This window comes from Tenrec ecaudatus, chromosome 7, assembly GCF_050624435.1.
Source record: "Tenrec ecaudatus isolate mTenEca1 chromosome 7, mTenEca1.hap1, whole genome shotgun sequence".
NCBI lineage: Eukaryota > Metazoa > Chordata > Mammalia > Afrosoricida > Tenrecidae > Tenrec > Tenrec ecaudatus.
Window position 1 is genome coordinate 28,939,023 of NC_134536.1, and position 72,089 is coordinate 29,011,111.

The following is a 72,089-nucleotide window of genomic DNA, read 5'->3' on the forward strand; positions in this document are numbered from 1 at the left end:
TACACACGTCACATGGAGGATAAAATAAATAGGTAGGCAGGCAGATATAAAGTCATAGCTATGAAGCATTAGAAGTATTGCAACCTAAGCTTCAGAATGAAGCTTCCCTTTATTTTCAGAGAAGCAGAGTCTTAGTTCCTTCAAAAAATTGTTTGCTAAAGGATCCCTGGTCTCTGAATGCCAAAAGCTGTATAAAAATAATTTTCAAAGCAAATACGAAGGAATGAAGTAGCATAGGTTGCTAGCATACTCCTCCCTAGATATGTGAATCATGTGTGGTTTTAGTCTGTCTACAACATATGTCAAAAAAAAGTCAACTCCACTGCTATAAAATATTCCAATTCATAGCAAACCAAAGGACAGGGTAGAACTGTCCATTTGGATTTACAAAACAGTACATCTCTGTGGGAGCAGATAACCTCATCCTCACCCCAGAGCGGCTAGAGAACTGGCCTTGCACTTGGCACACCAATATTTGACCCATGGTGCCATGAGAGTTCTTTACAACATACAAAGGACCCACAAATTTTTATGTCAGAGCATTTGGATAAAGATATTCCAGAAAGACTCTCTGGAATATTTTGAGGGTGGAGGAGGGGGAGAAAAATTTTGCTACTATGCTCCTGATTAGTTTTATAAACTATTATTTAAACTAAAACATGGCAAACCCATTGATCCAGGAGCTGTTGCAATGGGTGATAGCCCCACTCTCTCGTTCTAGAGCAACTGTATCAATGAGGAGGACAATAATTATGCGAAATTAATTATGATCTTATTTATTATCTACTGAAAGGGAAATCTTTTTAGCTCTTTTACTGCGAATTGGTGGAATGCATACAAAGCAAATGCTCAGTCTTACATCCAATAACCCATCCAATATTTTGTTTCGTCTCATTCATTGCAATCGCTTTATGCAGCAGTGTTTATCCCCCTTCCTCCCATGTATTCTTTTTCCATCTCTCCTTCTTTCCTAAATTTTCTGAACTTTGTCCTTTGAGAAATGCGCATTGCTTGGTCTCAAATGGTTGCTTATCTGACGCTGGGCACACCCCAGTAGTCTTCTCATTCCCCTTATGGCTCTCGCTCCCATTTGGCTGAAAATGAGCCATGGGGGGAGTTCACTTTGTGAAGGATGCCGCAGGGCCATCATCTCCAGAGTGTGACCTGTCTTGATTGGGCCAAGAAGCCTGGTCACTTTTATCCTTTTAAGTTTGGGGCCACATTTTTTTTTCCGATCTGAGATCGTTCTATGTGGTAATGGTAGTCAGCCAGTGGTAGTCTCAGGGCCATGCAGACTGGTCCTTATCGGTCTATTAGTCCACTGGAATAACTGCCTCCATAAATCCTGTATTTCCATCATTCTTTACTCCAGGCCAGGGAGGAAGAACATGTTGTACTTTACATGATACTCGTGAATTTGTAAGACCTAGAGATCATTTATCAAACTAGGATATAGACTATCATCTGTGTGCACTATGTTATGCCAGCTGACCTTGCTGCCCCCAAGACTATGGTCCTGAGCCTCTAGACTCAGCAATTCATTCAGACACAGATAGGATTAACTTTCATACCTGTTGCTTTATCTTATGTCATGTAATGGCAATGTCATGTAGCAGAAATGATGTGGCTTTCTGAATTAGGTTGACTGTGAATTTTATCCTATGTTAAGAGAGGAAATTTTTTTCTTTCCAAATAGTTTTATCAACATATGCTTCACATATCATGCACTTAATCATTCAGTCAGATTAAGAAGATTTGTGCAATCATTATGACAATCAGTTTCAGAACAGTTTCTTCTACTCATTGTTATTAGCTCTGCATTTCCCCATCCTCCCCTGCCATGCCCCTAGACCATGATAATGCAATCTACTTATCAAGATTTCATATACAAGAAAATCATACAAAACACAAACAGGAAGCAAACAACCAAGCAAAAAGACCAACAACAATCGCCAGACAAAAATAGAAAAACCTTCACGGAAAAGAAAGCCGAAATATTAAAAACCGAAACAACTACAAAATCGTCAAAAGGGACATCAGATAATAAGATGCTACATTTTACCCTAACCACATCCGTCATCATGACCTTTATGATGCTCTCTGTCCGATAGCAAGGCTATCCCATCCCTGGATGCTGGCAGAAGAGATTTAGGTGAGGAATTTTGAAGGAAGAAACAAAGCAAAACAAAACACATGATTCATAAAAAGTTTTCTAAACCTAAACCTTGGATACTTCATGTATAAACCAGACTAATAACTATCTCTTTATTTAATATAACTTTGCTGTTCATTGGGAAGATGTTTTGAGGTTATAGTTGATTCAAAGAATGTTTTCCTTCTCCACATGAATACGTCCCTACATGGAGACTGATAAAGAGTGTAAGTGCATGTTTAAGTAAACTGTAATGCCATCTCTTCTGTCTCCAATATTAAGTAAATAAGAAAGAGAAGGAAGTCCAGTCAAGCAGGGATTTGAGGGTTACACCTCTTCATCATTGCAGGTAACCATGGGGTCACCAAGAGCTGAGGAGGCCTGCTGGGCTCTCTCAATAGCCACATACCCTTAAAAATGTTTCTTTGCCCTATTCTGACACCAACCACTTCTCCAAAGGCATACGACATCTTTGCTTGGTTCAATAACACATTGCCATGGCCATCAGAACTCATAGAAAACACTCATGGCGTTTATCAGAGAAGTTAACAGGTTACCACACGCAGGAATCAGAAAACATGAAGGATGGTAGGTATTGGTTCACAGCAGTGGCCAAGTCTCTCTCTAGTGCACAGACTCTCAGTCGTGTCAGCGCTTTGCCTTTGCTTCCTTGAGCCAGGATCTCTGCCCATGGCTGAGTCTTCCAGTCTCTGATCTCATCGCTGCAGTTGCTGCTGCCTCGGCCACTTCAGACAAAAGTGTCACCCGTGCTCCACTGGTGACTGCTTTCTTGATGATCCCAGGATTCTGTGTTGCTACTTCTGAGATGCTTCCATGTCATGGCTACAAATGCGTTCTATTACTGTTTCGCGCAGCCTATTTGCATGGTCAAGCATTTGGTGGGAGTGACAGATATATGGAGAGAAGAACCGTTCGCAGTAAGTTCACCTCACCACCATACCACAGATTGATTTGGGATTCACTGGAAATGTGGATGAGCTTTTAGGTAACATTAAAAAATACTGTTTTGAATGGGCATGCTGAGAAACCATAGACCCTGTCTTCCCCAAAACTCTTGAAAAGCTTGATCTCCAAATGCCCCCTTACTTTAAATGTGATCCGTCTTACCCGTTCACACCTCTGCTTGCCTCACAAAAGCCATATTCCACATAATCTCATGGTGTCTATAGTGCTAAGGGGGAGGCTTTTCTACAACTCTGCCTTCTGACAATCAGCCTTCCATTGGTGTGGAACCACAATCTCCTGTCCTTTGCGCTGCTTGAAATTGCACGATAAATGCTATTTCCTCAATGTAGTGAGATTCATGTTTTCATTCATTCCAAATAATGTATTCTCTGAATATTGGCTCCATGCAAAGCATTCATTTAAGCAATGGCTGGAAAAGGTTAAGCACAGACTGTCAAACTTAACATCTAGCTTTAATCAATGATTTGAATGATGTCTTCCAATGATGGGCATAGCAGTGTGGGTTATTAGAATGAGTATTTTACTAGGAGTAAAAGAAACACAACTGAGTTTCTTACTCATGCCACAAAACATCTATGATTTGGGGAAGTCCCTTAAATCCTTGCCAGTCGTTTCTGGAGAAAAGGGACATTGGGGAGATGACCTCTACTGATCTTTTTCTGGGCAAAAACAACTGGTTATCAAGCGTCTATTCCTGGCCTGGATTGTCCCGTACTTCGTTTGACCACGTTTACCAGTCTTCCTGAAGGAGCTATTTTTTTCCCAACCCAATTACTACTCTCTCTTTATACTCTGCTGGTTAATAGTGTCAGCAGGGTTCTTTGAACATCCTCTTGGCCGGGTTCTTGTGGCACAAAAGTTTTCAGCTCAAACGGAGAAGGAAGGATGAAAGTCCCAACAAAGACAACATGTCTGCGAGCAGCCTCTCCAGCAGTGGACAGCTGCTCAGAGGCTGTCGATACCATGAGTTAACACTGGGCATTTGTTTTGAATCAGCTCTTTCAACACCAGATGTCCCACAATGGCTATTTTCACAGGCTTTACACAGTGCGTGCAAGGCTCACGCATGTCATTTTGCTGTAAAATGCACTGTATCAATGACATGTCTGGACACCATCTCCTATCTCAGGTTTCCTGAGAGTCAAGGGAGGTGCTGGAGTGATATGCAGAGACTCCACTGGACTGATTGGTGCATCTTATCTAGAGTCCCCCATGTTTCAGGGTACTTTTGTGCACTTTGGTGATGCTGAGAACAGATTGATGCCATTAAGCCATTAGAGATAAGAACTAATTGGTAACAGAAGGTTTAAGAATGATGATGCTGGGAATCAGCAAAGGGGACCGACAAGTAATTATTCAGGCAGAATTTCTTTACACAAAGGGCAGATGGAAAGAAGGAACAACATTCCAAAGTCCGTGGCAGAAGTAAGCAGCTGCACATTTCTTTATTGTGGAAAGCAAGCAGAGGGCTTCCCTGGGTTGGCAATGGGCTTGAGGGGTCCCTAGGGATTCAAAGTGTGTTGGCAGCCCATAACACACAAAAGAACTCCATGGTCTCAATCTAGCTTCCCTCTGCCACTGACTCTCACAGTGAGGCTGAGAACACGAGATCCAGAGGGAAGACTGAGGGGAAATGGCCTCCAGGGTGGAGGAGTGACACTGCGAAGGAGGCAGGAAGCACAAACCGTACATTTTCCATATTTGAAAGAAGCTGTAGATCCAGTTTCATATGTTCATTCATAAATATAAACACACGCTCCGCTGGCAAGTCTAGAGAAAGCACGGTTGTGAGCAGAATTTCCCTTCATCATCAGGGAGTCAATTAAAACTCTAGAATCTCCTCACTGACTTAGAAAGTCAAAGACAATGATGATTCATAACAAGGTAGGAAACTGAACCCTGCAATGGTCAGTCCAAAGAAAATCCATTGATAGTAACTTTACTCCGCAGGCCTAATTTAAACTAATTTAAAAAGTTATTTAACAGTGTACCAAATGAAAACAAAGATTTTACAAATATTTCTTATTTCTATGTAGAAGTCTAACTCTCTACCCATCTATCCATCTATGTGTATATTTGTGCATAAATATATACATAGATAGGTACACATATATACATATATTGAATTTTATATAAGTATATTTTAAATATTAAAAGTATATGTGCATATATACATTATAAATTTTAAATATTATATGACCATAGTAATATATACAAACAGAAAGATTGACTTTGAATGGTTTAATGACAAAAGCACTGAGAAATCATTCAAGAAGAACCCTTACTAAGGAAGGATACAGTCCAAAAGAAGCTTGACTTCCCAGTTAACCAGGAACATGAAGACAGAACTCAGTGATGAGAGGAATTATTAATATGTAGAACAATATAAAGAAAAGTAATAAGCATAAAGAGCTAAGCTATCCTGTAGCAAGAACCATCATTTGCTAATGCCTGCTATGAGCTGCCACCACCACCACCCCTCCCCCCCACCCCCCACCCCCGTCAGCTCTGACTCATGGAAACCTTACAGACATGAAGATAAATGTTACCAGGGCCGGTGGCATGTTAACAATCAGTGGCGTGTGCCATTCCAGTGTTGCTCTTATCACTGCGTTTCTCGAGTGTCATCCAACCTAAGACTTCTTCATCTTTTCTATGCCATACAATATTCTCTTGTGATTCACTGGCAAATTTGGGGTGTTAGATAATTAAGACTCTTTCAGTTTCCCAATTTAGTACTTTGGGAAATGATAAAAGATAAAGTTATTAAAGAGAACCAGAACTGGCCATATTTTATTTCAGAATGATACTAGATCCCTGACAATAGATTTTAATATAAATTGTGCTGGTGTAGAAACTGTACAGAGACCAAGAAACTGACATTCTAGCAGAGGAAGGGGGACACTGAGTGGTGTAAAATCAGGAAAGGGGTGTAAAGGGCTGTAGCTTTTCACCACATGCTCGGAGTCTGTACACTGAACAAATACTCCAAAAAGCTGAAAAGTCGGGGAGAGAAAATTAAACAGCAAGCAGCAAGATTGGAGGAAGTCTCATTAACGACCTGCTAGGCAGCTGGCTTGCTAACGTAACAAAGCTTCATGCATGCATACATGGGTGAAGATCAAGGACGAAGCCATCAATATGGCTGGCATCTCAATATAAAGAAAGCAAAAATTTTCACAACAGGTCCAACAAGCGACATCATAATAAACAGAGAAAAGATTGAAATTGTCTAGGATTTTGTTTTACTTGGTTCTACAATGTATACCCATTGAACCAAAGCAGACAATAGATTTCTATCATACAAAACCACGACCAAAGATCTCTTTAAAGTGTTAAAAGCAAAGATGTCTGGGTGTGCCTGACCCAAGCCATAGTCTTTTCATCCATTTCATATGCATGTGAAGTGGAGGGAAATAGATGATAAAGACAAAAGAAGAATTGAATTGCGGTGTTGGCAAAGAACATGGAATATGCTATGGATGACTAGAAGCAGGAGCACACCTGTGTTGAATACATTGCAGCCAGGACAGTCCTTAAACATCAGGGTGACAGACTTCCTCACTTGTACCTTGGGCGGTCTGTCAGGAAGGACCAGTTCCTGGAGGAAAACATCACGTGTGAAAGTGAAGAGAGTCCAAGAAAAAGAGGAAGAACTTCAGCGAGGTGGACTGACGCGGTGGCTGCTCCCACGTAGGCACGATGTGAGAATGACTCCGGACGGAGGGTTGCTTTCTTCTGTCACGTCCAAGGTCACTGTGAATTGGCGCCAACTCAGGGGGACCTAACAACAGATTTCACAATGAGATAAATGCTTAAATTAATTGGGTATTTTGTAAGTTGAAATTATAGCCCATCCACCTCCAACATCCGCCCTGTTCCAACTCAGTCTTTCCTGTTGCCCCCGTGTGTGGAACCCTCCCGATACAGGCAGGTGCTCCACTTCCATCTCCTACCTCACCGTGGAGTCATTACCTCAAGATCTCACAGACAGAGGGCTTGACATCGTTCATGCTTTTAATAAAGACTCTCTGGATAATCCTCCTATACATGTATTATAGAGGTTGTATTGTGTGTTATATACAATCATTTTCAATTAAACACTTATTTGGTTAATGCCAGTCGTCCCTGTATGTTCCTGTGGATGGAGAAGCATCTGCATTGTCATCCTCTGTTACACCAAATGTCTTGTGGAGATTGTGGCTCAGAATACTGGCCACAAAGGTAATTCTCTCTGAATTACTCTGTAATACTTGTCAAACTTCCACATGCCTTAGTTAATAAAAAATGAGAAGGAATAATAAAGATGAATCAAAAACTGATATTTGCAAACTTAAGCTTCCAGTTTTAAATGTTGAGTAAAGCAGCATTTTACTGTCCATTAATAAAATTAACAACAATAATGTCTAAGATATACAAAGATTAACCAGATGTCAGACCCTTTTCTAAGAACGCCATTGGCATTAATTTATTTAATTCTCATAACATTCCACAAAACTATAATAGTATTATGACTCTCCATTTTAGAAATATGGATATTGAGACACAAAATATCAATATTCTCTCAAATCCATGTACTAATAAATAATACACCCAAAATACTAACCCAGCCACTCTACCTCAACACCAGAATAAGTAGTAAGTGCACTTTCCAGACATGTAGACTATAAAGAATTAATGAACTATTTAATTTTGTTTTTCAGTGGCTGCACCAATTTATACTTTAGGGCAGCAAAATAAGGAATGTTGGTTCAGGGGATGGTGGTGTCTATGGAGCCAGGATGTGAATAAGATGCAGAACCAATAGCATTACCTCAAGTTTTCTATAATTGTTTTACAGGTAAGAATATTTCCTCCTTTTATTGGGATAAGTAAGGTACCAAGATAGCAAAAGAAAACCTCAGGACTTATGATTTAAAGATAAAAATTTGCTTACCAGTTTCTAAAAGTCCGTTAAATAACCAGAGAGGGTTAGTCACGTCCACAAGATTAAAGATCCACACTATTTGAAGGCAGTGTGGAAACTAAAGTCACGGTTATATTTTCAAAGCAGAACCATGAGCAGAAGTGACAACCCCAAAGTGCTAGTTGTGGGTCTGCCAGGAGTTGGAGTGGTTACAGCAGAACCCATCATCAACATTCCGAGTGCCGGCAACAAATTCGCCATCGTAGCATCTCCGAGAGCCTCTCTTCACTTCTTATATTCATGTTTCACACCCCCCCCTGAAGAAGTTACTATTTCTAGAAGTTCTCAGGTCAAAGTACAAAGTGCCCTCTAGTTTTTCATCTCTGTGGCGCTGGATGTACATGCACACCCAGTGGCTTCAGGTGGGATTTGTGAGGCGCACAGATCACACAGGCGACACTGATAGGAAGGGGCACGAACATGACTGTCTACCACATTTTGTGCACTCTTCCCACAGAAACTTATTTTTTAATCCCTATAATTTGTTAGAATCATAATAATAATTTTTGTAAGCCAAGATGCACATATGAAAATACCTGCAAGGCTGAACCTCTGTGCTCATTTACTTTTGGAAACTTCCAATGCACTCCAGACAGTGCTGTCTTACTACTCAATTATGCTGGTGCTTCAAATACTGGCCTTTTCCTTTTTGTGGGTGTTTTTATACTCTGTGTTTTTTTACATTCTCTCATATTTTAGCTATAATATTGCAGTAATTAGTATGTATGAGTCTATGTCAATAACTTTTTGAAAATGAAATCATAATTAAGGATCCCTAAACCTAAAACCCAAACTCATTGCCACAGAGTCAATTCTGACTCACAGTGACCTTATAGAACAGAGTAGAACTGCCTCTGAGAGTTTCTAAGGCTGTAGTTATTTACAGGAGTATAAAGCCTTGTCTTTCTCCCCATTATGGAAAAAGAAGGAGTACAATGAAATTTTTTTCTGCTTAGTTACTAATAATGGTGTAATTAACATTGTAATAATGTAGTGTAGAAAGATTCATAAATCAGTGGTGTTAGTATTCATGTAATCTAAAAATTTTACATTTAAGCACTGTGTAACTATATCACATGCAGATTAAAATTGTAATAACTATTTTATATGGTTTTGTACCGGAGGAGGCTTCTTTTAGCAGCAAGCCCTTGCGTTTCCATACACGGTGACATCAGCCCTCATGTGGCCATTGCTCACACAAGTGACATATAGTTCAGTCGTTATAAGCCACCATAAAGTTAGTCAAATTCTCTCACAAGGGAGTAAAAAATCATTCTGCTTTACCTTCCACATGCACAACACAGGGATAGAATGTCCAACTGTGGATGTTGACAAGTTATAGAATACGTTACAGAAAATCAAATACATAGTCCTCAGAAAACAGCTTTGCTTAAAAGTGGAAACTGGCTCTACAGGAAACGCTCACTAGAGAATTAGAGCAAATATTTACAAAGATTTTGTTTTTGTATTTCTGAGAACTGAGGCTAACCAAAGCTAGTATTTGCAGAGAACAGTTCTCCATGATTAAAATAGATCTAAAGCTTGGGAGTGGACGGAATTCTACTCCATTCATGGCATGCCCACTTACTGGTATAAACTATGGTGGAGGTGATAGATCAACAATCCCAGAAAAATGACACGCTCCAAGTCAGCTCCTGCAAGGCCGAGAGCGTACACGGAGTGCAGTTCATGCCATTCAGAAGAAACAGCCTCAGTTCACCTGAAGCAGTCACGTTAAAGAGTCCGAATTGAGGAATCGAAATTTGACGTATCACTAAGGCATTGTAATTGATGATTTGGATGACTGGGGAGCCATGTTTACATTTCAAACCCAGAGTTTGATTTTCCTGGCATGAACATTAAAAGGACAAAAAGGATATGCAGTTATACAGGAATAAACATGTTGTAGTTATGAACACTTTGGTGGAAATGACATGAAAGAGCTTATGGGAAAACCCACAGTCAAAATAATTAAATGAACATGATAAGGTTTTGCACTTAGATCTGATCTTAAAGGCGATAGATCGAAGCCCTTTAGCAAAAAGCAAATGGAGCCATCACTTTTCATACTTTTTCCCCTTTGCTTGGATCTTCTAGCTCCTAAGAATAAGAAGGGAGATTAAAAGGATCTCATCTTCTGCAGGGCTGTATGAAAAGCAATGCTAACGTTGGGTAAGGTGCATGAATTTCGTGTATTAAATGCAGTAATAGGACTTATCTCAGGTCTTATTTGAAGATTATATGATAATTACAAATTTCATGGTATCTGGACAATGTCAGGATGTTAATATTTGTGTTAGTCTGGGTACTTTAGAGAAACAAATTCACAGAAACTCATGTATAAGAGAGAGCTTTATATAAAGGTTAAGTGCGCATCAAGAAAACATCCCAACCCAGTGCTGCCCAAGCCCACAAGTCCAACATTAACCCATAAATCCATATGTCCAATATCAATCCACAAAGTCCTCCTCAGTCTCACAAAATACACGCAGTGATGATGACTGCAGGAGGAAAGCCGAGTCAGTGAACGTGTAAGCATCTCAGTGCTGGCAGGGGTCTCTACACGGCTGCTCCAGCACCCAGGGCTGCATTGGGGTAGGCCCATGTGGCTTCTCCTCAGAGATGTCTTGCAGGAAGTGAGCCTTGCCAGTTGAAGCTGGGAACTGGCTAAGGCAGCTGCACCCTGGTCCGACCACCAAAACGCAAGAGTCCTGAGAACTAGAAAGGCAAGGCTCACTAAGCCATTTATCCCTCTGCTCTTCAACTCATCCCACATGTGTTTAGGTTGGCACAATAAACTAACTAAATGTGTTTATCAGCCATGTTGGGACAATGAACTAACTACCTCAATTGCTGACTAATCTTACCAAAAACTCTGTTCCACTCTTGTAGGAATGTGGTTTCCTTTCTGATCTGAATGTTTCATGCTTTCTGAGTAAACTTTAGGCATATTCAAATTATATAGCTTACTTCAGCAAATGTACCACCAAGGACAAAATGAGAAGGGAAAAAAACCGAACTTTTCATATTTATTTTTATTTTTTTTTAATTATCAAAATATAAGCATTAATTTTTGTTTCAAATGCTATTCTGATGTAAGTCTGTGGTGTTAAATGTCAGAAGAAATATAGTAGAGGACAAAGAGGATATTATAAAAAGGGTTTGAAAAACAAACTGGGCCATGAGAGAGTGCTGGAGAGGAAGATGAGCAGAATAGTAAGAGAGGTCAGGAGAAATGGGGGAGAAATGGGGGAGAAATGGGCAGTGCTATTTTGCAAGAAGTGCCTGAGTGGCAAAATGGCTAATCTCTGGACTACTCACAGAAAGGTTGGCAGTTCAAACCTACCTAGAGACTCTTAAGAAGGCGGGTTTATCCATTTGTTTCCTAATGGTCACTGGACTTTGTGTTGAGCCATTCTATTCCACACAGACGGGCTTGCCCTGCATCAGAATAGAATCAACCGGACAGCAAGTAGGGGAAACACTTTGCCAACAGCATGTGTAAATAAAGCGGTGAGGCGTAAGCAAGGTGGTCTTCCAAAATCCTAAGTGAGATAGTGGAATAAAAGGATCCCTTGACCATTCAAAGAGAAAGTGGGTAGGAAAGAGATACTTTGGGTATCATGTCAACCCTGAAGTGTTGCAGGAAGCACCTTGGGCATCTGGGGAGTAATGTCCTCATTGGCTGTGCAGGTGGTGTGGCCACGTCTGAGAGGCAAAGATGTGCTGCAGAGAAAGGCTTAAAAGTCCAAGGGGGTAGAGTCAGGAAGGGGGAAAGCCTGAGGGTCATTAACATGCTCAGCAGGTGGCAGCTAAGCCAGAGTGACTTAATGGGGTCCCCCAGGTAAAACTGCAGATGAAGAAAGCCAAATGGGAAAGTGATAAAAAGGGAGCCAGCACTCAGAGAAAGGCAACACTTAGAAACTATGGCTTAAATTGTACAGTGGATTGAAAAGAGGAAGCACTGTGTGTATCCCCAGGGGAGGGCTTCCCTGTTAAATAAAATGGGAAATTGATGAGGACAAGGTGCCCAACACAAAGTTTATCACTTCACTGATGTCCCATTAATGTAAACTGAAGATAAGTTAGTTAGCCAGTCAATAGGATGGCACAAATCTTAACAAAATGAAGTTTGAAGGTTGTCTCCCAACCCAGGCCTCCAGCATCTTTCAAACAAACAATTCCTCCATGCCCCGTGTTTCTAACTCTGAGCCGATGGTACTTGTTCTCCAAGAGGAGCTGGAAAACAATCCATGACTCACAAGTCTGAAAGCCAGACATCCTTCTCTTCAATAAGGACCAGCACTTCTGAGATCATTAGCAAGCTCTATCTACAATTGAATAAGAGTGAGTGCTAAACTATCTGAAGCCAAGGGGTTCTAGAGCTACTTTAAGAGAATGCCCCATAATAGAAAAGGACTTGGAGTAAAGTCATTTCAAATTCAAGGGATTTTCACTTTACATTTCTCTTCTTTTTCTGCTTTATTCCTGCTCTCAACTTGATAGCAATTAAACATTCCCATGGATGGCCTGCCTGCCACTAATTAGCATACCAAGAAGGCACATAGCCAGTTACTGTAGTGTTTGTTTAAGCACTCTGAACAAAAGGACACACATCTAAGTTTTGAATATTCGTTAACATAACTGTTGTTAAGAACTTTAAAAACACCTGTCTCTTGATTTTGTGACTTTCGATTATACTGATATTTTCTCATCCCTCATGGTGTTTGTAAGTTGCTGTAATTCTATGGTGCTGTGTCCCCAGTGTTTCAATTATCAGCAAGGACATCAACTTCTACAGTCTAAAATTGATTCAATTAAGGAGGATTAATAATTATAGGTGATCAGAATGAGAAAGAAAGAAATGAACAAGATCAATAATTGGAAAATGCAGACTTTGTAATAGAAAAGACACAGGAAAATCATATGAAAAAATGCAAGACCAATAAGTTGCTCGATGTATATACTTTTATCAACAACAGAAACAACAAATAAACATACGAATCTTACAGGGTGGACAGCACAGGAATCAAATAGAGATAATGCAGTTCAATATCACGAGCCAGAACAAGACCAGGGACATACTCCACAGGCACCATCTTTGTTCATATGCACATTCAAGTTGAAGTTAAAATAAAACAAGGTCATAAGAGCCGAAATATGCCCTTGATTACATCATAGCTGAATTTAGAGACCACCTGAAAAACTGATTTGGTTCCTTAAACATTAATGACTGAATACCCCACGAGTTGTAGGACACATTGAGGAACTCACAAGACACCAAGTGATAGCTAAAAAGACAAGGAGAGAAATAAAAGTAGATATCAGAAGAGACTTTGAAACCTACTCTTGAACAAAGAGTAGCTGAAGTAACTGGAAGAGCTAATGAAGTAAAAGAGCTGAACAGACTATCTCAAAGGTTGGCTCAAGAAGATAAAATAAAGCACTATCACGAAATATGCAAAGAAAACAAGTTAGAAAACAAGAAGGGCAGGCACAGCATTCCTCCAGCTGCAGTGACTGAAGAAAATATTCCAGCCTCAGTTATACTGCCGGAAGATGCTACAGGCAAGATGTTGGTGACTGAAAACATCAAAAGAAGAAGGGGGGAATGTACAGAACCACTGACACCAACGTGTCACTGTACAACCATTTTGTTGTTCATAGGTGCTGTTTAGTCAAATCCGACCTGTGCAGACTGTATGTCCAACTGAACGAAACACTGTCCTGTCTCTCACTGTCCTTACACGTGTTCCTTATGTTTGAGCCTCTGATTGCTCCTGATAACATGTCCAAAAACATGAGAAGAAGTCTTATCCGCCTTGTTTTAAAGAGAACTCGGGCAGTGCTTCTTGCAACACAGATTTCGTGGTTCTTTTGGCAGTTCGCTGTGCTTTTAACAACCTTTGCCAGCCAAACAAACCAAATGCACCCATCTTTCTTTGGTCTTCCTTCTTCAATGTCCAACTTCCACATGCACAGGAAACCACTGAAAATTCCATGGCTTGAGTCAGGCCCACCTTGGTCCTCAAAGTAACTACCTAGCTTTTTAACACATTAAAGAAGTCTTGTGCAGCAGATTCATCCAATGCAATGCGTCTTTTGATCTCTTGACTGTTGCCTCCTTGAGCATTGATGGTGGATCCAACCAAGACAAAAATCCTTGACAATTTTAATCATTTCTCACATTATCATGATGTCAACCCGTGAAGTTCTTGTTTTCCTAGCATTGAGTTGTAATTCATACTGAAGATTGTAATCTTTCACCCACCCTCAACCACAAGGCCTTCAAGTCCTGCTCATTTTCAACAAGTGGGATTACATCATCCGCATATACTGGAAAGTTGTTAATAAGCCTTCCACTAACCCTGATGCTAAATTTTTCTTCATGTAATCCAGATTTTCTGATTATTTACACAATATAAGGATTAAATAATGATAATGATAATTTACAATCCTGACACGCAACTTTCTTTACTTAAATCCTGTAGTATCCCCTTATTCTGTTCACACAACTTCTTGTTGATCCGCGTACAAGTTCCACATGGGCTCAATGAAGTGTTCTAGAATTCCCATTCTTCTCAAGGCTATCCAGAGTTTGTTACAGTCCACATAGTCAAATGCCTTTGTAGTCAACAAAACACAAGTAAACATCTCTCTTGTATTCTCTGCTTTCAGCCAAAATCATCTAACATCAGCAATAACATTCCTAGTTCCATTTCCTACTTTAAATCCAGACTGAACGAACCTGCTGGCAGCTCCCTGTCAGAGGACGGTTGCCACTCGTATTGAATGATTTTCAGCAAACTTTTACTTGCCTGTGATGATAATGATATTGTTCTATAACATTCTGTTGTGTTACCTTTCTCAGGAGTGGGCACAAATATGGATCTCTTCTGGCCATTTGGCCATATCTTCCAAATTTCCTAACATGGACAAGTGAGTGCTTCCAGCACTTCATCAGGATCCTGAAATAGCTTTATTTGTATTCCATCCATTCCTGGAACCTTGCTTTTGGGAAATGCTTTCAGTAAAGCTTGAACTTCATTCTTTAGCACCATTGGTTCTTGCTCATATGCTGCTTCCTGAAATGATGGAATATTGATCAAATCTTTTGGGTACAGAGACTCTGCATTTTTTTCCATCTTCTTTTGATACTTTCTATATTGTTCAATAATTAGCCCATATGTTCTTTCAATATTGTATCTTGAGGCCTGAATTTTTTTCTTTAATTCTTTCAGTTTAAGATATGCTGAGCTTGTTCCTCCTTTGGGGGTTTTTAATTCTAAGCCATTGCACAACAAATATTTAAGGATGTAACATATAATCTAGAATTAATTGTAGTCAGGTAAAATTTCCAACCTCATTGAAGGAATTGTCTGAAAACACAACCCAAGATGGGCAGAATACCAACTGAGGTATTTCAACAAATGGTTAGACGGCTGACAGCACTCCCCCGTGTATCTCAAGAAAATTGGAAGAGAGCTACCTAAATTCAAAAGTGGCAATCCAAAGAAATGTGTAAATTATATAACTCTATCACTTATACCAAACACAAGTAAAATCTTGCTGAAGATAACTAAAAAATTATAGCAGTAGTATATCAAAAAGAAATGACCAGAAATCCAAACTGGATTCAGGACTCAATATGCAATAAGGGATATCATTGCTAACGTCAGCTAGAGGCAGAGGTGTTACCTGGGTTTTATTAACTATGTAAAGGCAATAAGATGTGTACATCAGACGAACATTGAACAGAGTGGAATTCTAGGACACTTCATTGTGGTCACACACAGAACCTCTATATAGACTAAGAGATAATCATTCAAATAGGAAAAAAATGATGCTATGTAGTTTAAAACTGAGTCAGGTAAACATTAGTGCGGCCTTTCACCACGCTGTTCTATCTGTATGCTGAGCACCTGACTAATGAGATGAACTCTGTGAAGAAAAAAATAGCATCGGGATAAGAAATGGCTCATGATCAGCCTGCAAAGATCATACAACGCTGCTTTCTGAAAGTGAAGAGGACAAGGCGCCCTTACTAAGGAAGGTCAAAGGCTACAACCTTCTACTTGGGTGACACATCCATATAAAGAAAACACAAATCCTCCAAACTAGATCCATAAGCAACGCGATGACCAATGGAGAAAATAGGGAAGTTGTTACCCATTTCGTTTTACTTGGATCCTCAGTCAGAGTCCACGGAACCAGCATGCAAAAAGAGTCAAACAACATCGTGAATTGGGCACAGGTGCTGCAAAGGACCCCTTTGAAGCGTTGAAAGGAAAGACGTTACTTCGGGAACATAGCTGAGCCTGCTCCAAGCATCTTCATTTGCCTTCCGGGCTAGCAAAATCTAGGCATGACTAAGAAATTCCAAAAATGAATCGGTGCCTTTGGATTGCAGTGTTAGAGAAGAATGTGGACCATCCCGTGGCCTTCCAGAAGAAGGACAAAACAAAATAGGCCGTGACGGCAAGTCTTTGTCACCTGCACTTGTCCATGTTAGCAGATGGGAACAGTCCCGATGATCGGAGTGCAGAGCTGCAGCTAAAAGGAGCAGGCCTCCGAGCATGGTGGGTCATCACAGAGGCTGCAAGGCGGCCCGGGCATGGGCATGAGCTTGAGAGAGTGTAGGATTGGGCAGTGTTGCATGTTGTTGTACACGGGGTTACTGTGAGTCAGAATCAACTCTACGGCACCGAACCACGGTATATTCTCCATCTGTCCTGTTCCCAAAAAAGGAACGGTTTAAAAACTGTCACCCACAAACCAGGAGGAGTTTAAGGTGGAAGCCTTTTTTTCTAGTACCCGTGCTTTCCAGTACCGTGTCCATTCCAGTGTTTTAAAAGCCCATTGCTCTTTGTGTTTCTGGAAAGCACGGAGCCACAATTCCGTTTTGAAGGCAATTGCACATGGCCGAATGCTTTGCAATAGTGTTGTGGAGGCAACCTCGTGCTGAAGCGTGTGTGTGCGTGTATGGGGTGCGCCCACCCGTGTATGGATGCCCTGTGGAAAGGAAGGTGCTCTCTCCCCCTTATTGAGGCTGCAGCACAGTCTGAACGGCTCTACAGTTTACATTCTCTTTGTCAGCCCCGAACGCAACCATCTGTCTCAGCTGCAGACTGCGATCTGTCAGTGTGGTTTGAGGTTGTGATGCAGTGGCGGGAGCTTGCTCATTCTTGTCTTCTTAGAGAATGGCAAAGTAATTAACTATTCCGGTACTGGCGACAAAAGAGATGGCCGCTCTCAATGTTGGGCCAGATTTTTGCTTTATCCAATGCTGGAAGTACTACAAAAAATTGAATAGCTATTCATCGTGTTTCATTGTTCCCTAAAGAGGCAACATGTTCTTTGTTATAAAGGCAACCTGGATTTTCTGACATACCATTTCATTTCAAAGCCTGTGTGCCAAAGATGAAACAAAGTCTGGGTGCTGCAGACAGACAATCAAAACATGACAGTGACAAACACCCTGAGAGACCCCAGTCACCAACACGTAAACAATGAAATCTCTTGCACAGCCAATGAGTGGTGTGAGCTGAGGATTGGGAAGAAATGGGAAGAAGAGGGGGATACAGACACTAGATTTTTAACCTTTGGCTATGGCTGCTTTCCTGATTGAAGATGGCTTCTTGTGGCGTACTCCAATACTGAAGGGGTCTGAGGAAGGTGATAAGGGCACCAAGTTTTATGTGCCATTTGATTTCTTCCCTTACTCCTCCCTTTTTGGCTCTGCTTCTTTTTCTTCTGTCTGGAATATAAGGTTTAATTTCTTTTCCCATCCATGAAATGGGCTAAACAATTCACCTTAGAACCCACAGATGTTGAAGAATACCACTCAAATGGGCATATAAAATACACTTTAAAAATTTTTTGTAAATAATAAGAGAAAAGGAATATTTTGTTGTTTTATTTCTAACATCAAAAACTGTGAGCACTCGAATATGCAGATTATTATTTTTAGTAGAGTTAGCCAAGCTTGAATGCTATCTCTCTCTCAAACGGATTCTTTCATACTTTCCAGCAAATTAAAAAGTTTGATGAAACAGGTTGCCTATTGTGTTGAGCCAAGTTGTCTAGAGAAACAAATCCAGTGACACCTATCTAGACACTTATCTATTTTATAAAGAGCTTTATATCACTAACTAATTATAGATCAAGAAGGCATCCCAGCCCAGTCCAACTCAAGTCCAAAAGTACAATGCGAGTTCCTGAGTCCCTTTTCAGACTCTTGAAGCTACAGGCTAGGGACCCAGAAAAGGGAAGCAGGAAGAAGGGGGCTCACAGGCCAGTGGGTGCAAAGTCACTTGGATCCAAGGTCGATGGGAAAATGGCACAGCACCACTCTCCACCAGGAACCTGTCCCTGGAGCGAAACGGAGTTCCCACAGGCAGGAAGGCAGAAGGGCAGTTTCCCAGCTTGTAAGGCCATACCCCCAAGAAGGCATCATCAGTCTGTGACCAGATTGACAGGTTGGATTCCACTCCTACGTGTTTCTACATCATCAAGTTGACATAAAATCATATAACTACCGCACTTACCCTATAAGACAGGAAAATACTTGCATTCTGCTCGACTAAATAGTCCACTAGTTTGGCTGTTCTAATCATACTAGCAGGGGCACAGTAATTAAATGCTCATCTTCTGAATGTACCCTTCAGAAGACAGTCTACCATTTTCGCATGACAGTTTACGCGAGTCCCTGATGTTTAGAATCAAAATGCATTGTGTCTCAATAATGTTGTCGGGTAACGTGGAGTCCGTTTGGACCCACAGACAGCCTGTGTGCACACTAGAATGAATCCTGCTTGGCCCTGCACCCCCTTCACAATTATTGCTGTGTTAGCGTCCACTGTGGCATCCACTGTCTCAATCGTCTGTTGAGGAAATGTCCATTTTCACTGACTCCTTACTTCAACAAGTGTGCTGTCCTTTTCCAGGGCCTGACCCTCCTGAAAGTTTGTCCAAAGGATGTGAAATGAAGTCCCAACATCCTCGCTTTCAAGGACCGTTCTGGTTGTCCTCCTTCAAAGGCAAATTTGCTTATCCTATTAGCAGCCATTATGTATTCAATATTCTTCAGCAACTCTGTAATTTAAAGGCATTCATTCTTAGGTCTTCCTGATTTAAAGGAATTCATTCTTTGGTCTTCCTGATTTGTTGTCCAGCTGCTGGATTAGAAATCCCCAGGTCCGGTGCACTCTAGCTCTCAAAGTGACATGTGGTGTCATGTTTTGACCAACTTACAGAGTTCTCTTAAAGCATATTAGCTCACCGAAGTATATCGTTGTTTGATTTTTCTTCACTACTCCTCTCCTATACACTGATTTTAAACCAAGTAAAAGGAAATCCTTGAATCTTTTTCTATTAATCATGATGTTTACTGGTCCCATGGTGAAAATTTTTGTTTTATGTTGGCATACTGTCTGTACTAAAGGCTAGACCCATTGATCTTCAGCAGTACATGCTCCATGTCCTCTTCCCGGGAGCAAGCAACATTAGGGTATCTGTATGTAGAGTGTAATTAGCAAATTTTTCTCTAAAACTGGTGCTGCACACCAAGAAGTCCAACTTCTTGGATTACTTGCTCTACATACAAATCGAAAAGTACAGTGAAAGCATACTACACTAATACACTTTTCCTAATTTTAACAGTGGAGAAAACCCTTGTTATGTTGGAAAAAATGTACTGTGAGTATGTAACAAATAAAACTTTGTCAAAATAGTTTACTCTGAATTTAAAACAAACAAACAAAAGACATTGTCATTGAGGCAATTCCAACACATCATGGCCCTGTAGAACCAAGACCAACTCCCCATAATGATTCCAAACCTGTCTTTATGGCCACAAACTGCCTCACCTCTCCCCTACAAAGGGAATGGTTTGTTTGAACAGAAAACGTTTTATTTGCAGGTGAATGCATTATCACTGTGGCACACAGAAAAAGGGCTTTGATTTCAAACTACTCTTTATTAATCAATAAGAAGAATGTCCTCCATATTTCTAGACAGATTTCTAGTTGTAGTTCAGTTTTTCAGAGGGACCACTACACTATTTTCTCTAACAGCTGTACCCTTTCAAATTCACAAGCAACGAATAAGGGTTTTGTTTCTTTAATTTTCTGTTTTTAATGATTTTTATTTTGAATAGGTAGGGATTTATATTTCAAATATTAACTTCTATTAAACAGTGGTAACTACTAGTCAAAGCCCCAGTAGTTTACCTCTCACCAGCAACCTGATTTCTCTTCTCCACCTTATGAACTACGACCTTTCATTTCACCCAAGTTAGCACAAGTAAACAGTCTAGTCCATAGGTTGCCAACTTGTTTGACCTACCACCCTTTTCAGAGGAAAAATAAAAATTACTCAGTGTCCCCTGACAAGGAAAAACGTTTATACCATACCCCACAATGGAAAATAAGGTGTAGGTATTTGTTTTTGTAAGGAAGAATATGCTCAGCATATCTTAAACTAATAGAGTTTGTTAAAAATGTAAATCTCGAGTTGCAACATTAAATATTCTATTTAATGGGCAAAGTGATGAATGATGCAGGATACATCAAAACAAGATGGAAAGAATACACAAAATCAACTGTATCAAGAAAAAAACTAGTGAGCATTCCAATATTTCAGGAGGTAGTATATGAGCAAGAAGCAATGGTGAAGAAGGAAGTTCATACTGCATGGGAAGCATCACCCAAAAAACAAGACTCCAAGGATGGATGGCACACCAACCGAAACGTTTCAGCAAGTGGATGAAGCACTGGAAGCACTCTCATCTGTGCCATGAAATTTGGAAGACAGCTACCTGGACAACTGGTTGGAAGAGATCCATAACTGTACCCATTCCAAAGAAATGTGACCCAATAGAATGCTGAACCTATAGAACAATTTCATAGCACAGGCAAGGAAAATTTTGATTGCAGTTCTCCAACAAGGCTTTCAGCAGTACATTGTCAGGGAGCTCCCAGAAGTTCAGGCTGGATTCAGAAGAGGATGTGGAATAAGAGATATCATTGTTGATGTCAGAAGGCTCTTGGCTGGAAGCACAGAATGTCAGAAAAGTGTTTACTTATGTTTTCTTGACTACGTTAAGGAATTTAACTGTGTGGATCGTGACAAACTATGGATAGCCTTGAGAAGAATGGGAATTCAAAACACGTAATTGTGCTCATGCAGATCAAGAAGCACTTGTGCGAACAGAACAAGAGAATACTGCATGCCTTCAAATCAGGAAAGGTGTACATCAGGGTTGTATGTCCTCATTATGCTTATTAAATCTGTATGCTGAGCAATTCATCAAAGAAACTGGACTATATGAAGAAGAATGCATCATCAGGAATGCAAGAAGATTTATTAACAATCTTCGATATACAGATAGCAAAACCCTGCTTGCTATAATTGAGGTGGCCTTAAAGCAATGCTGATGAATTTTTAGAATTGTAACCATCAGTATGGAATAAAGCTCAATATAAAGTTGTCCCTGACAATTCCAATCTTATTTTTCATTTATTAGGATGCTACCTATTGGTTCAGTTGTAAGGAATCTGGTTTTCTTTATATTGAGCTTTAATCCATACTGAAAGCTGTAATTCATGACCTTCATCAGTATGTACCTTGCATTCTTCCATTTATATAGGCCATTTCTTACAGTCATGTTCTGTAGTTTTCTTTGCACACGTCTTTTGGTTCTCTGGTTAAGTTTTTTCTGAAATTTTTCTAACTTTATTTGGCTATGGTAAATGGCATTGTTTTGTTTATTTCTTTTTCATATCTCTCTTCATTAACATACAGAAATCATGTTGGTTTTGATTGTTAATCTTGTATCCTGTCACCCTGCTGAATTTCTCAACTGTTTCCAACAATTTTTTATTGGGTCTTTGGAATTTTCTCTGGATAGAAACATATTATCTGCTAATAATGAGTGTTCCACTTCTTTGCCAATATGAATTCTTTTGACTTCTTTTTGTTGTCTACTAGCTCTGGAAATGACTTACAGCACAATGTTGAACAAGAGTGGTGATGCGGGCATCCTTGTCTGTTTCCTGTTCAAGGGGGAATGCTGTCACCTTCCCTCCATTGACTGAGACATTGCTCTTTTTTTTTTTTTTTTTTTGCATTTGTGGCTCTTATGTTGAGAAATTTCCCTTCTCTTCCTATTGTACTGAGTGTTTCACCCAGAATTGGTGTTGGATATTGTCGATGTGATCAAATGGTTCTTATCTAATGTTTTTTAAGGTAGTGGATTACATTCATTGCTTTTCTAAAGTTAAGCCATCTGTGATAGTTTATTCTGCCAGCCTGGCCGATAAACACAAGTAGAATTAATGGAAGGGCGGAGGGATAAATGGCTCGTTGAGCCTCACCTTGCTTGTTCTGTGCCTCAATTTAAAGGGGTACACTACCTGTGGGATGCCTAGCCTGTGGACTGTGTCGCTGTAAGTTGAGGTCCCTCCAATCCCACACAATTGGAATATTCATCTCTGGAGCTGGGGACTGACAGTTGATGACTGTTGGTGGACTGTCTTGCTGTTTGCTGCCTGGGTATATATAGCCCAGCTCTCTCTACAGAAGGGGACTGACAACTGGCGGCTCTCAAGTCTTAAAGGACTGCTAGTGTCTCACTGCTTTATAATTTAACTGTTAATTTCTTGTGCCATCTATCTGTACATAATTTAATGGTTCATTTCTTGCATTATATATCTATCTTTATAAATATATTTATATATAATTACTAGCAATCTGGTTTGTCTCTCTGGAGAACCCTGTCCAACACACCATCCTTGTACCCTTGCTATGAATTCAACTTAATCATGGTTATGTTAGGCCAGGTTGTGCTCATATATGTGTAAGAGAGAGCTTTACATCAAGAAATGATTATATAATAAGCAAACATCCAAGCCCAGTCCAGATCAAGTCCATCAGTCAATACTAGTCCATAAGTCCCTCTTCAGACACATGCAGCCACATGCAATGATGCAGGATGCAGGAAGATCACAGGCTGGTGGGTGCACAAGTCCTGTGAACCCATTTGCAGTGGCCAAATCACAGGACTCATAGCAATCAGGGTCAGCCAGCAGTAAGGTGGATGCAGACAGAAAGGGGAGGTTCCCAAGATCCTCTTTAGAGAAGCCCGTGTCCACAAGGAGTCACCATCAAACTGGACCTGAATGACAAGTGAGGTTTTACTCCTGCACTTTTATAGATCTTCAAGTTCATATGAAATTATGTAACTACCAAGGTGGTATGTTTTTTTTTATATTGTTGTATTAATTTGTATTCTGTTGAGACTTTTGCATCTATATTCATGAAGGACACTGGGCCTTAATTTTATTTCTGGGTAGTATTTTTGCCTACATTCGGTAGCAGGGGTCTAGCAATTCATATAATGAATTTTGGAATTGTCCGTCCTTATATATATCTTGGAGTCATTTTTGTGAAATTGGTGTCGATTCTTTCCTGAATGCTTGGTAAATATTCCAGTGAAGCCATCTGTCCCTGGACATTTTTATGGGAAATTTTAATGACCTGATTTATTTCTTGTTTTGTTATGAGTTTGTTAAGGTTTTCTACATAAAACGGGGTAGATAGTGAATTTCTCTGTCAGTTTGTGGTGGTTTGTCTGTTCATGTGATGCTGAGAGGTATATCACTGGTATTTCAAATACCAGCAGGGACAGCCAAAGTGAACAGTTTGCAATAAAGCTTCAAGATTAAGAACAGATGACAGAGAAGGATAGGTTGTCTATAATGGGCGAATTAGTCACTGAAAAGCTTATGAATAGCACTGAAATATTGTCAGATACTGAAGACTTCATGAATAGCCGCAGAACATCATCAGAGATTATGCCAGAAGATAAACATCTTAAGTCAGAAAACACTCAAAATATGACTGAGGAAGAGCTTCCTTCTCAAAGGAAGGTCAACTATAAAGATCTGGATAGACTGAAGCCTTCGGAAAACTTCATTTGCTGAAAGGGAAACTCAAAATAAGAATAAACATCTGTAAATAACAATGAGCAGAGCTCATATAGATCAATACACTAGGCATTAGCGAGCTGATTTGCACTGATATTAGCCATTTTGAATCAGAAAAACACATGGTATACAAGGCCAGGAATGACGTATTCCAGAGGAATGCATCACATTCGGTATTAAAAAGGATATTTCAAAATCTATCTTGAAGTTCAATACCATCTTCAATACAAGCATATGTATTTGCAAACAAGGAATTTCAGTCAATGCAAGTATTAATAAAATGTATGCACAAACCACCAAAGGTAGTGATACAGAAATTGAATAATTTTTACCAATATCTTCATCCCAAAATTGTACATGTGATCACAATGCATTGATAATTACTGAAATTATTGGAGGTTGGAATACAAACATTGGAAACAAAGAGGATGAGCTAGTCGCTGGAAAGTATGGCATTGGTGATAAAAATGAAGATGGAGATCACATAATGGAATTTTGTAAGACAAAACGCTTCTTCACTACAAATACCATTTTTCAACAACACAAAAGGCTAACATCCAGGTGGACTTCTCCAGATAGAATGTAAAAAAATCAAATTGATTATATTTGGAGGAAGACATGAAGGAGAAGCTCAACATCAACAGCTAAAATGAGGCCAGGGACTGACTGTGGAACAGACCATCAATTGCTTATGTGTAAGCTCAGGTTGAAACCAAAGAAATGTAAAACAAGTCCACCAGAGCTAAAATATTACCCCTTCTGAAGTTCAAGAACATCTCAAGGACGGATTTGACTCATTGACTACTGATGATGGAAGCCCTGTGGGGATGACACCAAGCACATTATTCATGGGGAAAACAAGTCATCAAAAAGACAGGGCAGAAAGACAAGAAGAAAGTGGGTCTCACAAGAGGCTCTGAAGCGTGCTCTTAATCATAAAATATCTAAGGAATGATGAAGTAAAAGAGCTGAATAGAAAATTTCAAAGAGCAGCTTAAGAAGAGAAAGTAAAATACTATAGTAAAATATGCGAATAGAGAGAGTTAAATAAAACCACAAAGAAAGAACATGCTAGACATATTTTAAACTGAAATTAGTTCGGGTGAAACTCAAGCCTCGTGTGGCAACACTGAAAGATTCTATTGCAAAATAATGAACGATGAAAGACGTATCAAAAGAAGATGGAGATACTATACAGAGCCACTGTATTTAAAAAAACAAAACAGAACTAACCAACCTGCTGCCATTCGAAGATGTAGCAAAGGAGGAAGAATTGATGGTAGTGAGGGAAGAAATCTAAACGTCATTGAAGGCAATAGCCAAAATCAAGGCTCCAAGAATTGACAGCATGTCAATTGTCATGTTTCAGCCAGCTACTGAATCACTGGAGCCACTCGTCTATGCCAGGAAATGTAGGGATAGCCACTTGGTCAAGTGACTGAAAGAGGTCCCTATGGGTAACCATTCCAAAGAAAGGTAACCAAGTGAATGAATAAATTATAGAACAATATAATTGATAGCAAATAAAATTTTGGTGAAGAGAAGTCAACAATGGTTGCAGCAGTTGTTGGAAGCTGCCATGAATTCAGGCCCGATTCAAAAGACAGAAGTAGGAGTATCATGGCTGCTGTCAGCTGGGTCTTGGCTGAAAGCAGAGAATGCCAGAATGAAGTGTGCTTGTGTTTCATTGACGCTGCAAAGGCATTAGGCAATGGTCGCGAGAAACCTGAACGAGGATCAAGGCAGTTGCGCTAATAGAGCAAGGGGAAGCTATGTGATTTTAAAGTACGAAAGGTATACATCAAGGTTGTATCTTCCCACTGTATTTATTCAATCTGTGCGCTGAGCAAATGCTCAGTAAAGCTGGGCTATATGCAGAGCAACCTGGCCCCAGGATTTTAGGAAGGTTTATGAACAACCTTCCATATGCAGATGACACAACCTAATTGCTGAATGTGGGGCGGACTTGAAGCAATTGCTGATGAAGATCAAGGATTACCTACTTCAATAAGGATTATAACCTATTGTAAAGAAAACTAAAATCCTTATAACTAGACCAATAGCAAACATAGTCAGTGGAGAGAAGAAAGGATTTCTTCTTACTTGGATCCAAAACCAATGCTTCTGGAAGCAACAGTCAAGAGATACTGCAGATATTCCAAGTGGCAATTATTAGTTGATATTTGCAGCTGGTTTTTTCCCCTCATTTTGAGTTATTCCCCATCAGCCAATCAAGGTCCTACAAGCTTTATTCCCAAAAGTTCTACCCCACTTGACTCTACTTGGGAAGACAATGCTCCTCAGTCCTATTTTGACATAATGGCCTTATCTTTTGGAACTGTTTCTGACAATGTTCTGCTTCTTTTCAGGAGGTTTCCGGTATCTGAAAATGTTTTGGTTATGTTCATAAGGTTTCATGGCTAATTCCTGAGAAGTAGACAGCTCATTCCTTCTTGATAATCTGTAAACTCAGCTGAAATCTGTGGACTTTGGGTAACCCTTATAGCATATGACGTACTGGCGACATACCTCCCAGCACCACAGCAGCACACAAGCCACTAAGGTATGACAAAGTGACAGATAAGAGTCTGTCCATAGTCTTTCAATGTTTGTACTAGGGCTAGGTGGGTAAATTTGAATAAAAGCTTATGAATTGCTCTTCTTTGTAGGTGAACAGATAGTATCTTATCACAGACATCATTTTATTTCAAGAGAGACCTTCAAATGTTTTTTATGAATGTGCCATTATTCCTCTTGCATCTGTCATTCCATGCAGAACAAACCACATGGTTGTCTCACCCAGAATGGCCAGTATTAGTCCATTTCAGGACACCGATGCCTCAGGGATCTATCTTTATGTGTTCTTGTCCTTTGCCATGTTTTACAATTTCCAAATCTTGATTTATCCTTATTCCTATCACATTCTGATTTTTAGTAGATGTTTGCAGCCATTTCTTTTTTTTAGTTGGGCCCCATCAGCCAACAAAGTCTCAACTGCTTTTCTCTCCCAGTGCTAGTCTTGTCAGCACTATTGTGAAGAGGAAGATTGTCTCTGCTTGTATTCTGAGTGTCTTCCAACCATAGGGGTTAGTCATCTGGCACCACAGCAAACAAGTTAGATACTTTTTCCTTGTTTATTGCTATAGATAAGACTTGCAATATGAGAGTTTTCAAAAAGCTGGTAGAAAAGATAATGAATTGCCATAAACTTTTGGAAGCCCTTCCATGCAATATTGAATAATAGTGGTAAGCAAAGGCCCCCTTGTCTTAGCCCTCCTATTCCAAGTAGAAGCTTATTGTCCCTACATTGAGCATGATGTTGGTGTCACCTCTTCTTGTCCTGTGAGTCTTATGGGAAATGCAAAAATGCTAATAGAACTTTAAGATTCCCTAGATAACATAAACAGTTTTCAACTCTTAATTGAAAGTTGGTGGTTTGAATTCACATAGAGTTACCTCGGGAAAAAGGTCTGGCAACTGGTTTCTGCACAGCCGCACTCTTGGGAGATCCAAAGAGGAAATTTTGCTCTGAAACAAATGGGGCTCCTTTGAGTCTGAGTCAACTCAATGATAAGTATTTGTTGTTGTTTTGGTTTTGATTTTGAGCAAACATTCAATAACAAAAATATTTGGATATCCCATGCGAATGGTTATTTCAAAAAAGTCCATTAAAATATAGATTTGGTTTGACTAAAGATCATTTTACTTTAGGTTAGATTTCAGACAAATTTGTAAAAAGTGTGAACACAGTTTTTCAGACATAGTAATTATGGCTATAAAAATGAGCTACTCTGAGGACTACTGTAAAATTTCAGTGTAAATATGTTAACAACTAACTGTTACAGGTACAACAGCTAACATTTATGTGGCAGAAAACAAAATGTTAGAAATGAAAGTTCTCCCATTTTAAAAACAAATCTGTTTAATTAGACCAATCCCAAAAATCTCTTTATAAAAGGAACTGCTGAACAAAACCTTCTCAGCAATTTCATAGATGCAGGTTGGTTATTAACTGACTGGGCACAAAGAGAATGCCAAAATGAGTAGGATAACCATATGGAAATATTTAACAATGCTATAGCTTTTTCAGATATTTTAACCACTTTACTCATTTTTTTCAATTTCCTGCAGTATTATATTAATGTAGATATTTGAAAATATTTCCAAAAGAACTATACTGTTTATAACTATCTAATTTATATATCACTCTACACTTTTGTGTCTACTATAAATAGCAATTCTATTTCTCACTGGAATAGTAATTTATTCCATTGGGAGCTAATGCAGTAAATTCTAGGTCAATTGTTAGTTTTTGTTACCTCTGTTTACTCCCTTTGTTTCATTTCTTCCTTGTTATGGGCCTAGTCCAGGAAATTACAAACTCATATTTAGAAATATGCATATATAAGTAAAAGCCAAGTTCCTAAGTGGAAGGAAATGGTTTGCATTCCACCCAGAAATACTGTGGAAGGTAGGATGAGATTTGCTTCTATTAGAATATCAACAAAGAAGAATTTACGTAATTGCTGTTAGGCTCCCTGCAGACAGTTCCAACTCATGGTGATCTATGTACAAAGGACAAAAGAGTGGGAGGTCTTACACTATCAGCACAGCTTTGATGTTTTATGTTTGACGAATGAGCCCATTGTAGGCATTGCGTCAATGCACCTATGAAATTTATTATTTTTCACTTTCTAATTACCAAGCATAATGTTCTTCTCCAGGGATGGGTCTCTTCTGAAAGCATTTCCAAAGTACGTGAGCTACAATGTCACTTCTAGGGAGCACTCTAGCTATGCTTCTTCCAAGACTGCTCTTCTTGCTGTCCACAGTACTTTCCAACATTCTTTGCCAGAACCATCTTTTAAGTGCATCAATTCTTCCTTATCTAACATCCAACTTTCACATGCATAAGATGCAAGTGAAAACATCATGGCTTGGCCCAGGTGCATCTTCATATTAAAATTTATATATTTTCTCTATAATCTTTTAAAGAGGTATTGTGTAGCATATTCACCCAGTGTGATACATCATTTAATTGCTGGACTGCTGCTTCCATGAGCATTGATAGTGGATCCAATCAACATAGAATCCTTGAAACGTCAATTTTTGTTTTTTACCATTTGTCGTGATATTATCTATTGGTTGTGTTGTATGGATTGGTTGTGTTGTATGGATTAATATTTGAGCTGCAATCTATACAGAAGTCTGCAATCTTTGATTTTCATCACCAAGTCTTTCAGGTTCTCAATTTCACTGAGCAATGTTTTGTCATTTGCAAATTGCAGGTTGAATTATGCCTTCCTCCAATCCAGTCTGTATACCACATTCTTCCTCTTCATAGACTATTTGGTCGGCGTGCAGACTGAATCATTATTGGAAAAGGCTACAACCCTGACCATATCCTTCTTGTCCAAATAGGTGACAAGTAGTCAATGTGTGAACAGCACATTAAGAATACTTTGAACTGTCCCATGATATTTGGATCAAATTTTGCTTATGTTATTTTTTGGGGGGAAGTCGTATTTCAAAATTTAATATGTTTAAATAATTCTTAATAAAGCACAATTTGAATTTTTTATGACACTGAAGTAATTAGAAAAATGATTGTTACAAAACATGTCCTATTAGTAGTTGAATTGCAACAATAACCCCGTGGGATATAGCTTAAGAATAATGACAATTATCTGTAATAAGATTGAGTTCCAAGGATTCCCTCAATGCAAGAGCACTTTGTTCTATTAAACTGGCATTCCATGATGCTCACCTTCCCAACATGGTCACCGAAGACAAAGTAGGTGAATAAGCAAATGTGATGAAGAAAGCTGGTGGTGCCTGACTATCAAAAGATACAGCATCTGGGGTCTTAAAGGGTTGGAGATAAACAAGCAGCCATCTAGCTGAGGAGCAATAAAGCCCACATGGAAGAAGCACACTAACCTGTGTGATTACGCAGTGCTGAAGGGATCAGGTATCAGGCATCAAAGAACAAAAAAAGCATGTCATTGTGAATGAGGGGGAGTGTGGAGTGGGGACCCAAAGCCCATCTGTAGGAAACTGGACATCCCCTTACAGAAGAGTCACAAGGAAGAGATGAGCCAGTCAGGGTGCAGTGTAGCAATGATGAAACATAAAACTTTCCTCTAGTTCTTAAATGCTTCCTCCACTACCCCCCACTATCATGATCACCATTCTACCTTACAAATCCGCCTAGACCAGAGAATGTACACTAGGACAGATAGGAAGGGGAAACACAAGGAATTCAGGACAGATGAACCCCTCAGGACCAGTGGTGAGAGTGATGATACTGGGAGGGTAGAGGGAAGGTGGTGTAGAAAGGGGTAACCAATCACAAGGATTTACAGATAACCCCCTCCCTGGGGTATGGACAACAGAAAACTGGCTGAAGGGAGAAGTTGGACAGTGTAAGACATGACAAAATAATAATAATTTACAAATTATCAAGGGTTCATCAGGAAGGGGACACAGGGCGGGAGGGGAAAAATGAGTTGATACCAAGGGCTCAAGCAGAAAAGCAAATGTTTTGAGAATGATGAAGACAACAAATGTACAAATGTGGTTAACACAATGGGTGTATGTATAGATTGTGATAAGAGTTGTATGAACCCCCAATAAAATGATTTAAAAAATAAAAAATGATTGAATTCTATCTTTAACTTTGATAATATAAAAATGATAAATATATGGGAAACATAAACTATGTAAAAAGAAATATTTATTTTTATTTTCTCCTACTTTTTTTCCCATTTACTTTGATTTATCCTACTAGCTAATTGTATATGATGTCAATTGAGGCCCCTCACTTTCTGTCTCACTCAAAATATCATTAGCTTCTTACTTCTTTCATATTATCACCTGCCTAGTCACAGTGTTTGTGTGTAGAGAAAATGCACTCTAACAAGAAGAGATTTCAGTCCACTCCATCACCAAAAAAGTTGTGATCTTAATATTTCTGAGCATCAATTTCTTCATCTTCAAAGATAGGATGTTTTTTTTTTCTTGCTCCAAAATCTGAAATTCGGTGATTTTATAACCCAATCAAATTCACTACCATCCAGTTGACACCAACTTATAGTAACCTAAGAGGACAGAGTGGAACTGCTCCTGTGAGTTCCCAAGACTAACTTTTCATGGGAGCATAAAGCCCAGTCTTTTTTCCCAGGAGCTGCTGGTGGTTTTGACATTTAGTCCTTGGGTTGCACAGTCCAATGCATAACAACTACAACACCAGGGCCCCTGTCTATCATGTGTGCGGTGCCTTCTTGGAGTTTATTCTTGTGTGTGTAGTTAGACATAACCTGTAGGAACAATATTCTGACAAGAAAAACCGTGATTACAGAATTATCATTTCTTTTTGTTATAGACTTGCACACCACTTATTTTCATGTTGGAATATTGGTGTTATAGGCATGTCCAATGCCATGGATGAGAATAAATCCCCAGAAGATACCAGAAACATAATTATCTCTGTGATTATCATGTGGCCAATAACAGAAGATGCTCACCTGAAATAGAAGTTGTATGATATGAAGGGAAAGCGTATTAAGATGGACTATGCCAGCACTGGGAAAGTTTGTTTGAAGTATACAACACAGTGTGACTTGAACTGAATATAATTAGTGCTGTCATCAATAATAGAAGACCTTAATTTCTTTCTTTTTGTTAAAAAATTCATTTTATTGGGGCTCCTCCAGGTCTTATCATAATCCATCCATATATCCATGGTGTCACGCACATCAGTGCATATGTTGTCATCATCAATTTCAAAACATTTTCTTTCTACTTGAACCCTTGGTATCAGTTCCTCATTTTTCCCTTCCTCCCCCAATACCCCTCCCCCATGAATGCTTGATAACTTAATATTTTTTTCATGTCTTAACACCAACTGCTGTCTCCCTTCACTCACTATTCTGTTGTTCATTCCCCTGGGAGGGGGCGATATATCGATCATTGTGATTGGTTCCCCCTTACTCCTCCCCCCCCAACCTTTCCTTAACCTCCTAGTATCACTACTCCTATTATTGGTCCTGAAGGTTTTATCTGTCCTGGATTCCCTGTGTTGCCAGCTCTTATCTGTACCAGTGTACATGATCAAGTCTAGCCAGATTTGTAAGGTAGAATTGGGGTCATGATAATGGGACTGGGCAGGGAGCATTAAAGAACTAGAGGAAAGTTGTATGTTTCATTAGTGCTATACTGCACCCTGACTGGCTCATCTCTTCCTTGTGGCCCTTCTGACAGGGGATGTCCAATTGACTACTGATGGGCTTTTACTGATGGGCTTTGGGTCTTTACTCTGCACTCCCCTTCATTCATTCACATCTCTAGGACTTTTTGTTTTGTTTTGTCTTTGATGCCTGAGACCTGATCCCATCCACACCTCATGATCACACAGGCTGGTGTGCTTCTTCTATGTGGGCTCTGTTGCTTCTCAACTAGATGGTCACTTGTTTATCTTCAAGCCTTTAAGATTGCAGATACTATATCTTTTGAAAGCCAGTGTGATAGGTAGGTTTATTGCGCCAACCTGGCCAATAAACACGTGGGATTAATTGAAGGGCAGAGGCATAAATGGCTCTGTGAGCCTCACCTTTCTTGTCTCTTGCTTTTTGATGATCAGACCAGTGTGTGGCTGCCTTGTCTTGCTCTCTGCCTCAATTTGCTAGCTATACTACCTGTGGGACACCTAACCCCATGGACTGTGTCGCTGTAGTTTGAGGTTCCTTCAAGACCTGTTTGACACACTACTGTGCCCTGATAGCCTGAATTGCCCTACAGAGGACTACCTAGTGGCCCTCAAGACTTGAAGGACTGCCAGTGTATTAGCTGTCTCACGGGAGTGAGTTGCACTAAGCCATTTGTACTGCTCTATTGACTAATTAACTGTTTATTTGTTTTGTCATATATATATAAACATATATATATATATATATATAATAACATTAGTGTCCTGGTTTTGTTTCTCTACAGAAACTTGTCTAACATAATTGGTACCAGGATTGGTTCTGGAGAAATAAAATCATAAATATGGGCTTCTTAAATTTGGTCTCCAGCCTGATTAGGCTTAACGGCATTGATAATGCTATTTCTATACCTAAAGGCATGGTGTGAAGTAGCAATGCTAATAGCACCAGCAATAGATGAAGTGCCAGTTAAAGGAGAGGCTCTGGGTGATCATATATTTAATATTTTCCTGCAGTTTTGTCAGGATGACAAGTATAGGGAAGCTGGTTGGCTGGTCCTCCTTACAATGGAAAGTGTAATTAAGTAGAGGGATGGTATCAGAACCTCAGAACCACGCCTCAAGTGCTGAATTACAGACCTAAAAGCTTTCGCCTGTGCTACAAAGGAGAGCCTTCTTTCCTCTATTAATAAACCTGACATTGCTGAGAACCAGGTTCAGAGTCTGATTATGCCAGTGGCTGAATTACCACATCAGCTAAATTGCAGGTATAGAGCAGTGTCTGATACTAAAGTGAGGGCATTGATAGGAAAAAGTTGGGACACGGGATGGGAATATATGGGCTGATGATCCAGAAGAAGAGGATATTGAGCCCCTAGAAATGATTGAGCCACCCCAGTCAATAGATCCACCCCTCCCAGCTGAAGGTATTAATTCACTATCAATAAAACAATTCACACCTGAGCAGATTAACCAAACTTTTCAAGCTGAGATGCCAGGTGGGGCTGCATCTTTAGCAATGCCTGAGAGAGATGTCTTACGTGATATTGCTGAGGGCACCTGGGAAAGACTCTCACCACCGATTATTTCCTCTAGACCTGTAACTAAAATTAAGACTCAGAAAGCTCCCAATGTTGAGGTTGAGATGATTACTCAAGAAGAAGCATGTTATGCTCACAAAACTCGGCTCAAGTTTTCTAATAGGTACAAGCAGAAACCTGGGGAATATCCCTGGGAATGGTTACTAAGGGTGTGGGATACTGGTGCAAGGGATGCAATATTAGACCAGTCTGTCTGAGTTTCTGGAAATGAGACCACTAAGCACAGATTCTTCTTTCTGTGTCTCAGCGAGAGAAGCTGAGAAGATCTAATTTCTTATTTGGTTGATTCACTGAAGCATGGACTGCAGATGACCTGGATTCGAATTTGAGGTACCTGGCCGGGCAGCATCAGTTTTCTTCACCACATTTGCTTATGTACCTGTTTTGTCTTCAGCGATCATGTCTGGGAAGGTGAGCATCACAGAGTGCCAGGTTAGTAGAACAAAGTGTTCTTACATTGGAGGAGTACTTGAGTGGAGACCCAATGTCCATCTGCTGCCATAATTCTTTATAAATAAATGTTGAGCAATTGCTGAGGAAGTTCAAACACCACAACCTTTACTATGTATTGCAACTCAAAGTAAAGCCCTCACCACTGGACCACTAGGTAACATTGTGTTAAGTGGAGGAAAGATTGAACTACAAAGGATTTCATCTTGCTTGGAGCCACAATCAAGGCTCATGGAAGTAGTAAAGAGATCAAGCAATGTATTGCTTTGGGAAAATCTGCTACGTAAGACCTCTCTAAAGTACTGAAAAGCAGGGAAATTACTTTGAGGATTAAGATGCACCATACCCAAACCCATGGTGTTTCCAATTGTCATATATGCATGTGAAGGGTGGGCATTGATTGAATAAGGAAGACTGAAAAAGAAAAATTCAGTGCACTTGAACCATGCTCTTGTTGGAGAACATAATGACAGTAGCATTGGCTGCCAGAAGAATAAACAAATATGTCATGAAAGTACACCTAGAATGTTCCTTAGAAGTAAGGATGGCAAGACTTTGTCTCAATTACTTTGGACATGTTATCAGGAGAGACCAGTTCCTGGAAAGGGACATTATGCTGCTGCAAAGGAAGTAGACATATCTGACCTCTTCTGGCTTCTCTAGTGCCAAGAGGCAGGGGTCAGAAATGCCTCCACACTCCATCCTCCTCTACCTAATTTTGTTTGTTTGTTTTTAAATAAACAAACTGTATTATGTTAGGGTTCTCTAGAGAAACAAAACCAGAATGCTAATAATTAGATTGATGTATAACATAAGAAATAAACAGTTAATTAATCTATAAAGCAGTACAAATGGCTCAGTGTAACTCACTCTCATGAGACAGTTGTGAGACACTGGCAGTCCTTCAAGTCTTGAGGGCTGCCAGGTAGTCCTCTGTAGAGCGATTCAGGCTATCCAGGCACAGGCAGCAAACAGCAAGGCAGATAGGTCACCAACAGTCACCCAGATGACAGGGTCCAACAGTCCCCAGCTCAAGAGATGTATATTTCAATAGTGTGGCAAAGCAGGTCTTGAAGGAACCTCAAATTACAGTGACACAGTCCACGGGTTAGGTGTCCCACAGGTAGTGTAGTTTGCTAATTGAGGCACAGAACAAGCAAGACAGCTGCACACTGGTCCGATGATCAAAGAGCAAGAGACAAGAAAGGCGAGGCTCGCAGAGCCATTTATCTCTCTGCCCTTCAATTAATCCCACATGTGTTCATTAGCCAGGCTGGAACAATAAACGTTAACTATCTCAGTATATAATTGACACAGACTACCTCACAAAATGAAATCAACAGCAATATCTCACTCCACACTCCAGATATGTGGAGGTTTGCTGCACCCCCCGTCCCTCCCATCTCCCTATTCCCACCCCTGTCATTGGCCTCCTCCTAATCAAGGTCTTGTCTATTGGTATATGAACTTCATCTCTTCTTCTTTATATAATCCATATAATGAATGTACCAGAGCTTATTTATCCATTCCTCTTGAATTCAGGTTTTGGGTTGTTACCGTTTGGGGTTTTTTTTTTTACCATTATGGAAATGCTGTAATAGACATAGTTGTGCATAGGTACTTTCATGTTGTATTCTTTGTTTCTTTACAGAATGTGCACAGTAGATTGCTGGATCACAAGGTACTTGTATTTACATTTGTTTGAAGAAGTGCCAAACTGATCTTTGGATTTATTGTACAATTCCGTGGTCGGGTCTCAACAGCAATGTAAAAGCATTCCTATCTATCAGCATCCTGTCTAGCATTTATTATTTTCTTTTTATTGAATTTTGCAGAAACTGTCAGTGGGAGGTAATGTGTCATTGTTTTGTATTAATTTGTTTCTTTCTAATTGTTAATGATCTAGAACATTTATTCGTATGATTGCTGGCTCCCTGGATAGCATCTTTGCTAAATTATTTGTCTTTTCATGGCCTGTGCCCATTTTTTGATTAGGTTATTTGTATTTTTCTTGCTACGATGATGCATTTTTTAAAAATAGTTTTTGAAATTAACCCTTTGTTGATTTTTTATTACTGAATATTATTTTTCAGTCTGTGGATTTTCTGCTGACTCATTTGATGAAGTTTTTTGATATTTAAAAACATTGTATTTTTAATAGGTCCTAGTTCTTTAGTCTTCCGTAGTGTGGGTATTTTTCTTTCTGTTCATGTGTGCTTTTTCCTGGTTTAGCGTCCTGAGTTTGTTCCTGCTTACTCACTGATGGGCATTTAAATTGTGTGATTTATTTTGAGGTAATTGGCCCATCTTTAGTTTATTTTTTAAATATGGTGTGAGGTTTGGGTCTGATTTCATTCTTTTTCAGGTAAAGAGTCAGTTTTTCTGGCACCATTTTTTGAAAAGACTATCTCTTGCCCATTTCATGTGTTTTAGTCCTATATCAAGAAGTAGGTACCTGTTTGGATCTCTGGGTTCTCAATTCTAATACATTGGTCTTCATATCTCTCACTGTCCACGTACCAGGCTGTTTTGATTACCATGGCGATACAAGGAGATACCCCCCCCCCAAAAAAAGAGCTTGGGGAAAAAAGCTCTGTGGGTGGATTTTGAGTAACATGCATTTTTTCTGCTCAGCTAGCATTGAGCAACTTATTTTGAGTTAGTACACCATGTGACGTCACCTGGGAAGGTTCTCTCTGGTCACAGTTAATTTCTTCATGAAAGCAGTTTTACTCGAACCTCATTTTTTTGTGATAGCGGATTTAAAAGAACAGGGAGTGGCTTTTAAATTTTATTTCCTGCTCAGGAAAAATGCTGCAGAAACTGCTATGATGTTGAACACAACCTACAACTACAGCACTATGGAAAAACTCAAGTGTACGAGTGGTTTTCTCCATTCAAAAAATGTGAAATGTCAATTGATGACAAACCTCATTCTGAACGTCCATCAACATCCTGAACAGACAAAACTGTCATATATAGTGCATTTGGAGTTTGTTCCACCAGGTCAAGCTTTCCATTTAGAACTTCAGAAAAGATTGCATAACACTATGTGACAAAAGAGGCCTGATTTTTACTGACTGAGGACTGTTTTTGCCATCATGACAATGCACCTGCTCACACAGCCATCTCCGTGTACCATTTTCGGACAAAAAAACCCAGCATGCCTCTCTTGCTACACTCACCTTACTCACCCGACCTCACTCCTGGCAACCTCTTTTTGTTTCCATGAATACAGAGGGACATGAAAGCACAGAGATTTGCAGAGGAGTGTGAAAAAGGTGGTAGAGTTGTTTTGTTAAAAAAAATTTTAAATAAATAGCTTTGCAAAAAAATTCCATTTGGGGGCGGGAGGATACCCACTTGTATAGTTTAAAAGTGTGGGAGTGAAAGGCATCCTACTTAATTTTTATAGTGTTTTATTTCTTCTAGTTTTTCTTCCTTTCCATATAAAGTTGGTGATTAGGTTTTCCGTTTCTTTGAAAAATAATAAAGGAATTTGGATTGGAATTTCATTGAATCTGGAAAGCACTTTTTGGTAATATTGACATTTCCACAATGTTTCCTCTGTCTGTCCAGGAACATGGTATCTTCCTCCATTTGTGTACATTCCTTTTAGTTTCTGGAAGGTGTGTTTTCCAGTTTTCCTTGTCTAAGTCTTTTATTTCTCTGGTAAGATTTATTATTGAATGTTTTATCTTTTGTGTAGTTATTGTAATGGTATTATTTTGAGATTATTTTTAGTATCATCATCCTTAATATATAAGAATCCAACTGATTGCTTTATGTTGATTTTATAGTCTGCTGTGCTGCCATTTTTTTCAATCAATTCCACAATTGTTGAATTGAATCTTTGAGGTTTTATATAGAGAGAGGATTATGTCATCTGCACATAAAGAGATTTTTCTTTCTTCTGTACCTATGTGGATTTCTTAATATCTTTTTGATGTCTTATGGCTCTAACTGAAACTTCCAAGACTATGTTAAATGAAAGTGGTGATAAAGGACAACCATGTCTAGTTCCTGTTCAATGAGGAAATTATTTCTATTTCTCTTAATAAGTGAAGCAAGCTATTGGTTTTGCATATATGGCTTTTATTATATTTGGGAATTTCCCTTCTCTACTTATTTTATTGAGTGTTCTTATCAGGAGTGAATATTGAATTTTATTGAATGCCTTTTCTGCATAGATTGATATAATTATATGATTCCCCTATATTGTGTTTATGTAATGAATTACATTGATTATTTTTCTAACATTAAGCCATCCTTGCATGTTTGGTGTGAATCTCACTTGATCGTGATATATTATTTTCTTGATGTTTGCTTGAATTCTGTTGACTAGTATTTTATTGAGATCATGGTATCAATGCTCATTACAAATATTAGTTGTTAATTTTCATTTCTGGTGATGGCTTTGCCTGGTTTAAGGATCCGAGTTATAGTTGCCTTATAAAATGAGTTCAGAAGTACAATGTCCATTTGGTAATATATTTTTCTTCTTTACCAATTCTGATACCAACTATTCCTTTTACATCACTCTAATTCAATGTTGGGTTCAATAATCTATTGTAATAACCATACAGAACTCACAAAAATGCTCACTTTTAAGGGGGTTATTTAGGGACATTAATAGGTACCACAAATCCGGATCAGCAAACAGTAAGGAGACAGTCATTGTTCTCCTCAGCCAACATCCAAGTCATGCTCCAGTTTTCAGCCTCTCAAGTAATATGGTAGCCAAATTTCTCTCTGGCCCCCATTCCCTTGGCATGTGGTCCTGTGGGCCTGGTGGCCAATCTGCCTGTCACTCCATCTCACAGCTCCATACCTCAGGCCGTATGAGGAAAAGGTGCCCTATAGATTCCTCTGAGTGTGCAAATATCTGATGTATCTGGTGCAGATCCTGACCAACAGAATAATGCAGAGGCCAAGAGACCGTGTGGCTGAGAGGCTAAAGATAATAGATATGCAGCTGCTGGCTGAGAACAGGAGCTATTCTGGACTGAAGACTGAATCCTTAATGTTTTCTGATACTGGTTTATGATAATGTTAACTCCCCTAATTAATGACCATTAGTGTTTTTATTGTCTCTAAGTTCTACGTCATCATTGCAATGATTTAATGAGACCACTCAAAAGGTAGAGTGCCATGCGTGGGGTGGTTGATGGCCAACTAAGGTAAATAAGGATGAAGAGTGGAGATATGGTAGCCTCTGTCTTTGGACAACAGACCTTGGCTTGGTTCTGGATTCTCCCTCTCCTTTGTGCAGTCAGAGGACATCACATGTGACTCTCATGTAATTTTTTTCACTGTTGTATCATAATCTATAAAAAAGGTTTTTTTTATTCTGTATGTGATTTATTAATTGAATGTGTCCTCCTGATCCGTGTTGGGATCTTAACCTCTATATCTCTTACTCTACCATATATTTATTAGTTTTTTTGAACTAAGATAGAGTGAATACTATTGTGTGGTGGGAAGTTTATATATATATATAGATATAGATATAGATATATCCCCACCCCACCACCGGTCATAGCATACATTGACAAGGCACTTGTAGAGATTCAGTCCAGGTTAAGGGAGAACATGGAATAAGAGGTATCCAAAGCAAAGGATACTAGACAGATGTTTACCTGGGTAGTATTGACTATGCCAAGGCACTTAGGTGGGTGGATCATAACTTATGGATAATCTTGAAAATACTGGTAATTCTAGAAAACTTTATTGTTCTCATGCAAAATTTGTACATCAATCAAGAGGTAGTTGTGCAAACAGAACAAGAGAATGGTGCATGGTTTAAAATCAGGAAAGGTATGCAATAAAGTTTTATCCTCTTACATGCTTGATCTGTCTGCTGAGCAAATAAGGAAGCTGGATTATATGAAGAAGAATGTGACATCAAAATGGGAGGAAGGCTTATTAACAATGCCCCTCCCCCATGGTATGAAGATAAGGAGGACTTGTAGCAACTTACTGATGGAGATCCAGGATTGTAGCCTTCAATAAAGCATTATAATAAGATGTGCAAAGACCTGGAGGTAGAAAACCAAAAGGGAATAACACACTCACCATTTCTCAAGCTGAAGGAACTAAAGCAACCTTCAAGCTTCAAGGTACACTATCCAGCAATTTGGGGGCAAACAATTAAATGCCACAGCGCATTAAAGGATGATAGAAGGTATGCACAGAGTCATCATATGAAAAAGAGTTGGTTGGCATGCAACCATTCCAGCAGAGGGTATAGAGTCAAGAACCAATGATATTGAATAACGTCCACACCGCACTGACGATGTGGGAGAAAAACACAGCGCTGTGTGACTGATGAAGTTCTAACTGAGGTATTTTTACAAAGAGTTACAACTTTAGAAGCGCTCACTTGTCTATGCCAAGAAACATAGAAGACCAGTATTTAACCAACTGCCTGGAAAACATCCATTTATGGCCCCATAACAAAGAATGGTGATCCAAGAGAATATGAAAATGATCAAACAACCAAATAAAATGTTGCTGAATCCAATTAAAAATAGTCACATCAAAAGGGAACAGCCAGTAATTCAAGCTGGATTCAGACGTGGATAAGAAATGATGAGTCCCACAGCTGATGTCAGATTTTTGTTAGCTGAAAGTAGAGAATACTAGAGCTGTGCTTACATATGTTTTATTAACTCTGCAAAAAAAGGGTGCTTTGTGGGTCACTGAGTTTGCCTCACATTGTAAAAAATAAGAATTCTAGAGCACTTAATTGTATCCATCAGGAACATGTACATGGCCCAAGAGGCAGTTGTTCAAAGAGAACAAGAGGATATAATGGCTCACACGCAGGAAAAATATGTGTCAGACCTATGTTCCTTCACTATTCTTATTCAATATGTATGCTGAATAATAATCTGAGAAACCAGTTTATATTTTTTTTAAATCAGCATCAAGATCGATGGAAGATTCATGAACAACCTGCAATAATCCAGCCATTTAACTTCTGAAAGTGAAGAACATTTGAACCACTTACTGATGAAGATCAGAAACTAAAACTTTCAGTGTGGATGACAACTCAACATAGATATTTTTTAATCTTCAAAATGGCATATCAGGAGTAATAAAGAATATGATAAATATAAAGAAGAAGTTGTCCAAGATTTCATTTTATGAGGACCTACAATTAATGACCATGTGCGCAGAGAAGCAGTATCAAGGGATCAAATGATCTATTGCATTGGGTAAATCTGTAAAAGATGTCTTTCAGATGTTAAAAATCAATGAGGTCATGTTGAGGACTAAGGAGCGCCAGTTCCTAAGCTTGATACTACCAGTCACCTCGTGTTGGGAATTGCCATCAAATTGGTTCCAACTCCTAACAACTCTGTGCACGACAGAACAAGACACTGTCCAGTCCTTCCCATTCTCACAATGGTTCCTAGGTGTGAGCCCACTGTGAGAGCCACTGTGTTAATCCATCTTCCCCAGGCCTTCCTCTTTTTCACTGTCCCTCTACTTTACCAAGGATAATGAGTCGTTATCTGTGCACAAGGTATTAGGATCCCTAGACCCTGGAGGAAGGCATCAGGCATGTAAGTACAGTGTCTGTGATAAAATGGAAGCCTTTCAATAAGACGAATTAACACAGTGGCTACAACAATGGTTTCCAACATATGAACAATAGTGAAGGTGATATAAGACCAGATAAGATTTAGCTTCTACTCGTAATGCCCATATGGGTTGGTACTGTCTGCATCTAGCAAAACAGTACACTTGTATATGCAATAGAATGTAATAGGATCGATCAATTAAAATAAATTAAAATCATACTTGCCCTAAACCTAATAATTTCTGAGTTATAAGAGGAGTAGGATAGACACAGGAAAAGCCTGCACCGTGGTGAAGACAGATGGTATAGGAGGACTGTCGATAAGCAAAAGAACCAAGGAATGCCAGGTACTACTGGCAAGGAATGAAGTAGTGAATCCACGGTCATGACTCCAAATTCTAACCCCAGAACCAGGAGTAAACTAACATTTGTTCTTTAACTCCAAACACTTTGGACATTTGTGTTATAGCAGCATCAGGTAACTAAGAAGGAGCCTCGATGGGGACATTGTTAAGCATTTAGCTGCTCCCTGGAAGGGCAGGGCATAGAGCCTGCCATCTGCTTCACAGGAGAAAAGACTTGGCTACCTGCTCCCATATGGATTACAGCCTAAGAGACACAATGGAGCAATTGTACTCCTCATTTAAAGTTGCTATGAGCTCAAAATCACTAAGATGGCACACAACAGCCACATGTAACGATATTAAAAAGGTATTATATGAATGCATTTTGAAACCAACTTGTAGAGGGTGTCTTTAGAAACGGAGTCCCCAAGTGAGGCAAATTGTGTAACACTTTCTTACTAATGACAACTTTAACAATTGGAATAGACTCAGAGGTGCCTCAGAAGAAAGAACTGGCAATGCACTTCTGAAGAAAGCACAGGCATTGAAAACTCTCAGCACACAGTGCAGAAACACGTGACGTCACCAGAACTAAAAATCAACTCAAGGGCAAATTTTTTTCATCTCCAGGACTAAGCTCACAAATCATCACACAAATATTAAGTAACTGAGATATATAGGCAGAAAATCAGCATACCTAAAATGACATCTGTGCTCTTACTATAAGAACAAATACAATGTATTTTCAGTGTGGAAGAAACCGTTGTGTTCATACATATTAGCCTCTGTGTCAACAATTAAGTGCTGAAGACACAGCAATAGAAGCTTAAGACATCAAAGACAATGACATTCTTACATAGCCACATTATTGCTGCAGAAGAGAAAGATGACTCTGGGTACTATTTTATAAGTCCATTAAAAACTTCCAGGTCTCCCTTGACATATTATATTCTCATAAAAAGACACAAATGCTAAATTAAGTTTGAATTTGAATTAGCAAAGAATAAGAAAATCAATTTAAGCGTTCCCAGTGCAATCTCAATCCTTACACCCTTGCTTCGCATCTGTGTATTTCATTAGTATATTTTGTTACACGATCATGTAATATTTATGCAGTAATATAATATGCTCAGTACATCTAAGATTAGAGAAAAAGTGCAGTTCCTTTCCATTATTTTGTGCCCTTTATCTGCGGAGCACTATGTAACATTACCCGGGGTTTGGTGATTATGTAATGAGCTCCTTTTGTAATGCACACTGCACAGTTGGAGGATTGCTGTGGGAACCTGAACTCTGAAAATCCTCCGTTTTGGAACAATTAAAGCCCTGGTTGTAATATTACATCCACCTCATTTTTTACCAAAATATTGTGCCTTTTTTCTGCCCCTGCCCCTTAAACCCACAAGTGTTGCTGTAGAAGAAGAGCAACAAGCATTACAGGGAAAGTTCCGCAGGAGAGGAAACAGCAGCTGCCATCTGGTGCACAGCAGATGTGTGCTCCCCGAAGTTTCCTGGCTTTTTTTCCTCTTTTTCTTTTGCACTCTCCCTATCCAAGTTTTGGGCAGATCCAAACACTGCATCGCTTATGAGAGCTGACAACTTTACAACCCCAGGCTGGATGACTGTAGGTCAGTGTTGAGGGGTTTTTTTGTTTTCCTTGAATTCAATGAAGCCCCAGAGAATAAACTCACAGGTCCAAGCATGATACTTAAAGGTTATTCTACCCCAGAAATTTATGACAAACTGCCACTAAGTTTCTTCATAAGAAATACAGTCTAAAAATATTCCAACCAAGCGTCCTAAAAGTGTCTGTGCCTTGGAAAAGACAATCTCAGGACTTGGCATCATTAGGAGATGCAATCAGAGTCCCAGAGAAGGAAGTCACCTGGAGGGCTGCATTATTTCATCCATCCAAGTGAAATAGGCCACACCTGAGTCGTCATTAACATTTACACAGGACAACCCTATTGGAACTGAGGCAGCCACCTGCCTCCTAGCACCTGGGCATGCTTCCTGCAGTTCTATGATTGCAAATCTATAATTCTATTAGAATGCACGAATACATGAAAAATAACTCAAAATCCATGGGCTTAATTACAGTTTTATTAACCTATAGCTCACATAGTAGCATCATACAATTCAATGGTTTAAACATATTAAAAAGAGTTATGCAATTACGACACAATTTTAGAACATTTTCTTCACTCTCATAACTGTTATTATTAGGTCCTCTTGCCCTCACACCCTTCCCTGTCACAACCCTAAGAAGCTATTAGTCAAGTTACTATCTCTATAGATGAAGAAAATCATATCCCGCAAAATATAACAGCAAAATAAAACAGAAAAACCTCAATCCAAAAGAAAGCAGAAATAATATAAAGTGCAATAAACCACTTCCCATAGCACTCTGTCTGATAGCAAGGCTTGTCAAAGCCCTGGTCAGTAGTCAGAGGGCATCCACTGGAGACTAAATTTCCATAGACCCAGCAACTATATTTTGGGCTACCACTGTCATCCATAAACTGCTGCAAACTGGGTGCTCAGAATTTAAGTTCAAATAGAAATCCCTCCTCTGGCCTTGGATTTTATTTACAATCCTTGGATCAGACAAACTGTTGTGCTTCTTCCAAGTGGGCTTAGCTAACACCATATTTAATAACACCATATTTAAATAGTCTGGTCCTGAGCAATCCTCACAATTATCCCTATGTAAAAGTCCCTTTTAGCAGCAACTGTGTCAATCCATCTCCTTGAGGGTTTCCCTCTCTTTCATTGCCCTTCTAGGATGATCCTTTCCAGGGACTGGTCTCTTCAAACATGTCCAAAGTATGTAGACTACTTTGTCATCCTTGCCGCTATGAAATACTCGGGTGGTACTTCATCCAAGACAGGGAACATTTGTTAGTCCTTTGAATAGTCCATGGTACTGTCAATTTCCTTCTCCAGCACCACAAATGAAAGGCATAAATTCTTAGGTCTTCCTTATTCAAGGTCCAACTTTCACATGCATATGAGACAACTGAAAATACCATGGCTTGAGTCAGCACACCTTAATCCTCAAAGTAACGTCGTTGCTTTTCAATACTCTAAGGAGCTCTTGTGCAGTAATTTTACCCAATGTAATGTGTCTTTGGGGTCTTGACTGCTGCTTTCAGGAGGATTGATTGGGGATCCAAGCAAGACAAAATATTTGCCAACTTCAACCTTCTCTCCATTTACCATGAAGGTTACCTATTGGCCCAGTTGTGAGGATTTTGGCCATCTTTACATTGAATTGTAATCCATACTGAATACTGAATTATTGAATTTCCTCAGCAAGTGCTTCACCTTCCTCATTTTCAGCAAGCAAGGTTGTATCATCTCCATATTGCAGGTTGTTACTAAGCCTTCCTCCAATCCTGATGTTGAGCTCTATTTTTTTTAGCTTGTATTTATATCTTTTCTTACTATTTACTCAGCATACAGACTGAATAACTGTGGTGGGACATACAATCATGATGCACACCTTTCCTGATTTTAAATCATGCAGCCTTTCTTGTTCTATTCACACAGCTGCCTCTTGAACATGCACAAGTTCTATGTGAGTACAGTGAAGTGTTTGGGAGTTCCTAGTCTTCTCAAGACTATCCATAGTTATTGATAGGATCTCAAATGAAAATATCATTAATTTAGTTAATAGTACAAAACTTAAGAAACTATTGAGAAAATAAAGGCTTTTTAGATTACATGGATTGTTGATTAGTGCAAATTTAAAATGTAAGTGACGATGTGATGCAAATAATGATGATTGGAGGCAGGGGGAAATTTTCAATAATGTTCATTCACTAAGCCTACTATCCTAAGACATGTCAAAAAAAAGCAAAAAGCATGAAAATATCAAATATGTAGTAGTCTTGCCACCTATTCAGCACTCTCAAAGCAAGAGACTTGAACAAAAGTCTAATAACTTCTAACCTCATGATCTTAAGTGAGTAATCATCTGCATTTTCTCATAGTAGGGAGGTTCAGCTTTAAGTTCAAGGGAGTCGTTCAGTTCCTTTTATCTGCTACAAGTTTGTTGATGGTAGAGTCTGGTTCGATAAGTGGAGCTTTCAAATTAGATCCTCCCAGTCTGACCTGTGAAGGATGTTCTGCATCTCAAAGATACAGAGTCTAAGGTCCTGGTCATCCACAGCATGCAGCTTGGATGGAAATTTGGTGCATGGTTAGAATCATAAGACCAGGTGTATTCTCCTGTCGAAGAGTCGATATTAGTAATATTAAGCGTTTTTGCCACAGGCCGGTTGCCCCTCCTGGTTTACCCAATGTTGGTAACATTCCCTTCTCTGAGATGGTCATGTAGCCCCCTCTCCACCTCTGCACTTGAATTTCCATGAAGGTTCACTGAGTCCCTTTCTAAAAGAGTCTTTTGATTTGGGGTGATGATGGAACAATACTATATGACAGGAAATGATTGGTCTTCTTCCTCTCTCTGCAACATAAGTTACTGATCCTCACTGAGGTGGGGCCTCTTCTGAGAACGTGGTTTTGAAGATGTTGAAATAATGTGTGACAAATGGATCAGGAGCATTAGGCAGGCATACTCCCTCATTGTTTAAAAAACTGGCTTAGAAGATTACATGACCAGAGGACGGATGTCCTGCCATTGTTTTGATATTTATCCTTAAAGTAGTGGTGTGTCAATCTGGGTTGACTAGAGAAACAAATTCGTAGTCATTCATATGTGTATAAGAAAGAGCTTTATATAAAGAGTAATTGTACATTGAGAAAGCATCTCAGCCCAGTCCAGAGGAAGTCCATAAATCTGATATTAGCCCATATGTCTGATAAGAATCTATAACATCTTCAGATTCATAAAACACGTGCAATGATGCCAAATGCAGGAAGATCACAGGACAGTGGGTGTAAAGTTTTGTGGATCCAGTGGCGTTGTAAGCATCTCAGAACTGGTAGGGGACTCCACATGGCTTCGCCAGCTCCGAAGCTCTAGCTGCCATCAGCCTGTCTCCATGTGGCTTGTCAACAAGGATGTCTCGCAAGGACGGAGATGTGTCCCACCTCCAATGAACTATTTATCTCTTTAGCACCTCCAAATTAGGTCAAGTTGTGACCTGACTGACAGGCCAAACTCCACCCTTTCTCTCATAAGTTTCAAATTGACAATAGATTATGTAACTACCACAAGTGGTCACATAAAATGAATGTCCTTTGTGATTGACTAACTTCACTCAGTATGACGATTTCAAGGTCCATTCAAGTTCTTAATTGCTTTGCAATTTCAACACTGTTTTAAGGGATAGATACATGGTATTCCATTGTGTGTGTTCCAGAGCTTTTTTTTTCATCCATTTTTCTACTGGTGAGAATTTGTTCTGTTTCCAGCTTCTTGCTATTGTGAACTACACTGCAATGAACATGGGAGAGCATAGGTCTGCCCGTGTTATGTCTCTTACTTCTTTGGGGTATATACCTGGAAGAGGTATTGCTGGGTCATAGGACATTTCTGTTCCCAGTAATTTTAGACAACATCGCATCACTTTCCACAATGGTTATATATCTTTACAAGTCCACTAGCAGTACAGTTCTAATCTCACAGCACGCGCTCCAGCATTTATTGTTTTCTATTTTGTTCTGTTTTTTAATTGGGCTATTGTTGTGGGTGTAAGGTAATGTCTGATCCTTGTTTTGACTTGCATCTCTCAGATTGCTAGTAATAGTGAGCACGTTTGCGTTTGTTTGTTAGCCATATGAATGGCATTTTTGGTGAACTGTCCATGTCTTTTGCCCAATTTTAAATTGGATTATTTATTTCTTCCTGTAGAACAGTATATGGGTTCAGAATTGGCACCTTGCCTGTTGTGTCATTGCCAAGAATTTTTTGCCAACCAGTGGGCTTTCTTTTTACTCTTTGAACAAAATATTTTGCTGTGCATAGGTATCGTATTCAGAGTAGGTGCCAGTCATCAATTTTGTCTTTTATTCTGTGTGCTTCCTTTATTGTATTTAGAAACATGTGTATTGCCTGCAACAGGCCACTTAAGTTTGTCACTATTTTCTTGTCGATGATCCTTATCTCCCTGAATTTCCCATGTAGGCCGCTGATCAATCTTGAATTCATTTTTGTGTGTGGGGTAAAGTGTGAGTCCTGTTTCATCCATCTGAAAATGGATATCCAATTTGGTAGCACCACTTGTTGAACAGAACCATGTGTTGATGTCTTTTAGCCATTTAATGTTTGGGGTTCTCTGTCATACAGCAGTTACGTGCATTTCTGGGGTACTATTCTGCTGCATTGGTTTATGCTTCTATAATTATAGTAGTATCAAGCTCTTTTGCTGTTCTGCAGCTGTGTAATATGATTTGAGGTCAGATAGTGGGGGGCCTCCTATTCTGAACTCTTTGCTTATCCTAGGTCTCTTCCCTCTCCGTATGCTGTTGCTAGTTTGTTTGGTTTTTTTCATTTATTTAAAGAATAACGTTTGGATTTGGATAAAACTCCACTGTATTTATTGACTGCTTTGGGTAGTGTTGAGATTTTCATATTGTCTTGCTATCCATGAACATGGGATATTCTTCCATTTGTGTACATTTTGTCTGGTTTCTTGTAGTAAAGATCTATCATTTTCTCGGTATAAGTCTTTGGTTGCTTTGATTATGTTTATGACTAAGTATTTCATCTTTTGTGTGGCAATTATAAATGATATTGTTTTCTTGATGTCTTCTTCAGAGCTCTCGCCACTGGAATACAGTAATCCAATTAATTTATGCTTGTCAAGTTTTTGTCTCGCTACTTTAACAAATCCCTGAATTGTTTAGAACAATCTTTTTGTGGGGTCCTTAGGGTTGTCTCCATGTGAAATCCTATCACCTGAAAATTGTGAGAGCTGCACGTCTTCTTTGTCCCATTATATTCCCTTGATTTCTTTTGGCTGTTTAATAGTTCTGGCTAAGACTTCTAGAATGATGTTGAATAAGAGTGGTGATAGGGGGCATTCTTGTTTGGTTCCTGCTCTCACTGTAAATATTCTCAGTTTATCCCTGTTGAGCTATTAGTTTCTTGTAGGTGGTTTTTATTATGTTTAGTAATTCCTATTGCATTGTTTTATTGCGTTTTTAAAATCATAAAAGGGTGTTGTATACTGTCAAATGCCCACTGGTATGATCTATTGAGAAGAGCTGCCTTCTCAAAATGGGGTCAATTATAATGATGTGGATTAAGTAAAGCTCTTGTTACAAAGCCTTCAGGATCTTCATTTGCTTGAGCATGACTCAAAATAACTAGAAACAGCTGCATGCATAAATTAATGATTAGAATTTGGAATGTACAAAGTATGACTCTAGGAATATTGGAACTTGTCAAAAATTAAATGTACGACATAAAGATCAGTATCCTAGGCATTATGGACCTGAAATAGACTGCACTGGTCGTTTTCAATGAGACGGTCATGTGCTTTACTAATCCTGTAATGAGAAACTCAAGAGGAGTGGCAAAGCATCCATCATCAAAAGGCCATTACAGCATCTCTCTGGAAGTACAACGCTGACTATCAGAAGAAAATGTGCATCCACACACAAGGAAATCCATCCAATAAAACTGTTATTCAAAGGTATGCACTACATACTGAAGCTATTGAAGAAATTGAAAATTTTTACCAATATCAATTTCAGTCTAAAAAATGATCAAGCATGCCATCAACATGGATTGATAATTATTGTAGATTTGAATGTAAAAAGTTAGAAACAGAGAAGGACAGTAGTTGAGAAAACATGGCCTTGGTGATGTAAGCAAAATGAAGGTTCCATGATAGAATTTTGCAAGACCAAAGACTGTTCCATCAAAAATGCCTTTTTCTTTTCTTTTCTCTTCTTTCTTTCTTTTATTAAATCATTTTATTTGGGGCTCATATAAAAAAATGCCCTTTTCAACAGCACAGAAGGATTTATCCAGGTGGAATACACAGGAATCAAATTGACTATCTGTGGGAAGAGATGATGTATAAGTGCCATATTGGCATCTAAAAGGAGGCAGGTGTTGACTCTAGAACAGACCTTCAATTGCTTTTATGTAAGTTCTGGTTGAAGCTTCAGAAAATTAAAACAAGTTCACGAGAGCTAAAATATGTCCTGAATATTGCCCATGTGAATTTTCAAAACATCTCAAAAAACAGATTAGATGCATTAGGAATTAATAAAAAAGATCTAACACACTGTGAGATGGCATTAAAACATTATACGTAAAGAAAAGAAAAAATCATTTAATAGTAAATAAAGAAAAGATCAAAGTGGATGTGAGAAGAGACTCTGAAATTTGGTCTTAATCATAGAGTTGCTAGGACAAACGGAAGAAATGATCAACTTAAAGAGCTGAATAGATGGATCTTGACTGAAAGCAGAGAATATGAAAAAGGTGTCTACTTGTGTTTATTGTCTGTGTCAAGGCATTCAATTGTATGGATCATCACAAACTATTAAAAGCCTTGAGAAGAATAGGAATTCCAGAACACTTTATTGTGCTCAGATTGAACTTGAACATGTATTGAAAGGTAGTTGTAAGAACAGAACCAGGTAATAGTGCCTAGTTTAAAAGCAGGAAAGGTGTGCATCAGGGTTGTATTCTCTCACCATACAGATTCAGTCTGTATGCTGAGCACATCATCAGAGAAGCTGGCTGATATGAAGAAGCATGTGGCATCTGGATTGGAAGAAGGTTTATTAACAACATGTGATACATAGATGACACAAACTTGCTTATTGAAAGTGAGGAGGACTTACTGATGAAGATCAATGATTGTCACCTTCAGAATGGATTACAACTCAATGTAAAGAAGACCAAGATCCTCACAACTGGACCAATATGTAGCATCAGGATTTTGTCTTGCTTGGATCCACAATCAATCATCATGGATGCAGCAGTCAAGCTGTCAAAAGACAAGTTGCAGTAGGTAAATTTGCTGCACAGAAGCTCTTTAGGGTATTTTAAAATGTGGATGTTACTTTGAGGATTAAGGTGCCCCTAATCCAACACATGGCATTTTAAATTACCTTATATGCATGTCAAAGTAGGACATGGATAAAGAAGACTGAAGAAAAAATTATGCATTTGAATTACGGTATTGGAGAAGAATATTGGAAGTACTGTTGAGGTAGTTAGTTTATTGTGCCAGCCTGGCCAATAAACACATGTGGGATTAATTGAAGGGCAGAGAGATAAATGGCTCAGCGAGGCTCGCATTTCTTGTCTCTCGCTCTTTGATCATCGGACCAGTGTGCAGCTGCCTTGCTTGTTCTGTGCCTAAATTTGCAAGCTACACTACCTGTGGGACACCTAATCTGTGATACATCACTATAATGTGAGGTTCCTTCAAGACCTGTTTCGCCACACAATTGGAATTTACCTCTCTTGAGTTGGGCTCTGACTGTGGGTAACTTGACTGTTGGTGACCTGGCTGGCTGTTGGTAACCTGCCTTGATATTTGCTGCCTGTGCCCAGTGCGCCTGAATCTCTCTACAGAGGACTACCTGGCAGCCCTCAAGACTTGAAGGATTGCCAGTGTCTCACAACTCTCTCATGGGAGTGAGTTGCACTGAGCCATTTGTACTGCTTTATAATTTAACTGTTCATTTCTTGTGTTATATATCTATCTGTATATAATTTAACTGTTCATTTCTTCGTTATATATATCTTTATAAATATATATGTATATATATATATAATTATTAGCAATCTGGTTTTGTCTCTCTAGAGAACCCTGTCTAACACAACCTTGGACTGCTAAAAGACAACCCGGTCTATCTTGGAAGAAGCATGACCTGAGTGCTTCTTAGATGCAAGGCTGGTGTGACATCATCTTACACACTTTAGACATGCCAGGAGACACCAGTCCCTGAGAACAACAGTATGGCACAGCAGGGTGGTATCAGAAAAGAGGGAGGCCTTCAAGGAGATGATGGACACAGTGGCTGCAACAATGAGCTCAAGCATAGGGATAATTGTGAGGATGGAGCAGGACCAGGCAGTTTTCCATTTTGTTTTGCATAAATTAGCTCTGGTTCAGAACTGACTTGATTTCACCTAACAACAATAGCAACAGCCAAGGCACATGGAGGAAATTGTAAAGTTAAAAAACTGAACAGAACATTTCAATGTGCACCTTGAAAAACAAAGTAAAGTATTGTAATGAAATTTATAAAGATCAAGATTTAAAAGAGAGAGAGAGAACACTCAGCATATCTTAGACAGAAAGAACTAAAGAAAAAAATCAAGACGTGAGTGCAAATATTGAAAGATTCTGTGGGCAAAATATTACATGACACAAAAAGGATCAAAGAGGATGGAAAGAAAACTATACCCTTCCCCCAAACAAACAAATGACTAATTAGCATTCACACCTTTCAAGAGATGGCATAGGTTTAAGAAACAATGGTCCTAAAGGAAGGAGTCCAATCTGCATCGAAAACATTAGTAAGAACAAGACTCCCAGAATTGATGGAATATCTATTGAAACGTTTCAGCAACCTGGTGAAGCACTAGAAGCACTCATTCATCTGTGCAGGTTATTTGGAAGATTTAGTCAGCTGACTGGAAGAGATCCATATTTGTACACATTGCAGAGAAATGTGACCAAAAGAAGCTCAAATTATCGAACAATATCATTGATATCCATGCAAGTAAAGTTTTACTGAAGATCATCCAGCAAAAGTACAGCAGTACCCTCACAGGGAGCTGCCAGAGGTTCAGGCCAGATTCACATGAGGACAGGGCACAAAGGTTATCAGGGCCAGTGATAGATGGATCTTGACTAAAAATAGAAAATACCAGAAAGATGCCTACTTGCATCTTATTGACTCCTGAAAGGCTTTCAACTGTGTGGATCTTAACAAAGTTATGGATTGCCTTGAGAGGAATGGAAATTAAAGAACACTTTATTGTTCTCGCAAATCAAAGGCAGCTGTGCAAATGGAACAAGGATATACTGCATATTTTAAAATAAAGAATGGCGTACATCAGGATTATGTCCTTTGGCCATACTTTTTCCACCTCTATTTTGAGCAAATAATCACAGAAGCTAAATTATATGAAAAAAAAGAATGTGGCACCAGGAATGGAGGAAGGCTTAGTAACAACCTTCAAATGCATATCACACAACCCTGTTTGCTGAGTGAGGAGAGCTTGAAGCTCTTATTTATGAAGATCAGGATTGTTTGCATTATGGATTATACTCAATTTAAAGAGAATCCAAAATCTTACAATTGGAGCAACAGGATACAAATGAATAAATAGTTGACGTTGTCAAGGATTTTATCTTGATTAGACCCATAATCAATGTTCAGGGACACAAAGCATGGAACGTCTTGAAGTGCATAGATGTCATTTTGAGGACTTGAATGCACCTGACCCAAGCTATGGTATTTTCAATTGTCTTATCTGCATGTGAAAGTTGAATATTGAATAAAGATGATCAAATAAGAATTGATGCATTTGAATTATGCTGCGACAAAGATTGTTGAAAGGACCACAGACTGACAAACCAACAAACACACAGCCATCGGGCCAGTTCTATCCGGTTCCAAGGATATTGGAATTGACTTGATGACAGTGAGTTTGGTGTGGGAGATTTGTGATTTCTTTTCTCCTCCTGTTGGAGTGTTTGTTGTTTTTCTTATAGTTGTTGGAGGTGATTGTTAAGGTGCGGTGTAGAATTAACAACTAATTAATTGTTGTTGTGTTTACTTGCTGATTTTAAATTTCTCCTCTTTTATCTTACATGCACTGATTGCTACAAATTGCCCTCTGATAACTGCTTTTGCTCTTTTGGTATGGTATCAGTCTCATATGTTCAAGGAATGTCTAATTGCAGTCTGTGTTTGATCTACTACCTAGTCATTTTTAAGGAGTCTGTCAGTCAATTGTCATGTGCTTGGCTTTAGGTTCTTGTTATTTCTACTGTTGATTTCTAGTTTTATATTGTTTTTGATGTGAAAGTAAATTGTAGGACATCAATGTTTTTGAATTTATTAAGGCTTAATTTGTGGTCTAACCTGTGGTCTCTTGTAGAACATATACCCTGTGTGTTAGAGAAATCTATACTGCCTTATGATTTGGTGGAGTGCTCTATATTTCTAGGAGGTCAAGCTGATTGATTGTGTTGTTTAACTCTTCCGTTTCTTTTTCAATTGTCTATCTGCACTTGAGAGTGATGTGCTGAAGTCTGATGTCCTATTATTGCTGAACTGTTTATTTCTCCAACTCTGCCAAGATTTGATTGATGTATTTTGAGGATCTTTCATTGGGGGAGGGGGCATATATGTTTATTATTGTAATGTCTTCTTCTATTGTTCCTTTGATCATTATGCTGTGTCCATTCTTATCTCTTGGTATCTTATTTACCTTGAAATATATTTTGTCAGAGAATAATATTGCAGTCTGTTTTTTTATAGTTGTCATTGATCGGGTATATTTTTCTTCATACTTTAATTTTCAGTTTATTTTTGTCTTCGGGTTTAATGTATGTCTTTTGTAGGTAGCATGTAGCTGGCTCTTATTTTCTGATCCAGTCTGCTACATTCTTTCTAGATTGATATATTTAATCCATTGATATTAAGTGTAGCCATTGGTATATGTGGGTTTGCTGCTGTCAGTTTTCTGTGTGTGTATTGTTGTCATTGTGTTGGTCTGGTGTTTTGTATGTGTGGTTTTGTTGGTATGTTGGTTCCTTATCTATTTATGTGTTGTTTTAAGCCCTGCTTTCAGAATATTGGTGTTTGGATAGTTTCTTCTGTATGTTGTTGTTCTGGGATACCAATGAACCATTCATTGGTTCTCTAGGTTCTATTCCACACATCACTCTCAGCCTTCTCCCAATTCTTTTTCCTTTTTTTTTCTTTTTTGGTGAGGATTATTTCTATTGTTGCTTTTAGTCAGAGTAATTGTCATCAAGCTAACGGATTCCATTTCCTTTTCTTTTCCGTCTGGTACTCTGGCCTTTTACCGTGTTGTCAAATTCTGTTTCTTACTGTTGACCTTCTGATATTCCTTGCGGTGTATGCTGTCTGGCTTTGAATTCCTTCTCCTGCTCTCACACACATTCCCTACATCTCTTGAAGGGACTTAAAATCATTCTATTGATTTGTATTATTGTAATTCCAGGACCTTTTATTCCCTTTTATTTTCAGTTCTTTGTGTGTTTTCGGGGGGTTGTGCTGTGATTGACTACTGTGTCATGGTTAGTGGTGTTTGCACTGCTGGGTTGTGTAGACATAGTGTGTTCTGTAAAGTGGCATGGGAGAAGACTTATAAGAATCAGAAAGCCAGGATAGAGAAATGGAGGGAAAGGGATGGAGATGGCTATGTATGAAAAGTGGAGTATAGAAGAAGAGAGATAATAAAATAAATGCAATGATAATAAGGGGACATCTGAATGGATCAAAATGTTTGTAAAAGTAATGGGCAAATATATCTGAAGAGGGTGAGTGAAGATTAATAGCTATTGTCAAAATATATTTCATGAGAAATAGCAGAAATAATTGATGTGGCAGAAGACAAGTGTAAGCAAACAAACTAGAAGAATAGGATTTTGTGTAAAGCTATAGTTACATGTTTATAGAAATAGAGTGACGAGGAAAAGAGAGAGGTAAAGGAAAAACTGAGAAAGAGATGAAGGAAAACAAGAAAGAAAGGAACAAGAAGTCAAAGAAGCAGGAAAAAGTGTAAAGAGGCCAGGAATAAGGGGGGGGGGGGATGTAAGCCTGTGTAGGGAGATGTGTTGCAATAGCGGCACGAACATGGCGCACCTGTGCCCTAAGGTGTGTACATGCAGATAAAGGGGAAAAGAAATATGACAATAAGCATAGTCCAGTGGGTGCGGTCAGATCTGTGGTGGTGTTGGCTAGCGGTCTGCCTGGAAAGTGTGTTTATCTCAGAATTGTAGGATCACACAGGAAGAGGAAGTAAGGAGGGAAAAGGAAAGCGAAGTAAAACAAATAAAAATATCCTCCCACCCTGGCTCAAAATGCAATTTGAGCAGGTGTATTAATCTAGGCAGACTAGAGAAACAAAATCATTGACACTCATATGTGTGTAAGAGAGTGCTTTATATCTAAAAGTAATTGCATATTAAGAAAACCTCCCAGCCAAGTCAATAAGTCCGAAATAAGACAAAATGTCTGGTACTAGTCCATAAATTCCTCTTCAGAGTCCCCCAGCACATGAAATGATGTCGAAAGCAGGAAGATCACAGCCAGTGGGTGAAAAGTCTGTTGAAGCATGTCAGTGCTGGCGTGGGTCTCCATGTAGCTCCTCCAGCTCCAGGGCTCTGGCTACATCACTGTGGCTCCATGTGGCTTGTCAACAGGATTGACAAGATTCTGTTCTGCCTCCGGGGAAGAAGACAGGAGTTCCCAGAATCCTCAGGGGAAGGCCATGCCCACACAGAGACACCATTGGCTACGACCTGATTAACAAGCTAGACTCCATCCCTTCGCGCAAGTTGACAGATTATGTAACTACCAGTGGGCATTCCTTATTCTTTGGCAATGTGGGTGTATGTAAGCATCTGTCACATGAGGAGGGGAGGTCTTGTGTGTGCACGCTTGCGCGCACATACATATGCACATGGGGATGGGGTGGGGGATTATGACTGATTATGAAGAAAGAAAAAATGTGGGGAATGCATTGCTTGGGTGTTCACCCACCCTGGGTAGTGAGGGATTCTGTCTCAAGGTGCCGGGGTGGTCTGCTATCCATGCAGGACCCATATGCTAGACAGGTAAGAGGTTTGACTACGTGGGTTGGAACAGGGAATGGGAAGGAGGGGAGGGATCTAGTTCAGGGGAGGGGGACTGTAGAGAAGTGGCCCCGGCCACTGGTCAGTGATGTCGGGCAGTCAGTAACATTTGTCAGCAGACATTGCTGATCTCCAACTTAGTAAGCGTTCGTATGTTTAGGTCTTAAGTTGTGTTTTCGCCTTCGAGGGAGAACAGGACTTTCCGGGTGCTGGATTTCTCTGGTCATTATAAAGGGAATCTTACTGTACTTGTTACTTGGTGTCCATCCTCCTGGGCTTTGGTCCATGAAAACTTTCACGGCTGAATGCAATTGGCCTCCCAGCACAAGAGTTTTTAGAGCCACGGCCTTACAACAACCCTAGTTTTAAAGATTTCTAGGAGTTCATGTGTAGGGGTGTGGGATGGAAATGAAAACCAAAAGCAACACAAATTTCGGTTCCTGGTCTGTGGCTCAGCAATGCAACTTTCCCAGTTAAGTATCCAGAAGCAACCCATTCCATAAGCCAGCCTCCTGCACAAAAGGACTCATCGGAACTTGCTCCTTGGGTGGGGAAGTTCATGACTCTCTTCCGTGCTCGGGCTCCTGGCTCTGCTGCTGCTCCTCTTATGGTACAGGTGTCCTAAATCCAAGAGGTTCACTGCACAGGTGTCTCAGGTCCAGAGGCCTCACATTCCACATTTGGCTCTTGCTGATAATTAATCCTTCCTCCTCCTTCTCAGAGAAATCATTTTATACATGTCAAAATGGTCCTCCAGGGAATCCTATTTACAAGTTCTTACAGGTGAATCCTAACAGTATCTTCACCTTCTTACCATATCCATGCCAGGAAAAGTCATTTGGTGGAATTAGAGACTTTGGTTGGTAAAGCCACATTCAATAAGTCTCTGCCCCTGCACTACCCACAACTCACAGCTCACTGCCGTTAAGTTAATTTGGACTCATAGCAACCCTAAAGGACAAGGTAGAACTGTTCCGGGGGTTTCTGAGAGTCTACTTATATGGGAGTAGAAAGCCTCATCTTTCTCCCAAGAAGAGGTCTGGTGATATCAAACTGCTGATCTTGTGGTTAGCAGTCTAACACAGAACCAATATACCACCAGGGTCCTCACAAGTAGCCTATATTTCAAGACATAACGTAAAAATTCACAGTCCAGGACCAAAAAAAAAAAAAAAGGATATTGTCCCCTGACATCTGTCTTCCAAAAGACTATTAAGATTCTGCCAGGCTTAGTGTTCTCCTTGTCTAATAAATTAAGTTCTCCTTGATCAGCAGTTATTTCTGTGGGACTTTTGAGGGACCACCTGTTGACAATTCCAAAGATTCCAATAGCCAACCAAAATTTCCTCATTGTTTTGTATAAAAGTTGGAGAAATCTCTTGGGATGCTTTGATCCTCTAAGTTGGAATTTCGGACTCTCTCTTCTCAACATTGAAGCCTGAGTCCTAATTTTATCAGCTCATATATATTCAGATTATTTTGTCTCTGAGAAACAAAGAAACCATTTCAGAAATGTTGTGGATTATCAAGTATAAGAATTGCCTTTTTATAAGTTAACACTTTGTTTTATATCCCTGTCCGTTCTTATCAAACTTTCTTTTAAGGGAAAAGTCTACAGGGAGGCGATGTGCACAGTGCAAATAAGCAGATCCTTAAGTTGTCCCAGGGACTGAGAAAGCCAAGACGGATAAGTTCAGAAACTCTTGTTAGACAGGCATTCTCTGGACAAAAGTTGCACTATCTTAAGTTTCCAAAGTTTATATAAATATGTTTTAAGAAACAGTTTACTGTCATATATTAAACTTTAATAGAGTTGATTTGACATAAATATTTTCCTCATAGTTGGCTACCTCTTAGTTTTCCCCTGATACTGCTCCTTCTTTTCGGTAAATTTAGACATCAAGTGATCAAGAGAATAAAGGTCTTGCTTTTGTGGGCATACTGTAGAAACCTATAGCCCAGCTTAAGAATCAAAAATTTATAAAAACCAAAATGAAAACAAATTGTGCTAAAATTAATGAATGAATTTTATTCCAGTAATCTGAAATAAAATTCTTCTTTTAAAAAAATTGGTCTAATTTATTCAGGTTGAATAAGGCTCGAAAGACTATTCTGACTGACTATATAATTTTCCTGTTAAGAAAATACATATTGTTGTAGCTCAGGGTGAGCTATTAAATATCCATAGCTGCTTGAACTAATCCTTTTCGAATAATGTAAATTCATGATCTAGCACAGCAAATTAAATGAAAATCAGAGTAAAGATACAAAACCTGCTTTAATGATCTAAAGATTTTTCATATGAGGCTCAAAATTCCAACAGTATACTAGTTTAGAAGAAAAAAGAAAACACAACACACTCTGTTGGGGAGGGCTGCTTATGCATTAAAACCCAGCAACCCTGTCCTCAAAGGAATATTTTAATAAAATTCTAAGTGCTAACCAACCTGTTCACTAGCCTATTGGCCCATTTTTGCCCCATTTCATTCACTTAGAATAATTCTAACTTAATATCTTGATTAATATTTCAAATTGGAATTATCCAACTGGCTCATAATGAAAAAAATTAAGGATATACATCAAATGAATTATCTCATTGCCTATTCAAGTGAATTTACATTGTAGTAAAGCCGACATTCAAGTTTCCATTGTGAGTACGGCGCAGGATGGGACAGTGGTTCATTCTGTCGCACACAGGGTCACTGTGGGTTAGAGCGGACTCCATGGTACCTAACAACGTTTTAATAAATTTTAAAGCTCTCAAATTGAAAATTAAGCTTTCTTATAAAGTCTTGCAAGGATAATCTAATCTCCAAAGCTAGTCGGACTTTTCTGTCAAACAAAAAGCAATAATGAAAAAGCAAATCCGCAGTATAATTTCAGCATTCCTAAAACCAGACTCACCACCATGGAGTAAATGCTGACTCACAGCGTCCCCCTGTGTGTTTCCCGGAGGCTGTCACTGTTACAGAGGAGACACCCCGGGTTTCTCCTGTGAGCTACTACTGGTGGTTTTGAACTGCTAACTAAGCAGATCACACCCCAACTAGTAGCCATTGCTACCAGGGCTCCTTGAACTTAAGCAATAGGGAGAGTGAAAAACTATGAAGGATAGAGTTATTTTACCTTTGCAGAAACTGCTTCCAGAACTTTCTTAGAACTACAGTCAAAATTTAACAAGTAAGTCTCTAATGTGTGACAATCTTGCTATGCAACTGGAGATTCAGGTTGTTTAGTGCTGGATTTTCAAGACAGTTAAGAGCTTGAATGTTGCATTGCCTTGCTTTGTGATTTTGTGCAAGTCCCTTAACATCTCTGGGCCTCGTGTTTCTCCTATGTTAATTGAAAAGAATGTAAAATATGATTTTAAACTACTGGATCTAGACATTATCATCCATTATGATAATTAATTATAGATGAAAAACTGCTGAAATGTTCATTAAATATTCAGCAGACTAATTTAGATGATAGCTTTACCATGTACTTCAAAGCTTCAAATACATATGTAATAATCCTACAAAGTAGAAATGAATAAAATAGATAAAATAATGTGTTATCTTATTAAAGGTCAGAATAGATGATCAATCTTAGGCTTTAGCCTTATTGTTTCAAGGGAGTTTCTTTGATTTGTTCTATCAACAACTTCCCATACATTAAGAGGACACACTGTCCTAAAACACAGAATTAAAAACCATCGTGTTTGGTCAAGCAAAATATCAAATCAAAACTAAACTAAAGATGAGTGCATCATTGACAGAAGAGTTCTGAAAATAGGTAAGTGCTGAATTCAAATCCCAAGACTATTTAGATTCAAATTTTAGCAGCCAGGTGTGTGGCCTCTCCAAACCTTTCTGTAACCTCTTTTTGCTCATCCATAAAATGGAGCTGATCTCAGTCTTAGGAATTCTGTGAGATTTAAATGTGATAATGGGCTAAATCCTTAGGAACAAGCTAACAAAGAACAACCATTCAATACTTAGAAAATATTATGATATTTTAAAACTACATTAGACAGAAGATTAGATTAAGTTCTAAAAGGTCACTTTCAAGGTTCTAAGTTTCTAGCCTCCAATCACATTAATATGGCCACATTAATCTAAAATGGATTTTTCTGGCCTTTCCTTGATCTTATCAGAATATGTCAATTTTTCTCCACACACTGTATAATGGATACCATCTGAGTTAGCAGCAATGATAAAATGCCAGAGATGATAAGATATAGTATATTAATAAATGTGTTACAGAGACACTCTATTTTTTAATCTCTTTTTTAGGATCTCTGAAATAAGTATCCTTACCCAATCATGACCCTTTTTACCTGGGATCTGATCCCAATCCCTTTGTCTAGGACTTTTTTCTACTAGCTTCCATATTACCTCTCCTGCCTCCACACTCACTTTCCCTCTCTCAGAATGCTCTCCTTCCTAGTTCAATCCTATCTTCTGTGAGTCTTCTCCATCTTTTACTCCTCATAGAAACTATGGCCTTTGGTTTGTTCCTACCACGTGGAAGTTAACACTTCTTGATTTATGATTCGTTTCATCTTTTCATACTAGAGTGAAAATTTTCATGTATTTATTCTGTCATTGAACTAAGTAGACAAATCAAGTCATTTACCATTTCAATTCAACTTAGCACATTGCTCATGCTAGTACTATTTCTGTCACCCTGAACAGAAGCTCAGTGCCCCTTAAGCAGTGGAAACTTTAGAAATCATGAAAACTACTTCATCATTTGTGCTTTATAGAAGATAGGAACTTAATACATATTGTCAAATCAATCACAGTAACTGTTGGCTCTGAAGTTATTTCCAGTTCACTGAAGTTTCAGAGGCAGGTAATTATGTACACTGAAATGATGTTGAATGCAAATCATTCTGGTTGTCTTTCTGGTTAGGTGCTGCCCAGTCCATTTGACTCATAGCCCTCCTGAGGATAACAGAACGAAGTGTTGCTCCATCCCATGCCATCTTCACAGATGGCTACTTGAGGCCATTGCTGTACCACAGCATCAAACCACCTCTTTCTCACTGACTTTCTGCTTACCCAATCACAATGCCCTTCTTCAGAGTTTGGGTCTTCCTGATATGCCAAGAATAGGTCAAACAAAGACTTAACACACTTGCTTTTTAGGAGCCTTCTGGTCGTATGCCCTCTAAGACAGAGTTACTCATTCTTCTGGCAGCTTATGGTACTGTCCTCACCAGCACCCTAACTACAATGTATCAAATAAGTCTTATTTTGGGTAAAATGATCACTGACTGAGTAGCTACTTAAGTAAGTAGACTATTAGCTAAGGCTATTTTCCACCTTACTTTTTGATGATTAAGTATATTGCTTAGGAAAAATCCCCTCCCCACTTTTATTTTTTTCCCATATTGAATCTTTATAAGTTATATAGATAGATAGATAGATAGATAGATAGATAGATAGATAGATAGATGAGCGCGAGAGAGAATTTAATGATGGTCATATTTACAATAAATTCCTAAACTAAATTGAGTAATAATTTTATAATAAATATATTTCTAACTTCTCAGGGGTGATATCATGGAGCTCAATACCCAGTCATCCTAAAAATGCTGTCAAATGGATCTGATATTTTACAATATTCATAAGTCAACATATTATCCTAAGCTAGTTTCATGAACTCGGGCAAAAGATGAGAGCTCCTTCTTTTGAAAAAGAAAAGGAACATTTATTATACACATCAACAGGAGTAGACAGAAAAGCATCCATTTTGTACTGGTTCCCTGAGCATTGAGTCTCACTGTGTGACCAAGTGGCCAGGTGATGTCTGAACACATAGTAGGTTGTGCTGCAGGAGAGAAACCCTGTGTTTAGAGAACCTTCATCTTTCATGTTGGCTCATAAGCCTACCAACTGATTGCTCCAGAGATAAAACTTTGTCTGTCTTCTAAGACTAAACAAACATGCCCTTCACTCCAGAGAGAGATTATCCCTATCTTCCAGGGGTTATCTCTGTTTGTTCACTATAGAGCATCCTTGAAAACATAATTTAAAACAAAGACCCTGAGTGTCTTTGCCCAGTGGTGGACGGCACCATCGGAGGCTGGCGGATCATCGTCTCTCAACAAATGTAACAGTCATCACAGAGGAATACGAGACTGCAAAAATAACTGGTCCATCATTTATAGAGGACATTCAGCTTGGCAATAATATAGTATGTGCACTCTGAAAAGTCACCACACTAGACATATTTTCACGATAAAAAAATGTAAGACTTAAGGAGATTGTAAGATTGCAACTAAAACTTCATTAATGACACTTTAAAATAAATAGCATAGGAACTAGTAAAAACACTAGCAGTTCTGCGCATGTTAAACATTCAACTAATATGTAAATAAATATTGTAATAAATATGGCCCTTTACCTTGGAGAAAAAAATGGTAAACTTTGCTTGTGGACGTGAGGGTTTCAGTTTAAATCGTGAGGTAGGGGAAGAAGCATTCTCTGAAGAACCAGTCTGGACAGGTACGACTCTTCATAAACTCGGTGAGCTGATGAAGCTATTGATGTCTGAGCGGTGCATTTTGTGTTTTACTATGATTCAATTTAGTTGGATGTAGTTTCTGCATCTGAAAGTACTCCTTATGGAAGTAATCATGCATAAGGAAATATAAAATTACTCTCGTGCCCAAATTGTTCCCTAAAATATCAACCTCATTGGAAGGAATTTGTATTTCCAAAATAAGTATTTTACAAAATTAATTCTGTATGATGATGGGCTCATAAGTAATAATTTTTCTTCCTCATTCATTGAAGTGCATTTCCTACAGAACCCCGTTCACTAACCTTAGTTTGAGCTTTATTTGAGTCTATCTGTGTACTTGAGAGAAACCCTGGCAGGCTGCTCATCAGGCGGTTATCAGCACAGTCAGTACCTTGAAACCCTACTGGTTCCTTAGGAGAACCACAAGGCTCTGTCCTCCAGTGAGGCCTTACAAGTCTGGAAACCCCTCCGGGCAGTTCAGCTCAGTTCTCGGGGGTCACTATGAATAAGAATTGACTGGACAGCGGTGAGTTTGGATTTTTTATCAAGCATTTTATTGTGAGTTAGGTGAAGGATTACAGAACAGATGGTCAGTTTTACATCCAACACTTTTACAGTGCAGCACATTTTGTCTGAACCCATCCATTTAAATCCTCTCAGTGTACTATCACCCATTCGACTCCTCCCTTTGTTTCCTATGTCCATTCTCCTTTTTTCCTGGCCCTCTGAACCCCGACCTTGGGTGAATGCTAAGAATGCTTGTTTATGTCTAAGAAGTTTTCAAAATAATCCCCCTTACATCTGCTCCAACTCATTCAGGGCTGTCTTCAGAGTAAAGGTAAATTCACCTATATAAACATCCTCTAGCAAGCTTATAGATACTCTTAGCTCACCCTCCCATACCTACTCAGTCTGCTTGTCTATCTAAATAGACATCTCCCCATAGATCACCACTACTGCAGAATTGTGTGTAGACGTATATACATGCATATGATTTTCCGTTTCCTCCATATACCTATCAGATCATTTTATGCTCATGTTTTTGAAATTTTTCTTGTTGATATTCAAAATGTCATATACACATTTATATGTTAGTACATCATTAGTTTAAATTGCTAAGGAGCTCTAGCGATTCCACAAGATAAGCATTGCACTTGTCAGCAGTTCAGACCTACCAGCTGCACTGAGGGAGAAAAGTGAGGCGAGCCTGCTCCTATGAAAATTTGTGACCTTCGAAACCCTTTCAGTTAGCGTCAATTTGCTGGGAGTAGGGTGCGTTTGGAGTTGCACAGTATCTTATTTTGTCTTTATAACATTGAGTTTTTATAAGATAATTTTCTTGGAATAGCATCAAATTAGTTAAGAATATAAATTTCTACATTTTAGCACATTATCTACAAATAAAGCACTAACGAAGCACAAATAGTAGTTGCTCCATATCTTCACCAACACTGGGTACAACAAGTGTTTAAAATACTTTTGTCAATTTGGTGACGATAAGTCTTACTTTTAAATCTGGATTTAGTTTACCAGTTAGAGCATTTTATCATTCCATCTGTGAATTGTCTGTTCATAGCCTGTACCTTGGTCATTGGGACTTTCGGTGTGCATCTAAAACATTTATTTGTAGATGTTCTTTATTTATCATGGTTAGCCATCCCTTCCCTCTTAAGTACTGTTCACATAGTTCCATATGATACATTTTGTCTTTCATTGGTGGTATGATTACATAATAAATAAGAATAATGTGTTTTTATAAGCTCTTCATCTGATTGTTCACCTAATTAACAGTTCTCTGGGTCCCTGGGGTCTTACAATGTGAGTAAACAGGAAAAAGATGAGGCTTCCTGCTCCTGTAAAGAGTGACAGTCTTGGAAACCCACAGGGGGACTTCCACTGGTCCTGTAAAGTCGTTGTGAGTCAGAATCAACTCCATGACAGTGAGGTTGAGAGGTGAGTGAACAGAGAAGTAAGAACGAGCTAGCCAAGGAACAGAGAAAGAGAAACTGCAAACCCGGTACAGTTCAAAACATAAACAGGACGGTGAAAGATAAATCCGATTTATTGTGCTTTTCTACCATATGAAACCTGTTAAGAGCATCATGCTAAAGGAAAGCTCTTCTATCCTGTTTTCATTAGTTGCTGTTGAGTAGATTCTGGCTCATTCCAACTCCACATATAGGGAAGAAAGGTGATTCTTTTAGAAGCATATCTCCAAGCCTGCCTTCCTGAGGCACCTCTGGGTGTGTTTCGCCCAACGTTTAGGCAGCGGTCACTCACTTCAGCTGTGCCTCCCAGGGACTCTGGCTCTTTCATCTGGGAATCGAAGACAGGGGAGATAAATAGAGAACAAAAGAAAAGAGCATACCTTTGAACAGAGAATAGCCCGTATCTATAAATATTACTAAGATTATTTACACATAGGTAAAGCAAATGTAAAAGAGGATGCTATAAATAGGTTCATTATAATATCAATTAAGTGAAAAACCTGCATAGGATCAGTGAAGTAATATGTAGCAGAATAAAGAGTTATTTGTGAAAATGCGTAGCTCACATTGTAGAATTAGCACCAACGAAGGTCATAGTCTATGTCCTGAGAGCTCAAATTAAAGCTCCATTGGAGAGTGGTACAAGCAGAGAGCTAAAGGTCTCAGGACACAAACAAAAAAATCTGCACAGGCTTTGTCTGAAAAATATTCAAAGGCTGGATAAATGTTTGATATTGCTTCCTCTTTCGTTCATAACTTTAAAACATTCAAATATATTTATAACTCTTGGTAACAGTATCATAAGTGAATATTGCATCTTGAGAATAATTTAATTTTTTTCCTCCAACATGGCCACCTGCCTTTGCAAGGTCAGTGTAAAAACAAAACAAACAAAAAAACCGAGGCCAAATTGTGACGATTCAATGATATCTGCTTTCTCTGATTAAGTGGAAAGAAAATACGCAACTCACAAGAGGCTAAAATATGCAGGGGTGTGATTATGAGGCTACTCTCCCTGGAGGACCTGGTAGAAATAAGATATGTATCTCTTGGGGCCATTCCAGAGATGAGAGAAATTTCATGAATACAAACAGAGAGCCGTGGTGCCCACATGTCTCAGGTCTCAACATTATGTTGAGCCTAGCTGGGTTCCATTATTTGTGGTTAGGCTTTAGGGCAGTGATCTGGACTCTCTTTGTTCTCCCCAGTAAGAAGTGATGCATTTCAAGTCGCTAATCAGCATTGTCTGTGCATTTGCTCAGCTAATCTTCTGGCAGTGTGTGATGAACAATCTGCCTATTGACTGTCTCAGCAGTTGCTAGCCCCTCCACCCTCACCCCATGGTGATCCTCATCTAGCTTCTGCTGGCTGCTCTTTTTTCCTCTAAAAGAAGAGGGGGTAAAAAGCTGTCCATTCCCTTCCCCTCCCCCAAGATACACTTCTCACTCCCCTCACAAGTTCCTCTCAGAGATTCCTTCTGGAATTTGAAAAATGCTGCCTCTTCCTTAACTTGTTCTTAGATAATTTCTGAATTTCAGCCACTTTGAGCTCTTTTCCAAGGAAGACAAGCAGTGCTGCTGTTTTTCACGTGTGTGTGTGTGTGTGTGTGTGTTGAGAATTAATTTTTAACAAATGGGGATATTTTGGTAACATCGATCAACCAGAAAATACACTTTGTATGAAAACACAAGACAGGCAGGGAGAAAGGCATAAACCTCGGTGGTCCTGAGATAAATATATGGATTTGCCAATAGATCATTTCACTAAATTCCCCTAAGAAAAGTATCTGGAAAACCTCTGGTTTGCTGTTCAAAAACTTTGTAGCGTGGTTCCTCTTGCAAGAAAGAAACAAAAGACCAAATCAGCTGAGACTTAACCTGAATTAATTGATCACAGAAACCTCAGCAAAAGCTGTAATGTGAAAGTTACTTAACCATCGTTTACATACCTGGTATTACAACACAATATGATTACCTACAGCCACAAAATTTGACTTCATCTGCTCAGCTAGAGTACCTACCTCAACTTGAGGCAAATGTTGTATTCATTTGACATTTTAAAAAGCAACAAAAGAGATCAGATAAATGCCTATGTTCATATTTAGCTTCATCATTTAGTTTCAACCACATATAACTGCATTAATGGAGTCAAAATAATGAAAAGAAATCTCTCTAGGAGAGCAAGCATTGCAAAGGAATATCTGTGTTCTTTGGATAACCTTTCCCCCTTTCTTTCTCTAAAGTAAATAAACACAAACATTTCACCATTTGAACTAAAAAGTTTCAAAGAGAGAAACACTTCCTCTACTAACAGCAGTATCTTACATCCTATCAGTCGCCACCAAGTCTCATCGAAGTCATGGTGATTGATCCCGGCTCAGTGGAAGAACTATACTTCATAGGGTTTGCAATGACACATACTTCTGGGAGCCTCTGGGTGTATTCAAACCTGCAACCTTCAGGTTAGCATCCAGGTGGGTGGTAACATTTATCCCATTTATAGGTTCAGTCATTTTGTAAAGACCCAGGATGTTGATTATACTCCATTTTCCTCTTGGAAGTATGATCCTTGAAATAACTACAAGCTTTTCTTTTTTGTTGTGGTTTGTTTTGTTTTTTGTCAGTGCTTTGTTATTGTTGTTTTGTTGCATATTGTTGCTTGGTTTTGCTCACACACACAAAATTAACCCTAACTTCCAAATAACTTCTCAGACTTAGTTGGCTTACAGTCCCTTTTTAAGGAAAAAAAAAATTCACAGTACCACCTTGGCAATGAAAAGCATTTCCTTTGCTCTTACTCATGAGTACAGTAGAGCCCCAGTACTCAACCTCATCAGTACTCAACATTGCAAAATGTTGAGGAAATGTTGCATGGGAGCTTGAACCAAACGTTGGAATCCAACCCAACACAGGTGATTTTTAAAACACAATCAGTGCGTGTTTCAGTCACTCGGCATTCGTTGGTGTTGTTAAATGCTTTGTTTAAAACTTTTGTGGCTGAGTTATAAGCGTTTTGCTATAACTTTCTTAGTTTTTGTGGCTTTTTGTATTATTTTTAGATAAAAACATGGGTCTTAAGAAAGAGTTTTTTAAAATAATTATGATAAGGAATTGGTTAGCCAGGCTATTGATATTGTTGATGATAATTTAGTAAACCCTTTTATAAAACAGTTAAGGAAACACCAACAGCAGACCACATTAGACAGATTTTTTTTTTTAAGAAAAAGCTATTGAAAAAAACTAAAGAAGGAGAAAAAAACCTCCGGAAAAGCAGCCACCAGTTGATTTTATGGAAAAGGAGTCCCCTTTCAAGCAGTGACTCTCTATTCCTGTCCACATCCGTGTCCACAAATCCAGATCCTCATCAATCTCAAGGTATGGGCCATACTTTTTTTTAAAATTTTAAATTATATTATTTAACTCTGAACTTATTTACTTTGAAATTTCTGTGTAGCCTTTGGTATAAAAAGTCAAGGTTAGGGTAAATACTTGGTGGTTGAGAACGGATTAATCCATTTTCAGTTATTTCTTATGGGAAAAATTGATTCGGAACTCAACCGCATCACATCTCGGCACCCCTTCTAGAATGGATGAGCATCGAGGTCTGGGGTTCTACAGCAGCTAAGGCAAATGGAAGAAATGATGTCAAAGAGCTGAATAGAAAATTTGAAAGGTCGCGTGAGAAAACAAAGTATTACAATGAACTGTGTAAAGACCTAGAGATAGAGAATCCAAACCAAAAGAACATACTTAGAATATTTTAAACTGAAAAAAAAACTCAAGAAAAACTTCAAGCTTTTCGTTCCAATCTTGAAAAATTCATTGGACAAACTGTTGAATGATCCCAAGAAGATGGAAAGAATACAGAGTCATAGTACCAGAAAGAACTCATCAACAGTCCACCATTTCAGGAAGCAGTGGATGAGCAAGAACCAGCGGTGCAGATGGAAGCTCAACCTTCACGGAAAGCCAAACACAAGGCACCAGGAATTGATAGAAACCCTACTGAAATGTTTCAACAACTAATGCCACACTGGAAGCGTTACTCGTCTCCCCTGAAATAGCGTAGAAAGGTTCTGTTGGAAGAGGGCTACTTGGCCAAGTTACTGGAAGAGCTCAATCTGTGTCCCCATTCCAAAGAAAGGTGACCACACATAATGCTCAAGCTATCGACTATCTCAGTTACCACATACACATAAAACTTTGCTGAAGATCATCCAGCAAGAGCTGCTGTCCTATATTGACAGGAAGCTGTCAGAGGTTCAGATGAGATTCATAGAGAATGTGGAACAAGGGATAGCATTACTGATTTCAGGTGGACCTCTGCTCAAAGTAGAGAATACCAGAGAGATAGTTGCTTGCATTTTATTGACGATGCCAAGGCATTAGGTTGTGTGGATCATCACAGAATATGTACAGCCTTGAGAAGAACAGGAATTCCAGAATGTTTCGTTGTGTTTATGAAGTAAGAGGCAGTTGTAGGAACAAAGGGGCTACTGCTTGGTGTAAAAATCAGGAATAGTATGCATCAGGGTTGTACCTTCTTACCATAATGACTCAATCGCTTTATGCTGAGAAAAAAATCAAAGAAGCTGGATGATATGAAGAAGAATGTGGCATCAGTCAAGAGATCAAAAGATGCATTGCATTAGCTAAATTTGCTGAACAAGACTTCTTCTTGTATATTTGTCCTCCATTTTTATTGGGCGCTCTTACAGATATTGTAACAATCTACAATTCAATTAGTTCAAGAATGATTGTACAGTTGTTGCCACCATAATATTCAAAACATTTTCTTTCTTCTTGCACTCATTAGTATCAGCTCCCCTCTATCCCCTCCCTCCCTATAATAACAAAAACCCTTGTTCGTATGTGAGATATTATTGTTATTATGATTCCTCTTTTCCCTCTTACACCTGCCATTCTGTCACTCATTCCCTTGAGTGGGTTATGTAGTCATCATTGCTGTCAGCTCTCCCTTCCTCCCCTCCCCCACCCTCTCTTTCTGAACCCCCAGGAAATTATTACTCTCTTTGCTATTTTTGAAGGGTTTATGTATCTTGGACTTCATGCATCAAGTAATACTAATTATACACAATGAACATATGCAGGTCTAACAGGATTAATGAGGTAAAATTAACATAAAAATAATAGGGGGGAGGAAATATTAAAGAATTAGAGGATAGTTTCAACAGTGCTATAATGTATCTGAAAATATCATCCCTTTCAGGTGGCCCTTCTGTGAAGGACTGTCCGATTCTTTTACAAGTGGTTTTGGGTCTCCACTTTGCCTGTTCTCCTTCATGTCAATTTGGTTGTTTGCTTTTGAACTTCTGATACTTATTCCGTTGACACCTCATGAACCCAAAGGCTGGTGTGATTCTTCCATGTGGGCTTTGTTGCTTCCCTGCTACAGGGTTGCTTGTTTGACTTCAAGCCTTTAAGATCCCTAATGTTATTGTATCTTTTACTAGCCAGGCACGATCAAATTTCTTTACTGCATTTGCTTATGCATCCATGTTGTCTTCAGTGATCATGTTAGGAAGGTGAGTATCATACATTGCCACATTATTAGAACAAATCATTCTTGTACGAAGGTAAGATTAAAGTAGAGGCCCAAAGTCCATCTGCTTCTTTGTTGTATTTACATAAATATATACACAAATTTACCTATATTTATATATTTACATATACACATGTCTATAGTTATACATGCCATATATATTTGTGTAGAAGATGAGTTTTTCAGCACATTTTAATGCAGTTTTCTTTCCACCTGCCCCACTATCATGTTTACCCATCATTTGTCTCGTGGTAATTCCTCTTGGATACATTTCTATTGATCAAACATGACCAGGAATGCTACCTTCTCCTCACCATCACTTTTAGATCCCTTGCTACCCCCTCTCCCTGTTGTTATTGGTTTATCAGTCCTGCTGCACCCCCCTCCCCCGCCTCCCTGCCTTCTCCTCTCCCATTATTCCACCCCCACTCCCACCCAACCTTTGGTCCATTGCTGTCTCCTTGGGATTGTTTATCCTGTCTGTCTTATATAGATAGACACCAAAGGAGAAAGACAGGGGGAAAATATGAAACAAAACCAAAAAAAGGAACCCATGCTATCTGCTTGGGGGAAGGACAATAGTAAAACTTCTTTAGAGTCTGAAGAAGTAAGAATGTTACCATATATATTCATTTATAAGCTGAGTTTTTCAGCACATTTTTAATGCAGTTTTGTGATAAAATTAGGTGCCTCAGCTGATATTTGGGTCAGCTTATACTCGAGTATATACGGTATATAACCAAATGAAAAATGGTAAAAGCTCCCTTGGGCAGAACTTTTGTAATATGCATGTTCCCCCACGACTCAAGCATTGAGCAACTCGCTCTGAGTTAATGTACCCAGTGCAATACCTGAGAAGGTTCTCTCTGTTAACAGTGAATTTTTTTCATGGAAGCAATTTTGCTTGAACCTCATTTTTTTTGTGATGGCTGACTTAAGAGACCAGAATGTGGCTGTGACATTTTG